Raw genomic sequence first — 68,498 nt, 5'->3', positions numbered from 1 at the left:
AATCCTTCTATTGTTATAATCGGGTAAATCTAGATTTTTATATATCAGGTGCATAAATTAAGGCACACCTGAACTTGAACTATGGGAGCTAGATTTTTGGTTTTCCTCGCCCATATCAACCCAGGACGGATGTCCCCTTTTCTTTTTTGTGCCCAAGGGCTTGCAGGCCCTTGGAGAGATGCTTCCATCCCTGCTCCGTGAGGGCGATCATGCTGTGTTTGGTTCTGCACTGCAGGGCAAGAGGTGGAACCTGGGCAGAAAAAGAAGGTTGTCATCTTAAATGTTGATATGTTGAAATTGGAGGTTCATGTTTCCCTTTGCCACGATTTGGTGAATAGAAAAGCTAAAAAGGTAAGCTGGTAATGACTTCCATTCCCATGGCTTCAAGGGCATTACCCACCTCTTCAGCCCCACCCACTTTGCTCAGGGTTCTAATGCAAATGCCTGTGGAGGAGGTGATCGTCTGCCTGGACTGGTGTGGGTGGTTCCTGCACCTCTGGTCTTGGTGTGGTTGTTAATAGCACTGACTGGCACTCTGGTGCCAGTGATCAATTACGTGGTCACCTTGCCTTCAGGGCCAGGTCGATAATGTAAATGAGGGAAGCGGGCATGGCCAGCTCACAAAGGGCCAGAGACGATCCAGTTCCATCTCCTTGTTGCCAGGTGGGAACATCAGCGTCTGGTTTTGCTGAATCTGATTTTTAAGCAAAGCGGAATGTGAATTTTATTTGAAATAAATGTGGGAGATGTTGGAAACTGTGTTAAGACCTATAGCCCAAAGAAAACATATCTGTGCATACTTTTGACCTCCAGGCTGCTCATCTACACCCCCTCCTATACACTTTTGTGTGAGAGAGGAATGGGTTCGAGGGGAGTCTCAACACTTGTAGTATTTTTCTCTGGGTGATGTATATATTTGGTCTGCATTTCAAGTACTTATTAAGGGGGCACCTGGGTGGCTCATTCACTTAAGCATCCCAACTCTTGATCCCAGCTCAGGTCTCCATCTCAGGGTCATGAGTTCAAGCCCCACACTAGGCCCCACTTAAAAATAAATAAATAAGCGAATGAATTAATAAAGTACTTATTAAGCATACTGTGTAGGGTATTGGTGGAGAGAATGACCTAGGTATAATTCCTCAGGTCTGATTGCCTATAATTTTAAGACTTGGGGGAACAAAGAGAAATAGAAACAGTGTTAATCCCCCACTGAGTTTTCTAGCAGGTCCCTATTCCATATATCCAAGTGAAGCTGGTGTGTATAAGGGTGTGAGCACAGGTTGGATTTGAGGAAAGGTGAGCTAAATGCCTCGCACACACACAACGAGCTCTCAGTAATGACTCTGGTGAGCAGTTGAACGGGTGAAGAAATCAGGCGGGGCGCTGCAGAACTACAAGAGTCAGGGACACAGTGTCTTTGACCGTTAGGGGACACCCAGCTACGCTCAGAATCACCTCAGTAACTTTAAAATTCTGATTTCACTAGTTCTAGGATAGGACCTAGGAACCTGAATTCATAACAAAAATGAAGTCCCAGGGCTTCTGATATGGTGCCTTGAGTTTAGTCAGGTCACCTCAGTAACAGGAGGGGAAGCTGGGTGGAGGGAGTTGAAGGCGAGTTTGTTACCACTCATACTAGCCTTGGGTCCCCTGGCCTCATGGGGCTTTCCCAGCCCGTCCTGCCCGGTGGGCGATAACCGAGCACTTGCGCCCTGTAAGAAGTGGGAATGATGGGTTTTCTGTTTTCCAGCTGAGGAAAGGCAGCGAGTACCAGGCAATTGTGCAGCACTTGGAGGAGTCCTTTGCTGTCGCCTCCTTGGTGGAGACTGGCCACCTGGCAGCTTTCTCCCTGACCTCTCACCTCAATGACACCTTCCGCTTTGACTCAGAGAAGTTGCAGGTGGGACAGGGTGTCTCCCTAACCCTCAAGACCACAGAACCAGGAGTGACTGGTTTTCTTTTGGCTGTTGAGGGGCCAGCCGCTAAGAGGACTGTGAGACAGACCCGGAAGGACTCTGAGACAGTCGATGAGGACGAGGAAGCCGACCCAGCTCTGGTTGTGGGGGCCGTAAAGAAGCACACCCTGTCCATTGGGGACATGGTCAGAGGCACTGTCAAGTCTATTAAGCCCACCCATGTGGTTGTGACCCTGGAAGACGGCATCATCGGCTGTATTCACGCCTCCCACATTCTAGATGATGTTCCAGTGGGCACATCTCCTACTGCCAAGCTGAAAGTTGGGAAGACAGTCACTGCCCGAGTGATTGGTGGACGAGACATGAAGACGTTCAAGTATGGAGGCTTCGGGAGATGGGCTGGTTTTGAGGGGAGATTGTTGTAATTGTGGGAGAAGGTATACGCACTGAGGCAGGCTTGAAAAAGTTGTGCACGAATCAGATTTTTTTCTAGTTAACAGAGATGTTCGCCAAAAGAATCCTTTTGTCTTTTTCCCTTTAAAAAAAAATGGCGTATGGTATAGTGGTTAAGGGCATTAAGTTTAAAGTGAGAGAGACCTGGGTTTGCAGTCCAGATTTGCCACTTAAAATTGTGTGACCATGACTTAAATAGTTACTTATCTCTGAGTTTTATTTTCCTATTTTGTAAAATGGAAGTACGGTGGTTAGTACCTTTTTTGCAGAGCTTGAGAGAACATCCGGTACCCAATGTGCCTAGAAGGTTGCCTGACACAGTTATTGCTCTGTGTACATCGGAGGTTATTATAATTAATTTTCACTACATGCCATAGTCATCCTCCTTTTCTTTAATCTACTTGGGATATTATTATTGTAGCAGGAATCTTTGCTGTAATAAGAAAAGCAAAATAATTCATAGTCTATAATTGCACATTAATTTCAGTAACTGCTCTCTCTAGACCTCAGTTTCCTTTCTTTTGGAGTAAAAGAGTTGGAGAATGTAATCTGTTAGGAAAATTCTGCTCAGGGTTTAATAAGACAATACTAAAAGATCAGATGAGTCAGCTCCTCAACATTTACTGCAGAGAAGGAGAGAGGAAGCCCTCAGGCCTGGCACATCACCAGTGGGCCGGATGGCAGTGGAGCAGGTGGCTTTTAAGCTTGGTTTTCCTGGGAGTAGAGAGAAAGTCTGATGTCCAGATAATGGTGGTACACAGAATAAGAGAAATGATTTGACCTTATTTCTTTCTCCAGGTTTCTCCCAATAAGTCATCCCAGATTTATTCGAACCATTCCAGAGCTGAGTATCCGGCCAAGGTGAGGGGAACCCCAGCAGCATGGTCTCACGGAGAGAGTGTGGGGCTTTGGAGTCAGGAACCTGAGTTCCTGCCTAGATTCTGCCAGTGTTGTGACTTACTTTGCCTCTGTCTGTCCAGGTTATCTTATTTCTCTAGTAAGGACATTTGGCTCTGATAAGGCTAGTTAGAGGGATTATAGGAAACTTAATGTTAAAGCTGTATTTAGGGTCTAAAAGGCTGGTTGCTGTTCTCTTTGTCAGCATTTAACAAAAAGGCACATTTTTGCATTCAACCCAATTTTCTAGAACTCAGTAATTCCAAAAATAAACAACAGGTAGCCAAGAATACCCATTCTTTGGGTGTAGATTACTGCTTGGTGACTAGAATTTTAGGTCATGTTCTAGTGGATTTTATTGAGGGGTGTTCTGTGAGGGATTCCGTGTGGAGGAAAACTAGTTCCATTTGTGTTGGATCCAGTTTGTCTGGGATCATTTTTCTCAGAGGATCTTAAGCATTTTGATCCATGGGCCTGTTTCTGCTTCCTCCTTTAAAAACCCGGCCTCTTAAAGTTAATAGGTCATCAATGAATGAAGCTGGATACACATGACTGAGAGAATGGCTCTTCAGAGTCAGCCGTGGGATCCATCCAGGGTCTAAGTCTTAAGTGCCAAGGGATATAATGAAAGGGCCTCTTAAGTAACTTTAAGGGGGTAAGGTTTTTGTTTGTTTGTTTTTAATTATAGTTGACACAATGTTACATTAATTTCAGGTGTACAGCATAGTGATTGGACAAATCTATACTTTACGCTGTGCTCACCACAGTTTGGCGACCATCTGTCACGTAAATGCTCTTGTCATACCACTGACTATATCCCCTGTGCTGTACCTCTCATCTCTGTGACTTACTAATTCCTGACCTGGAAGGTTGTATCTCCCAGTCCCCTTCACCCATTTTGCCCATCTTGCCTCCAACTTTCTCTCTGGCAACCATCAGTTCTCTGCATTTATGGGTCTGTTTCTGCATTTTTGTTTGTTCATTTGTTTTGTTTTTTAGATTCCACATAAGTGAAATCATGTGGTATTCATCTTTCTCTTATTTAGTGTAATACTCTCTAGGTCTTTCCATGTCGTCACAAATGGCAAGATCTCATTCCTTTTTACAGCTGAGTAGTATTCCATCAGGGGGTAAGGTTTGGTCAGTGTCCTGAAGGTGCCAGAATAGAAGAGGAATATTTCTGGGAAGGCTTGAGTCTGAGATAGGCAATATTCCTGGAACATTGAGTTGGAGATGCTAACAACATTCTTGGAACTTCCGAGTAAGCCCTTTAGTTCCGGAATAGTGAGATTTGGTGGATGTTTACTGTGTGGTTTCCTTAGTTTTGTAGATTTTGGTCATGTCCCCCCCCCCCCAGTCCAGTCTTTATTATGAAAACAGCGAGAGCACCGTATTAGTCACTCGAGTCCTCCAGATCATCACCGAGGTGTGAGGCCTTGTTTAATTAAGAGTTGGAGTCAAGTAGTTTATTAAAGCTAAGAGTAATTAATGTTCAATTAATGAACATTTCTTCTGAGTCCTCCCTTCTTGGCTTGCAGATCGTTGTCTTCTCTGGTTGTCCTCATGTGGTGTTCTCTTTGTGTATATCTGTGTTCTAATCTCTTCCCCTTTTTTGCTTTTTTGTTTTATTGTGGTAAAAGCACAAACATAAATTTACCCTCTTAACACTTTTTAAGTGTGCATCACAGTGTTGTTAATGGTGCACATTATCGTAGAGCAGATCCTCAGAACTTCTTCATCGTGCATGGCTGAAACTCTTTACCCACAGAACAACTCTCCATTTCTTCCTGCCCTCCACCTCTGGCAACCACCCTTCTACTTTCTGTGTCTTTGAGTTTGATTACTTTAGATAACTCGTGTAAGTGGAGCCATGGACAGTCGTTCTGGCTGGCTAGCTTCACTCAGCACAGCATTCTGAAGCTTCATGCGCATAGTAGCATGTAGTAGGGTTTGCCTTCTTTCAAAAGGCTGAGTCATATTCCACGTATGTATGCACCACATTGTCTTCATCCATCCGTGAACAGATACTTAGATTGCTTCCAGATCTTGGCTATTGCGAATAACACTGCAGTCAACATGGGTGTGCAAATATCTTTGAGATCCTGTTTTCAGTTCTTTTGGATATATACCCAGAGATGGGAATGTTGAATGATAACGGTGGTTTTTAATTTTTGGAGGAACTTCTTAACTATTTTCCGTAGTGGCTGTGCCATCCTGTAGTTCTGCCAGCAGTGTGCAAGGAAGGGTCTCCTTTTTCCCACATCCCCGCCAGCGCTTGTATTCTGTGTGTTCGATAATGGCCATCCTTACAGATGTGAGGTGAGATCTCTCACTGTGGTGTTGATGCGTATTTTCCTGACGGTTAGTGATGTGAAGCACCTTTTCCTATGCCTGTTGGTCATTTTTTTTAAAGAGGGAGAAGGGGGAGGGGTAGAGGGAGAGGGGGAGAGAAAATCTTAAGCAGCCTCTATGCTCAGCCCCGGAGCCCGACTTGGGGCTCGATCTCACAACCTTGAGATCATGACCTGAGCCGAAATCAAGAGTCGGACACTTAACCGGCTGAGCCACGCAGGCTCTCTGCTTGTTGGTCATTTTTCTGTGTTCTTTGGAGAAATGTCTGTTCAAGTCCTGGTTTTTAAGTGGGTTTTGTTGTGTTATAGGCTATAATAATCCATAACTGGATTATGACCCACCCTGACATTCTCATTTTAAGTTAATTACCCGTTTAAATTTCCAATCTCCAAATGCAGTCACATTCTGAGATACTGAGGGTTAGCGTGTACCCATATAAATTTGGAGGTAGAGGCGACACACTTTAGCCTATAGCAGAGGCATTCCAGCGTCAGTTATTGAGTGAATAAGCTTTTTCATCCTACTGTATAAGCATTATAGTTACTGTATATAAGTTATCTATTTCAGTGCCAGACACGTAGACGTTCTGTGTATGTTTTAAGAAATAACGTTTTACAGAAATAACGTTCCCTTCCCTAGGCTTCTCTCTCCACCCTCCGAGGATGAGACGTTCTGTGTATGTTTTAAGAAATAATGTTTTACAGAAATAACGTTCCCTTCCCTAGGCTTCTCTCTCCACCCTCCGAGGATGAGACGTTCTGTGTATGTTTTAAGAAATAATGTTTTACAGAAATAACGTTCCCTTCCCTAGGCTTCTCTCTCCACCCTCCGAGGATGAATTACCCATTATTCATTTGATACATATCCAACTTTTTCATATTTCACTTGTATGTACATATATATATATATATATTTATATACACACACTTGTATGTCTACAAAATTATCTTGTGTGGTTTTCAAACTTTACTTAAATGGCACGCTGTACTTAATATTTTGCAACTTGTTTTTTTCACTCAAAATTTTGTTTTTGAGATCTGCTTTTGTGCCTGTAGTTAAAATAGTAATCCATCTTATGAATGTGCCCAACTATATATATTCTCCAACTGATGGAGGACGTTTAAGCTTGTTTCCAGTTTTTCTTTTATAAGTAACGCCACAGTGAACATCTTTGAACTTGCTCCACTGTGCATCTGTGCAAGGGTTTCTGTAGGGTGGAATTACCAGGTTGTAAGCTATATGCATTTTTAACTTTACTCGTACATGAAGGGTTCTGGTTTCTATATTCACCAGTGCTTGCTATTATATGTGACAGTTTACCAGCATTGCTTGTACCATTTTATTGTTGAGTTTGGTTTTGTTTTAGAAATTACTCTAATTGGTAAGCTGGGCTGGGAGTTCTGTGATTTCTTTGGAGTGCTTTGTGGACTGATAACCACATCCCCTTGTTGCTTTTCTGAGAAGAAAAAGAAAGTGATAATGGCAAAGTAGCATAGGGGACAGAGCCCTGGATTTTTGAGTCAGAGCCCCGACTTCGACGCTGGTTCATAAAATGAGTTTATTAATATCTACCCTGCCTCATTCACACAGAAAGATTGTTGTCGCATTCATTGAGAGACTATTTGGGAAAGTTCTGCAAACTGTAAAGCAATAGCTAAAGTATTACGAAAGAAGTAAAACAGTTTTGTTTCCTAAATTTGTAAAGATTGTAGGCTACCTACTTTATAGCTTGTTCATACCCAGGTGAATGAAATGGAAGAGATTAGCTCTCGTGCAGGTATTATGAACATTCCCCTTGGAGTAGGGAAATGGGCATATGGGAGGTGTGCATGAACGAGGGGGGTACAGTCAATCCATGGCCACATGGGGGAGATGATTTCAAGCTAGAAGCCTTATCCAGGGGTTGGCATACTCTTTCCATTGCTTTTCTGCAAACAGTGAGCTGGAGAAGGATGGCCGCACTGCTCTCAACACTCACTCTGTTAGCCCCTTGGAGAAGATTAAACAGTACCAGGCTGGGCAGACTTTGATTTGCTTCTTGAAGAAGGTGAGTAGTGCACACCCTGCAGTGTGATGCCATCCTTCTTTTAGAACAAAAGGGGGGAGGCTGGAGACAAAGGCCATTAGCACCAGGCATTTGAGTCTGTTTGCTACCCTGCTGGTCTGTGGGAGACCAGAAGCCTAATTGAGGAGCTAAAATTATGGCTCACAAAACAATTAGCAAGCAACTCACAGTTGAACATGTTTATAGATTAATTATATGAAAGGGAAAGAAAAAATATAGAGCAAGATTTAAAGTAAATGTGCTGTTGGAGTCTAGATTCTTGTCTTTCATAACGTTCAGGTGCAATGCAGAGTAATACGTACCTGGGTGCCAGATTATGTGTTCTTGCCCCAAGTGGAACAGGCATTCAAGAAAGGGAAGAGATTAGTGAAAATCCTACTGGTTGGAATATATCAGAGAGGAAGGTGGATTGGGCTTGACCTTGAGGGGTAGCTCCTCTTCTTTGCTGCCAGATTGTTCTTCCATAAGCATCTGGCTGAGCATGTCACTGATGCCCTTTAGTTACCTGTTGTCTCTTGGTGGGGTTCATAAACCCCTGTGCCTTAGAGTGGTATTTAAGGCTCTTCATAATCTGACCTCATACACCATGTGAGCCTGAAAACCTCTTTTTCCCTTCTTGTCTTTATTTCTGTAGTCAGAGTACCATCTATTCTTACAACCCTTTAAGGCCCAGCACAGATATCCTTCCCCACCCCCCAGCCCCGCCCCATATTCCTGGTTCTCCTATATATTCCCGTAGCATATTGCATTTCCACTGCTCTGGTTATTTGTGTACTTGTGTGACTTACTCTTTGTAGACTGTAATTTTGAAGGTAGGGTTTGGCTTTAATTTATCACTATGATGCCACGTACATAGTGGCTGCTTGATAAATGTTTTGTTGAATTCACTTTGAAAACTGGGGCTGTGTATTTAGGGCAGGACACTGTAAACAGTGAAGGAACAAAATCTAAATTGATTTAGAAATCATGTTGAGCCCTGGAGATGATTAACCATCATCGGGCAGAGCTGAGCTTGGAGGAGTCTGCAGACGTCAGTGGGATTGTTCCTGCTCCTTGAGGACACCTCTGAGGTCATTTTTGCCTCCTGATCAGCTGAGGCACCAGGAGGGATGCATGGTCGGCTAGCCTAGCAAAGGCTCTAGGCTCGACTCTGAGTGAGCTCTGTGAGAAGTGGAGATCGGGCAGGGGCAGTGCGTGTAGGGGGTGGATTCCTATCCCTTGGAACAATGTAGGATCAAGGCCCCTTCAACCCTGTGATTTTTAGGAGAGTCTTCGGTTTTAATGAGGAGAAAAGGAGATGCTTATATCCATCCCATTCCCTTTCTCCTCCCATTTTTTTCTCCAGTACAACGTGGTCAAGAAATGGCTTGAGGTGGAGATTGCTCCAGACATCCGGGGCAGGATTCCTTTGTTGCTCACGTCTCTCAGCTTCAAGGTCAGTGTGTGTGAGATCCTGGAGAGGAAACCCAGGCTCCCTAAGCTGGACTTAGCATCTGGTGTGTTTACAAGTGGGTACAAGAAACCATGTACTTATCCAGGGGTTGGTTTGGGCCATACTTGGTATAGAGACTTAAATGCTTGTTTTGGGTAAATGACCTTTCTTCAAGCGTTAAAAGAATTTTCTTGTCCTTCCAGGTTCTGAAACATCCAGATAAGAAGTTCCGGATTGGTCAGGCCCTGAAGGCTACTGTGGTTGGCCCAGATTCTTCCAAGGCCTTCTTGTGTCTCTCACTTATAGGTGAAGAAATGCTGCTTGGTCAGGGAAGGGAGGGGCGTAGAAGGGAGTGGGAAAGAGTCATCAGGTAGTGGCCAGGTTCAAGGATGCCTTAGGTATTGGAGTCCTCAGAAAGCCTAGTGTGGCTTGTGCCTTCTGGGAACACATTTTGTTTTGGGGCTTTGTTCTCTGGCCTGTGTCACTCTGCTACTGTCTGAGTCACCTTTTCTGACACAGTTGGTTTTCTCAAGTCTCTCAGAAGGGGTTGTCTACCACATGGCCCTGAGATTTCCTGACTACATGGCATGGTAACGTGGGCGTTCTTGATCATTCTAGTCCGCTCAGCCTAGACATCCCCCAGTCTGGGCAGCTTCCGACTTCCCCGCCCGTGCTTGGCCAGCGTTCCAGCTTTTTTCTTCATTTGCACTTCCCTGAATCAGGTTCATTCTCCTACTTGCCAGGTCCTCACAAGCTTGAGAAGGGGGAAGTGGCCATGGGCCGAGTGGTGAAGGTGACCCCTAAGGAGGGGCTGACTGTCTCCTTCCCCTTTGGGAAGGATTCAGTATATTTCATGTGAGTGACTCCTACTCAGAGACGCCCCTGGAAGACTTCGTCCCCCAGAAGGTTGTCAGGTAGGTCTAGTTGGTTTGGTTTTTTTTTTCCTCTTCAGCTCTGTGTGGGACTGTAGATTTCTTTTTTAAAAAAATAGGGATGTGATTTGTGATTTTTGTACCAGAAAGAAAATCGTGTGAAAGTTCTGTTGCTCCTCTCTTTGTCTACCACTTTTCACTATTATATGCCTTGGTTTCTATCTTTCAAGACTTTCACACACATGGAGGTACAATTTTTTTAATGTAATAATAGAATTTAATTTTATATATTTTGCAGCTTGCTTTTTTTTTTGAAGATTTTATCTATTTATTTATTTATTTGATGGTAGGGGAGAGAGGGAGGGAGAGAGCACAAGCAGGGGGGCAGCAGGCAGGAGAGGGAGAAGCAGGCTCCCAGATGAGCAGGGAGCCCGTTATGGGGCTCGATGCAGGACCCTGGGATCATGACCTGAGCCAAAGGCAGATGCTTAGCCGACTGAGCCACCCAGGCGCCCCTGCAGCTTGCTTTTTTCCTCATAGCAGTTTATCATGGACTTTTTCTTTTCCTGTGCTAATATATCTAAATCTACCTTGTTCTTTTACCTTATTTTTAACTTTTTTTTTGGTGTTCCCATTATTAATTTTTTTGTCATTATCTGAAACCTCTGTTGAGGGACAATAATAATGAAGTGAATATCTTTGTGCATGTATTTGGCCACGAGTGCAATGTATCCATGAAATATATTCCTAGAACTAAAATTGATGGGCCAAACGACATTACACATATTGCCAAAGTGCCCTCCAAAAAGACTGTGCCCTATATGTTCTGTCATAAATACGACTGTTTCTCACACCCCTGCCAACAGTGGTTATTCTTAATTTTTAACCTAAGCTATTAAATAGGCAAAAATTGATCTCTCATTTTAATTTGCATTTCTCTTACTGGTCATTTTCCCTCTTTATTGGCTATTTACATTTGTCCTGTGCTTTGCTTGTCTTGTTCTTTGCTTTTGCTTGCTCATTTTTCTACTGAACCATTCATCTTTTTATTTTAAGAAAATTGATCTATAGGTGATTTCTGCAAAAAGAGACCTTTTGCAGTTGGCCGGGTGCTTATTAACTATTCTGTATGCACTAAAATGAGCCTGGTTCAGAGTTTTGTTTTTGTTTTTGATTCTGTAAGATTATTTATTTTAGAGAGAAAGCACGAGTGGGGGGAGGGGCAGAGGGAGAAGGAGAGAAGCAGACTCCACGCAGAGTGCGGAGCCTGACATCACGACCTGAGCCGAAAACCAAGAGTCAGATGCTCAACCGACTGAACTACCCAGGTGCCCCCGGTTCAGAGTTTTAAAGGCAGTTTCTAAGGTGAATAAATTAGCATTGAAGAGGCAGGCTTCAGCCTGATACCGTACAGACTTCTGAGAATCCAGGTTGGCTAACAGTAGAGTGGGAAGCCTTGACGAGACGGGCAGGAAAGTTGTAATGCTCTTTCCCACCTCAGGGTGTCCCAGCCACCAGCCCCGGCCTAATAAATTCACAACCACTTATCAGAGCTAAACCACACAGAGCTAACCGGGGCCTGGGAGAAGAAAAGGAACACGTCTGAGAAATCCAAGATTATCTCTAGTTTGTCTCTTGAGGCTTAAAAATGTGGTTGTGGCTTTTAGCAAAATTTTTATTTATTTTACTTTTTAAAGATTTTATTTCACAGAGTGAGAGAGAGCACACACACGTGCACAAGCAGGGGGAGTGACAGGCAGAGGGAGAAACAGGCTCCCCACTGAGCAGGGAGCCCGATGTGAGGTTCAATCCCAGGATGCTGGGATCACGACCTGAGCTGAAGGCAGATACTTAACCAGCTGAGCCACCCAGGCATCCCAGAATATTTAAATATATTTTATTGTAGCCAAATCTGTGAGTTGTATTCAATTGTGCTATCTGTCTAATGTGGATAATAAATTAATTGCCTAAAGGTAGGTAATCCCTAAGGTCCTTCCTGCTTTAGGGGTTTGGAGGCAGGTGCCTGTCGGAAAAATCTGGACTATTGCTGAGTTCCTTTCCACTGCTAAGATGCTATACTTTGAAATTGTGAGTTTGGGTTGCTTAAGTGCTGTTTTCAATGAAAAAAGTTTGGAAACCTAACCAAAGAGTAAACCTTGCTTTCCCTCCTGGAAGCCTCCCCTGCTCAGTCCTCACTGATTTGTTTCCTATGATCTGTTGCCGTGAGCCTGCCCGAGGACCTAGGTCACCCCCTGGTCACCCCCTGGTGGTTTGTGGCTGAGATTGTACACTGCTGGGATCCGACGTCAGGCTGGTGTCCCCTCCTCTGAGTACTCATGTGGCTCTGCGTGTCTTCCTGAGGGATCCATGCTTCCTTTCATTTTCTTCTCCCAGCACCTTTCTTGGGTAAGAAGAATAGGTAGTGACAGGCTAGTAAACTGAGGCCTAGAGAGGTGACTTGCCCAGAGTCCCTCAGCACATTCTCAACAGAGTGAAGAACAGAGCCCAGGTGTCCTGTCCCCTCGCTCTTGCCTGTGGGTCAGCCTTGTGGAGAGGAAGCTCGGACCCTCTGCTGCCTCCTGGGTTGTTGAAAAGTCAACATCTTTTCTTGCTCTCGTTCCAGGTGTTACGTCCTGTCTGCTACAGGCCACGTATTGACTCTGTCTCTGCGATCGTCCAGGTGAGTGTCTGTGGTGGGGACAAGAAGGGCAGGAGGAGAGGCTGCGTGGACCTGACGCAGAACTTTGGGCTTCCCACCTTTCTTCTCCACTTGTGCACTTTCTACCCTGCCCCGTCTTTATCCAGAAAAGCTGTGGGCATTCACAGTGCTAGAAGAACCTGTCTGCTCAGACTCTTGTTGCCCACGGCAAGGTTTGGACATCTGAATGTGGTGTTCAGGGTGGCCATGCAGTGACCCCGGTGAGGGGAGATGGTCCAGCCCCCAGGCTCCTGTAGTTCGTGGCATGTGTCATGAAGTGATTGCCCTGAAGTCAGCCTATTCCGTGGTTGGAAATGGTTGTTTTTGAGGCCAAGTCCTGACGGCTTCAGGAGAGAGTAGGGCTGGGCTCTGAAGGTTGTATCCTACGGACGGGTCCAGAGTTGTATTCCTAAACATAGAGTTTGATGATCACAAATGAGTCGGGGGTGAGAGTGGGAAAGGAGGGTCGGGGTACATGTACACAAGCCTTTTATTCCTTTAGGACAAACCCGGAGACGAAGAGCAAAATAACCGATCCTGAGATTAACTCCATCCAGGACGTTCAGGAAGGGCAGCTCCTGCGGGGCTATGTGAAGTGTGTCCAGCCGCATGGTGTGCGCTTTGGGTGAGCGAGGTGGCGCTTGTGGGCCAGCTCGAGTGCCCCCCCCGCCCCCGGCAGCGGGCCTGTGCCGGTCCACAGTCTGTGGCATTCCTCAGTCGCCTTCTCTGAAGAGGATATGAAGGAAAGGGAGTCTGAGTTCCCACCAGTTTTTTTAAAATTCTGAGATGTTTTATACTTTAAAAAAAGTTTTGAATTATTTGTGTTTTGGACAAAGAGCATGGCATATCCGATTTCAGTTTTAAATACGTTTGGGTTTTCTTTGATTTCGTGTTTGATCGTGATTCATAAATGTTGTGGAATCACATAGCGGTCACAGCCAGCAGGGAGCCTTCTCTGCCACAGCTTCATCGTTTTCATCTTCTCCGGCCGCTTGTGATTCAAGCGTTGCGGTGCTCTGTGTGGGGTGGGAGACGCCTCAGTCCGATCTTCATTATGCCTCATCATTGTTTCTGGCTCTCTTTATCCTTTTGAGTGCCAGGAACTTCTGTCTGTCCTAAATCCTTGTCACAACTTGGGTCCCTGGGAAAGTGGAGGCGCTAGGCTAGGCTGGGACTCTGTTGTTGTACTTATGACCACAGGACCCTTGTCTTTCTCCTGTCAGCCTTGGCCCCTCTGTTGTGGGTTTGGCCCGATATCCGCATGTCTCCCAGTACAGTCCATCCAAGAAAGCCCTTTTTAACAGATACCTCCCGGAAGGGAAGCTTCTCACAGCCAAGGTCCTGAGGTAGGTGTCTCCCCTGCCACCTCCTGCCCCCCTGTACTCCCTGTTTTCCCTGGGGGCTCTGGGAGGAGATTCAGAGGTAAACTAGACATAACAGCTTGGGTGGTGTTGGTGCAGGGTTCAGATGAACAAAGCCCCTTTGTTTGGAGTCTTCTGCCTCAGCCCCAGCCTCAGCTCCTAAAAGCTGATGTGGAGACTTTTCCGTGCATAGGCACTTGTTGGGGACGTTGCAGCTGGCCCCTATATTTTACTATTCAGCATGGTCATTCTGAAGAATACTGAATGGATTCCGAGGCAGGTGGTGCCAGGCCCTGAAAACTGGGCTGATCAGGAAAGGAAGGCCCGGGCTGTCTGCTGCGCTTGTCCTCACTGCCTCCCTCCCGTCCTGCCTGTTGTAGGCTGAACCGCCAGAAGAACCTGGTAGAGCTGTCGTTCCTCCCCAGTGACACTGGGAAGCCGGACGTGTTTCCTGCCTCCCTAGGACTGCCACTTCTAAAGCAAGAGGAGAGGGAAATGGAGGCAGAAAAGAAAGAGCACAAAGAGGAAGAGCAGAAAGAAGAGAAGGAGAAGAAGAATCAGAAAAGGAAAGGGAAGAGGAAGCAGCAGGGGCAGGAGGAGGTGCAGCTGCCCGGCAAGGAGAAGACTGAGCCCCAGAAACCACAAGCAGAGAAGCAGGGCAAGCGGCGGCGCCGGGAGTCTGCGAGCGAACAGGTACGCCCCTCGGGGAGGATGGCCTCCCTCGCGTGAAAAGGAGCGTGCTTCAAAGCCAGCCAGCCGCCCAACTAGCCTTCTCCTGGACCGAGAGCGGTGTGAGGTTGGAGCCGGGAGGGGCAGAGGGAGGGCATTGCCCTGGGCGGCCAGTGGGTTCTCCGGGGCAGGAAGGGCGGCTTGCCATCTTTCCCCCTTGTCACCTCAGGACAGAGTGAACAAGAAGCAGAAGGAGGCTGCTCTGTCAGAGGAGGACGACAGTGGTGTTGAAGTGTATTATCGGGAAGGAGAAGAGGAGGGAGAAGAGATGAGTGTGCTGCCCAAGGTGAGGGACAGCCTTCACGGGGGGAGGAGAGGCTGCTCTGGGGCCGCAAGTCCTTGGTCTCCTGCCTGAGACTGGGCAGCCTTCGGCTCCATCCTCCTCTCTCTTTGCCTAAGGCGGGGCTGCTGGGTCCTCACTTGGTCATCAGCATCCCGAGGACAGACCCTGCTTTACCCGAGGAGTGGGCTGTATAAAATAAATTCTCATGCATGTTTATTGAGTGGAGCTGAATTAAATCACGGGATAGGCAAGTAAAGGCTTAACCTTTTTGGGCCTGCATCTCCCTCTGAAAGATGAGGACGGTACCATTCGGACTGAGGAGTGACTGGGGGGGGGCTGCCCGGACATTAGGTACTCACATCCCTACAGCCTCAGAACGCCTGTCATGTCTCTGTCCCAGCTCCGCTATTACATTATACGCATGCGGTACTTTATACGTGAACGGACATATGAGTACACATACTTACGGGATTTTTGTTTGTTTTTGCATACGTATGTTTTAAAAGCTTGTTGCCTAAATGAATTTATTTACAAGGAAAGCTTTTGTGTCACTACTATGTAGTTTCTCCAGCAGAGTGGGCCTAGCCTGGCCCTGGTGGAAAGGAAGGGTCTCTGGGCATGGTGGGGGCCCCGGCTCCTCAGGGGGGATTGGGGCTGGGGAACAGGGTGCAGCCTGAGCTGAGTGCTTTCCTCACACACCTCTGTGATCTTTCAGGAGAAGCCGACCAGGCCAGCAGAAGTGCCTCGGCTACAGCTGTCCTCCGGTTTCGTCTGGGACGTGGGGCTAGACTCTCTGACCCCGGCCTTACCACCTCGAGGAGAGAGCTCAGACAGCGAGGACGAGGACAAGCCACAGCAGTCCACGGTGTCGTATTTTGCAGGGCTTTGTCCTTTTGCAGGGACCCCTTGGTGCCAGTCTCCTTTGCTCTGTCCTGGCCTGAGTGTCCCTTCTGACAGGTGGGACAGCCTCAGGCCCGCGAGTATTGCTAGGGCTCATGGACTGCCCTGCCAGCTCTTGGCTTCCACCGCAGACCTCCGTAGTGGTCTGAGGAGCAGATTACTCACTAATTTTTGTGCCTTCCGTAGCAGAAGAAAAGCAAGAAGGAAAGGATGTTGGAGAAGCAGAAGGCAGAGAAAGAGCTGTCCCGCATTGAGGAGGCGCTGATGGATCCTGGGCGACAGCCAGAGTCGGCAGATGATTTTGACCGACTCCTGCTGAGCTCCCCCAACAGCTCCATCCTGTGGCTGCAGTACATGGCCTTCCACCTACAGGCCACGGAAATCGAGAAGGCCCGGGCTGTGGCCGAGAGGGCTCTCAAGACCATTTCCTTCAGGTCTTGGCTTTGCCTCCTGCTTTGGTTGGGGGTAGCTCTCGACAGAGGGGTGTCTCCCTGGGCTGCACGGCTTGTCAACTGTGGGTCATTTCCTCCTCAGGAGGCCGACGGCAGTTTGGGTGGCTACCACCAGTACCCGTGGGTTTTCAGGCTTTGGCTCCTAGCTGTGCCATCTGCAAAACAGATCTGCTCATTTATATTTTATAGTCCCCTTCACCGAAGTAGCTAAGGGTGACATTTACCAGAGTCCCTGTGCTTAAATAAGGTGCCAAACCTGGAACAGAAGTAGAACAGGGACAACGACTGCATGTAGCTGGGTGCAAACACTCTCGGCGGCCACTTGCCAGGCACAGGGTGGAGTGAGTTTCCTGACCGCTAAGAGGAGGGATGGCGGTCCTTTGCTTCATTCTCTTAGTTTGGAGACAGCATCAGACCGGAGATTCTGCTCCTTTCTGCCCAAACCTTGGGCTAGGTTAGGATTTCGTGGGCTTCCTTTTGCGGAATGGAGGCAGACACCAGGGGAAGCCCAGCAGTCGGGCATTCCCGCAGGTGTGAGCTGCAGTGGGGGCCAGGCCACTGTGTGGCTCGCTTGAGGGTGGGAATAGAGGATGTGGATAGAGCCTGGGAAGGAAGAGGTGATTCCAGCCAGCATCCCTGGGTGGTAGCGGGGGCTTCCTTGGGCCGAGGTGATGGAGCTCACGTGCCGACTCTCCCTCCAGAGAGGAGCAAGAGAAGCTGAACGTGTGGGTGGCCCTGCTGAATCTGGAGAACATGTACGGCTCTCAGGAGTCCCTGACCAAGGTCTTTGAGCGGGCCGTGCAGTACAATGAGCCTCTCAAGGTCTTTCTCCATCTGGCTGACATCTACACCAAGTCAGAGAAATTCCAGGTAGGAGTCTGGGCCAGGCGGCCTGCTGCCAGAGGGTCCTCAGCAGCTCGGAAACTAATTCCTGGGAAGTCCAGGAAAGAATCCCCCTCTTCTGGATCTGGTCCTGCTGCAGGCTTGCCCTAATTTGTTCATCTTCGGAGTGGGAGGAGTCCCCCTCTGCTTTAGGAATGCGGGGTGAAGATGAGGGAAGTAAAGGGACAGTGGACCCCTGGTGTGTATCTCTTGCGTACAGCCACAAGGCAGCAGCTCAGCTGAATGTCCCTTTTCTGTCTCTCTGTTCCCCCTTGTCATTCTCATGTTCTTCTACTCTTAGGACCTCCATACAGCACAGGATTAGTTTGGAGACTCCCCACGGTGTTAGGCCCCCTCGTGCGCTCTCCCCGTCTCTGGGAACCTGCCCGCTTTCCTTAGGCATCTAGAATTGCGCCTACGTAGTGACTGGAGTCTGAGGCCACGTCTAGCTTCTCATGAGCATAGCTGTCTGTCTCTGTTGTTGCCCCCTCTGTCATAGCACACTCCATAGCTTACCTTGTCTTTCCCACAGGAAGCTGGTGAACTTTACAACCGGATGCTGAAGAGATTCAGGCAGGAGAAAGCTGTCTGGATCAAATATGGCGCCTTTCTTCTGCGGAGGGGCCAGGCTGGGGCCAGTCACCGTGTGATGCAGCGAGCTCTCGAGTGTCTGCCCAATAAAGAGCGTGAGTGCTCATCCCCACCCTCCGTCCCGATTCCTGATCACATTAAGCTCTCTGATATCTGGGCGCAGGGATTGGAGGTTTTCTTAGCTGAGGGTGGTGTGGTGTTAGGAAAGCCTAGTGGAGAGCAGGGAACTCCCTCTCTGTTGATTATATGCTCAAGAACATAACATGTGTTGCATTCCAGATGCTAAACTTCAAAGACGGAGAAACAAAAAAATTAGCACTGATTTTGTTGCCCCAGCCCACTCTCCTTTCTGAGCCCAGAGAGTGAGGGGTCTGCAGTGGGAATCATAGATCAGTGCCCCTCTGTGTATTTGGCCCCGAACCCTCCTAGTGTTCACTTGTCATCACCCAGGTCTTGGAACCTATGAGTAGGGAGTCAGGAGTCAGACTGTCCGAGCAGCACGTTATGCTGTGATGAGGGGTCTGTCTGCTTTGTGCATCTGAGCTGTCCTCTCCCTGCAGATGTGGATGTGATTGCCAAGTTTGCCCAGCTGGAGTTCCAGCTGGGGGACGCGGAACGGGCCAAAGCCATTTTTGAGAACACACTGAGCACCTACCCAAAGCGCACTGATGTCTGGTCGGTTTACATCGACATGACCATTAAGCATGGCAGCCAGAAGGAAGTCCGGTGAGTGGGCAAGACAGGCCAGGGCTGAACTAACTGTGGGAGGTTGGGGATGTTGGCCAAGTGGACGAGTTTTAGCCCCACAGCATCTTCCAGCATCCCCAGTTCTCTTACTCTAGCCGGAAGAACAGCTTTGACATGACATACCAGGTCCTGTGGTATTCACTTTCAGACTTGTTTTGCTGCCTCGGGCCAGCCTCTGGTCGTGTCTGGAGTCTTGGGTGGGTGGTAGGCTGGCCCTGGCGTGGGGGTCAGGAGACTTGCGTTTCCCACAGAATTCATTGAGCTTGGCTCTTGTGGTAGAGAATGGTCACAGGCTTGCCATTGTCGCCTACATCCCCACCAGGCAGGGAGGATTAGACACGGGTGGACTAGGTCCAGAAAGAACTAGCGCCTTGCCCAAGCCCACAGGACTTTTCTCACAGATCCCTAGTTCATGTGAGTCCCCATCCCAGTAGCTTTGTCCTGACTCACTGTGTGACTTCAGGCCAGTAAGTCCTTTTAACACCTGTGGGTGTCTGTCTGCTCTGGAAAGTGAGGGTGGCAATCTCTCTCCCCATGGACCCCTTAGGAGTTTAAAATGATAATAAACGTAAAGGTAGAAGTGAGAATGCTGGAGAACAGAGGGCCTGGCTGCAGAGCCAGAGGGCAAGTAGATGAAGGCGAGTCAGCAGTTGAGTGGCCAAGGGCCAAGAGGTAAATGCTGCCTTGCTCTTCCTCACAGGGACATCTTTGAACGGGTCATTCATCTCAGCCTGGCCCCCAAGCGAATGAAGTTCTTCTTCAAGCGCTACCTGGACTATGAGAAACAACATGGCACTGAGAAGGACGTGCAGGCAGTAAAGGCGAAGGCCCTGGAATACGTGGAAGCTAAGAGCTCCCTGTTGGAGGACTAGTGGCCAGCTGGCCTCCGATGACCACTGTCAGCAGCGGGCCAGCCCAGTTGAATCTCAGGCGCCTGGGCAGCTGGAAAACTGTGTTGCCTGAGGACTCTTATTTAAGTGTTGCTTTTTCTGCAGCACCTTTATGGTAATCCTGTCAGGATGAAAAAGACTTTGAGTTTTCCTATAATTCCTTTTTGCGTGTTTTATTTTAGTACTACTTTATTTCATCCCCCCCCCTTTCTTAGAACGAGAGAGAGAAAGCACGCGTGAGGGGGGACGGGCAGAGGGAGAGAATCTCAAGCAGACTCACCACTGAGCTTGGAATCCGACACAGGGCTCGATATCACAGCCCTGAGATCATGACCTGAGCCAACATCAAGAGTCAGACGCTTAACTGAGCCACCCAGGTTCCCATTTCCTCTTTTTCTGAGGCTGCTGTAGATAGCAGGCTGTAGACAGCAGACTCTTGGGCCCCTAGAAAAGCGAAGACTCTTTCCGTCTTGGGAGTTTCCTGGGGAGCAGGAATGGAGGGGCTGACTCCTGACAATCTTGTGGTCAGGATCCCACTTTGGCCCTGGCAGGCTCTTGGTCCAGCCAAAGGGAGTCAGCAGGGCCCAGGGAGCAGGCCTCCTCCCCTGGGTCTCAGAGGCTCTGGGCATTCCCTCAACCTGAGCTCAGCTGGTACTTGTGCTCTTTTGTGGAGTACGTGAGGCTGGGACAGGAGGACAAAGGCAGACCCCTTTGTCTGGGGGAAAGGACAGTTGGGGAACCCAGGCATCTGAGAGGAAAGCCGCAGGTATTGGCATAAACCACCTGGTGGTGTTTCCTCCCAGGCCTACCAGGCCCAGATTATCCAAGCTCTCCAAGCTGGGTGTCTCATTTGTGAAATGGGGTTGTTGAACAGTTGTTTTGTGGATGAAATGAACGTGTGTATGTTGTGTGCTGCCACCGGGCCTGGCGGCTAGGAGGCTCAGGGAGGACGTGGGCTGCCGTGCTGTGTGAGCTGGGGAGAGCTGCGCAGTTTCTCCTTGTATCTCCTCTGGGGAGAGGTTGCTGGGTGGAGGGCACTGATCGGCTTGATGGTTTTCTTTGGGGAAGGGGACATGATGGGTCCACCATACCCACACCTCTCTGTGATCCTTGTAAACTTCCCAGAAAGATGGTCTCCACCTCCTCTGATAAGTAATAAGCCCAGTCCCGTTTGTTGCAGAATTCTTGGACACCAGCGCAGAGCCCGCTAGTTGAAGCCAGTTCTTGTTTGGCTTGGTCTTAAGGGGATTAAATGTTTTCTTTGGCAGAGAGCTTTCAATGGCCTGAAAGCTGGAGAGCTTTTCCATGGGAAGTGACTGGGAGGAATGCTGGGAAGCAGGACAGGGACAGGGAGAGCGTCAAAGGTTTTAGAGGTGGCAGAGGTGATCAGGCAAGGGCAGGCACGTGCAGGTCAGCGGAGAGGCATAGCTGGGGCTGCCCTGGTTTGGGGGCATTAGGACTAGGTTATAGGAGCTAGTCTGCCCTATTGAGTGCGGGGTCATGAAATTTAAGCCAGTCTTCCCTCTGAGAAAGGCCAGGCTTCACCTGTTCCCCAGATCAAATCAGATACCTGAATCTAATTGTCAAGACATCATCAGCCGTAGGGCCTTCCCAACACCTGGCTTTCCCTGTACTCCTGCCCTCCCTCCCATCCATTTTAATCTTGCCCAGGGTCTCTCTGTCCCCCCCCCCCTCAGGGGATGGGATTTGGGCCTGTCTCCGTGACCACCAGCCTACTCTGGCATGGCCCATCCAATCATGCAGACACCAAGCTAGCCCTTTATACTAAGAAAAACTTTATCAAAAATTTGAGTATTTAAAATAAAGCGAGAGGCATATGTTGGAGGCATCTTCCTGGCTGAGCGCTGCTGAGCCAGGTACCATATGCAACCATGCATACGTTAACTGCACGATATCCTGTACCAGGCGTGTGCTGGTGGGTTTCACTGTCACCTGGCTCTGCGGCCAGGGCTGCCCAGCCTTGGAGTCCCACCAGGAAAAGGTCGTCCACATCATAGGTAATGAGGGACCAGTTCTGCGCAAGGGTCTTTTCTCCAAAGCTGTTGACCGAGTGGTCAGTGGCAGCGGGAGAGGCCATTTCTTCGGGTCTGAGAGCCTTCCCGTCGGAGTGGACCCCATTGTCTGCTAGCTCTCTCCACACCCCAGGCTACTTTGTGATCCTGGCTCCTGGCCCGTTTCCCCAAAGCGTGAAAAAATCATCCCCTCCTGAAGCCGCTGTGAGCAGGCAGTGGAGTTCAGTTCGAGGCCAGGTACCGCCCCTTGCGGAGAGTGTGGGAGCAGGAGCCCTAGGAGGCGAGCGGGGCCATCTCCATGGTTTCTGGTGCCATCCCGTTGCCCGCCAGACCCTGGGCCCACTTGTGCAGGCGGCTGTAGAGCGGGAGGCCCTGGTTCTCGCGGTACAAATAGACGCCGGTGATGGCGTTCCACTGCGGCCGAGGCTGTGTGCCCTCGATCGGGAACCTGGCGACCAGCTCCTCGTCGTCCTTGTTGAGCGCCACGAAGCCGAAGAAGCGGCGCACGTTGCTGGCGGCCAGCACGCGCGAGTGCACCTCGGCCGTGCGCCGGAACAGCTGCTCCTCGTTGGTGCGGTACTGCGCCCAGTAGGCCTCCTGGCGGTAGCCGAGCGGCGAGCAGTAGTGCTTGAGGCACTTGGTCAGGAACACCAGGACGGCCACCACGCCGATGAGCAGCCACCCAAAGAGCTGGCCAGAGAAGGGGCAGGTTTGAGGAGGGGCGAGGAGCGGCCCGGACCCTCGGCCGCCCAGGAGCACGTCGGCCTGGCTGGTCGGGGGCCTTGGGCTGGGCTGGTGCTGGGCCACCCCCCGGAGAGCGGGTTCTCCCGCGCTGAGGGGAGCTGGCCCTTCCGGCTGTGATTCCCCTTCGTGCTCGCTCCCCGGAACTCACGTGCTCTGCTTTTTGTTTTTGTGTTCTAGAAAACCTTGTGCTCCTTCCCGTCTCCCGCTTGCCCGGCTGCCCTAAGTGAACGCTCCCAGCTGCGTGTTCTGCCCAGGCCTCCGCCCTTGCCGTCCGTCCCCGACTGACTTCTGCTCCCTCAGAAGTGAGCCCCAGCGGCCGCTAGGATCAGGGCAGCAGAGCAGCCGCCGCTTCCTAACTGCACACCCCTTCCTCGCTCGGGGGCTCCCTGGTGGCAGCAGCACCTGGGGCTGACTCGGAGCTGGGCTGGGGTCCTTCTGGGGATGGGAACACGTCTACTAGCTGACGGGCAGATGTTTCATGAGCTTACAGGGGCTCGTGCTCCATCTGGGAGACGTAGGGGCTTAATCCGTGGGGGGATCAAGGCTCAGTCTGAGCCAGAAGAACATTCCTTCCCTTAATGTTTAAAACTTGCCTCACCAAGTCCTAACCCACAGGTTACCCAGCTCAGATGCCTGATGCTGATGATCTAGTGCTTTCCTGGAGACACACCCCCGCCCCCCGCCCCCGCCACGCGCCATTGCCTGGGGAAGAGGAAGAGGAGCTTCCCTTTGCACAGCCTTACCTGGGACTCGTACTTGAGCCTGCGGGTGACTTCCTCCCGGAAGCCCGACAGGTCGGCAGGGCCCTCCCCGCAGGGGAACCTGGCCAGGATTTCTGCCGCATGGGCTGGTGGGAAGCCCTTCTCCCCGGCTGTGAGGGAGGAGGGGTCCACGAACTCGCTGAGGGCGCAGACGTAGGCCTCGCCGCGCAGCAGGGAGATGACAGACCAGGTGACTGGGGCCACCGCCGCACGGCCCAGGATGGAGCTGAGGAGGAGGAAGTTGGGGGCAGCCGAGCAGTTCTTGGTCCTCCGGTACTGGCACTCGGCCACTAGGTTCCAGGTATGGTTGTTGAGGATGACCCCGATGAGGAAGAGTGCCAGGGCGGGCACACCGATGGCTGTCAGCCCGTACAGGTAGTTCCGGGCAGGCGAGCAAGGGCAGTGGAAAGCCACCACGGAGAACAGCTCCTGACTGCCCACTGTGCCCAGGGCCACCAGCCCGTTAAAAATCATCACGTCCTTGCTCTTGAAAAAGAGCGATAGGAAGCGGAAGTTCTCCGCAATCAGGGCTGCCATGGTGACAGGTCAGAGAGGAGGGGACCCACGGCAAGGGTGGGGGCGGGGGAGACGGGGGTCAGCAGTTCCTGACGGGACTAGGAGGGAGTGCAGGCTGGTGGGCATCCGAAGGCAGGGCAGGGTCTTGCCATTTTATGGTGCTTCCTGTGGAATAAATAGTAGACGCCTGATAAATGTTGGCCTTTGAAAACTGAAAGGAGTCGAAGGGATCCTGTATGGCCAGGCTAGTGAGAAAGGAGGAGACCTGGGGAGCCCTGGGGCCTAGGGGACGTGGTAGCCACTGCTCACTGAGCTCCCACTAGGTGTCAGGGGCTTTCCATCCCTCATTGCCCATCGTCATGAGCCCACGTGGGGCTGTCATATCCCCAGTGTGTGTAGACGAGGTGGAGGCCTCCTGGAGCTGAGGGGCTTGCCAGGGTCACATATAAGCGGCGGCGCTGAGACTCAGGCTCAGGTCTGTCTGCCTCAGGCACTTGGGTTCTCATGACTCCCACAAGCTTCCCTTGAAGTCAGAATTAAGGATGGCCCTGTGGCACGGGAATTGGGGTTCTGGGTTGTGCTAGTGTGCTGAGGGACCTAGGACTATTTGGGGGGGTGTTGTCCTCCAGGCTTCTAGCCCATGGGCATCACAGCTGGAGTGGGTGTCCCGGGAGATAAGGGTCTTGGGTTTGACTCAGTGATGTGGGGTGGGGGGGAGGAAGGAGCCTCTGGTCAGTGCTGAGCGAGGCACAGTGTCCCTGGAGTTCATGGGAACTTTTCATTTTGGAGACCTCAGAGTCTAGACTGGTTTAGGAGATCCTCGCTCTCAACATACTTCATGACTTTTCTCTGGGTCTGTGTCCTTATCTGTGAAGAGAGGATAAATAGTTCGGGCCCCTGGTCTCTCCGTAGGGATGCTAGAGGGGAAAGAAAGGGAATAAATACCTGAGATCCTCCATCTCACCCTGTCAAGGCTTTAGGGTGGCTCCCAGAGGTGAGGCAGTGGGGGCGATTCTCCTTCCTGCCAACATCAGGAAACTAAGGCCCGAAGAGGAGAAAGTGCCTCGCCTGAGGCCATGTTAGTACGGAGGTGTCTGGGCAGGACTTTTGAGCCTGACCTAAGGAGGCTTGGGAAGTGGACGAGGGTGGGTCGAACCAAGTGAGTCCTCTGTTTTCTTGGTCTCCTGCCCTTGCTCTGTGCTCATCCATGAGAGCCCCGGCCAACTTTCCCTTCCCCACCCATTACCCTTTCCCTATCTAGCAGCCTCCCAGGGGGCTGCCCAGCCTGCCAGTGACAGGGAATGGAGGCTAAGGCTCGACCATCCCCACCAGCCCATCCACAGCATGCTCGGCCATGGTCTGGGCTGCAGCCGTGCCAGGAAGTGGCCGCGGCCTTGGGCTCCCTTTCTAGGCCCCACCCACACCAGCAGAGAGACAGGCCAGGGTGTGGCCCGTGTCCTCCCCATCTGGGGGATGAAAAACAAAAGTCTACAGCCAGAAGAAGCCAGGAATGGAGGGATAGGGTAGGCAGCAAACAGAGGTGGGGAGACCTGCCATATTTCCTTCTGTCTCTGCCAGTGCTGCCAGATGGGCCGGGCAGAGCTTGGTGACCACGTGGGGAGCCAGGGGGAGGAGGGATCTGACTCTTCCTCCCACTCCCAGGTCAGGGGCTCCATCCCATTCCCTAGGAAAGAGTTAGTCATGTTGCCAAGGCTTAGTGGGTTAAAGGCAGGCTTCTCTCTTCCTCTTCCCCTCTTGGCTTCAGGGCTTCTCATGAGATTTCGTGGGGCCCTGGGTTCATAAACTGCCCAAAGTGGGGTACAAGATATCTGAGCACAGAGGGTGGTGAGCTGAGGAAGAACCAGGCCGTCATCTGAGACTACTGGGCCTGTCCCGTAGGCCAGGGAGGGGTCGCAACTGGGCTTGGGTGGGACCTCCAGCAACAGCAGTCAGGACAGAAGACAGGACAGGCTGGGAGAGGGGGGCACCACTGTCCTTGCCCAGAGTGAGGAGCCTCAGTGAGGGGCCTTTCTCCCCAGGACAATGCCTCTGTGCAGCCTTGAGCAGTCCTGCCATGCTCCCCATCGCCTGGCGTGGCCCAGGGAGGGGCCCTTCCTTACCTGGGGCCAGCTGCGGCGCCAACCAGCGGCTCCAGCCTTGGCGGGGCGGCCCCCCAAGTGCTGCCGGTGGTGCGCTCCGCGGACTCCCTCGTGCTTTCTTCTGTACCGGAGCAGGGAGCCTGAGACCAGCGGGGCCTGGGGCTGGTGATGTTTTCAACCCCGGTGCTTTTCTTCTGCACTGGAGCAGGGAGCCTGAGACCAGCAGAGCCTGGGGTCGGTGGTGTTTTCAAAGTTTTAAACTCCAGAGAAGAGGAGGAAACAAGCAGGATGGAACTCATGCAGCGGCAGTGGAAAAACAGCCTCCCTCCGGCGCCAGGCAGGGGAGGGCGGGCAGAGAGGGCGGTGCAAGAGGAGAGGAAGTTGGGCTGCCTGTTCGGCGGCAGCAGCGCTGGCCCGTGCCTGGCCTTGCCTGCCCTCCCGAGCCAGCTGCACACCAGTGGGACCAGTTCAGGGGCCAGGCAGGGGGGCCTTCTAGGACATCCTGCCTGGGCCTGCCCTCCCTGCCAGTTTCAGGAGCACTCCCCATGCTTGACTCCTGCTGGACCCCAGCAGGGTTGGAGGGGAGGGTCATGCCGTCAGACTGATGCTGAGCCCTAGCAGGATCCACAGGACAGGGCCTCCCTGCCTTGTTCTGGCTCTTCTCCCTCAGAGCCATCCTGCCCCTGCCAGTCCTCCTCTCCACCGCTGACTCTTCTGTCCATGCTTCAGCTGACTCCCCAGGTACTGCTTCAAATCTCAGGAGGGCTGGCAAGTGATTCTCTGAGGCCCTGTGGGCAGAGCTCTGGGTGGTGGGTGGAAATGACAAGGAGGCAGGTTGCTGAAAGAACCCCTTTGTTACCATCAGAGCTGCCCAGCCTGTCCCAGAAAGTGGTCATGAGCTCCCCATCTGTGGGAGTGTGCAAGCTGAGGCTGAAAAGCATGGGTCAAGAATGCTAAAGGGGAGAGCCCTGTCCAAGGACAGGTTAGATGACCCTATGATTAAGGGAGAGACCCCCCCCCCAGCCTCTGTCAGCTTTGTAATGCTTGTGGTTCTAGGACCATGGAACTGCTGAGTGCCATGCTGGCCTCCCTGAGCTGTGCTTGTCCATGGGCAGGAATGAAGGGAAAGGACCCGTGTTTATTATTCAGATCCTACCATGTGCCAAACACCACTCCACATTCTTCCTCCAAAGTTACCCTCCTTTATTCTCACCACAATTCTGAAATGTAGGTCTTTTTAAGATCTATTTTACAGCTGGACACACTGAGGTTTGGAGGGATTTGGTGAGGTCTTATAGCTCTAGTTCGTGAACCCCAATCTGCCTGACTCAAAGCTTTGCTCTTTGCTTGACATTGGACCTCCCGATATCGTGGGCTGGCTTGTCCCACTGGAAGCCCCTCCCCACCCACCAACACAGACCTGGTCTCTCCTCCTTTGAACTCTCTGCATTCAAGGCCTAGATGAAGTCCCACCCCCAGAGGAGCCCCCCAGCATCCTCCAGCCTCCTCGGCCTGCAGGGCTCATCCTCCTCCCCAGTAATGGAAGGAATGCAGACCAGGTCTCAGGAGTGGGATTCAGGGAAGAAGAGATGGGACGAAGGGAAATCATTAAAGCAACGTTGCAGGGATCAAGATCAGAATCAGTTAGGTGAGTGGGGCTTACATCTTCCTGGCCCTCAAGTCCCTCCTTGACAAGGTGGCTTCAGGTCCTCATGTCGCCCTCCCCTCATGTGTAGGGAAGGAGGATAAGCCCTCGGGTTCAGGAATCTACAAACACATTAGCCACCGTGTACCTGGTGCCTGTTCTGGCCACGAGCTTTACACACTTCACCTGTTTCCTGATTTCAACAACCGCATCAGGTAGGTGCCCTCATTCCTGACGTAGATAAGGAAACTGAGGCACAGAAAAGGAAACAATTGGCCTGAGGGACACTGTAAGTGGTAGAGCCAGCATTTGACCCGGTTCTCTCTCACTCTGGAGTCTGAGCTGTTTCTACTCTAGGCAGCTCCCCCACCCCCAACTCCTCCACACTCATCCCCACCTTAGGCTGAAGCCTCTTAGCACTCTGGAGCTCCCTCCCCAGGGCCAGGGGTTTTGAGAAAATGGGAGGATATCAGCTTCTCTTCTAAATGCCTGAGCTTTGGGGAGGTCTGATCTCCCCCTGAGACTTGGATGTGAAGGAGGTGTTCAGGTTGTCTCCAAGGAGCCCTCCAAGGGAGGGTTATGGTCTGAATGTGTCCCCCGAGATTCATGTGCTGAATCTTAACTCCCCAGGGGGATGGGATGAGGGGGTGGGGCCTTTAGGAGGAGCTTAAGTCAGGAGGGCAGAGCTTCATGAATGGGATCAGTGCCTGGAAAAGAGGCTCCAGAGAGTTCCCCTGTCCCTTCTACCTGTAAGGACACAGCGAGAAGGCCCCGGCTTTGAACAAGGGAGAGGGCCTCCATCAGACCGTGACCATGCCAGCGCCATGATCTTGGACCTCCAGCCTCCAGAACTATGAGAAGTAAAGTTCTGTTGTTGCTAACGGACTCAGTCTGTGGTATTTCGCTGTAGCAGCTCACATGGCTAAGACAGGAAGACTTCCGTGCTCCGGACTAAGTAAGTGCACGGTCCACTTGACAAGTGTTTGAGTGGCCTCCATGGTGACCAGGCATTCGGGCTTCTCTCTGCTCCTCACATTCCATCATGTGAGGCTGTGGGCCGTGTCTTCATGGCCCACTCGCAGCCTCATCTGGGAGATGGACCAAACACAGAGGATTCCTGCTTTGTGAGACAGCCTGACGCCCTCCCACTCCCTGAGTCTCGAGCATAAGGGAACGGAGATCGTAAAAATTCACAGGAAGGGTGGCTGTAGGACCTGAGAGGAGATAGTGAAGCAGGGATGAAGGGGCTGGGGAGGGGCTGGGCAGGTGGGATCTTGTCCAGCCCAACCCCCACCTTCCAGTAATGAACCCTTCTGACTAATACTGCTATGTCACAGCTGGCGGATTGATGTCCCCTTCCGGCTCCAAATTTCCTGCCTCAATGGGCGGGTGAATGCCTGGGCATGTGGGTCTGTCCCTTCCTTCCACCCAGCACCGGCAGGATTCATTTTTCTGTCCGGTTTGGGGGGTCTGAGGCCTCTTCACTTGCCCACAGCTCACACTCTGCTGACGTAGGTGGCCACCTCCTTGCGTGGAGGCCGGGGCCCGCCCCCCGCCCAGCCATTGCCCATCAGGGGCTCCTCCTGGCCCAGCCGCAAGGGCGGCTTGCACGTGTGCCAGCTCGCCAGCAGCCTGTTCATGGTGCCTTGATCTGTGACGCCGCGCAGCTTCTCCCTCTCCTCTTCAGCCCCATCCGCGGTCCCTGGGGCAGCCGAGCCAGCAGGGGCCGTGGCCAGCGCCCCGTGGGCATGACCCAACTCCAGGTCATGGTTCATGGCTTCGAAGAACTGCTGGATGCAGACCTTGGCGAAGGCCTTGGCGTGCTCCGTGCATGTCTCATCGAAGAGCTTGCGCTCGATGTCGATATAGTGGGACCAGTACTTGCTTTTGAGGAAGGCGGCCTGTGTGAAGCAGGGCCGCACAGAGCGCACGACGAATGCCAGCAGTGTGGTCAGCAGCACGAAGGACCAGCCCAGGGCCTGCAGGGGAGAGGGGAGGGAGTTGGCTGGCATGGCTCTCCAGCCTCCCAAGCCTGTCTACACCCCCCCCCCCAAAGCGCTCTCTCTCACGGCCTTTAGGGAAAAGAGCGCTGACTGCACAAATGACTTCCCTCTTGGCCTCCATTTCCTTTTCTGTCCAATGGGCATAGATACACCATCTCACAGAAATGAGATCCTGTGTGGAAAATGCCCCACGTGTAGGCCTGGCACTAATACACAGGAGTTAACTGGGCAGACCTTGGAATTAGGCTGCCTGGCTTTGGACCCTGTCTCCAGTCCTTCCTAGTTGACCAGGAGCAAGGTATCTGACTTCTCTGTGCCTCAGTTCCTCCACCTAGAAAATGGGGTTGTTGATAGTATGTATCTCATAGGGTTTTTGTGAGGACTAAGTGTAATCACAACCAGCACAGTGCCTGGTACATACTTAGTGCTCAGTAACTGTCAACTGCTGTTATTACGTCAATAGGCCCTCACTAACCATGCCTCTTCCTTGACCTCCCAGGACCATAGTGACCCTCCTCTGGCCTCCTCTGTGTGGGCTCTGAGCTGGGCCCTCAAGGGTCACAGAGACAAACCAGACACTGTGCAAACTCCGTGCTGAAGAGCACTAGACGCTTGGGTGCTAGACCCGTTCTGTAATAATTCACTGTCAGGCATTCGGCAGGAGGCTCTCCTAACCGGGGCTTCCGGATCAGCCCCCAGCTGCACAGAGAAGCCTTTGGCCACATCAGGATGAGAGAGGTAGGTAAATGCCTATAATCGGGGTCCGGGGTTTGTGGCCGAGCAGACATGGGCTGGGAGGCCACAGGGCATGTGCTTGGTCTGGGGGAGAGTAGGCATCCCCTGTGCTGGTCGGAGAGGAAACGTGGACCCCGTGGGGCTGTCCTCATGTTTCAGGTAAAGCCGGAAATCTGATTTTTGTGTGAAAATGTCTGGTTTTCCAAAATTGCTACATTGAATTTTAAATTCACTCAGAAGACAAAATATGTCTATAGGCCAGGCAGCCTGTCCTCTGGGGGCCCTTCAGTTCATGATGTGGTGGTTTAAAGGTCAGGCGGAGGGACAGCTGTCCTAAGCCCTGAGGCCTGGCATGATGGCACAAGTGCTCACTGGGAGGAAGTGGTTTGGGAGGGAAGCAGAGCTTGTACATTCAGCGTGACATTCACATGGGGCGTCTGGTGGTGACATGGGCCCCACAGGAGGGCTGGAGCCAGGGAGCCAGGGGTCTGCACTTGCCAGAGCAGGTGTTCCTCCAGCATTGCAGGCCTGGCCCTGCCCCTCCCCTGACAGCCCCTGGTTCATCTGCTGTAAGGACCTGTACTGCTGCTTCCTCCCCCTGCTGGCTGCCTGGGGGCTTAGATGGGGGAGGGTCCAGAGGGGCAGAAAACAAGGGAGCGGGGCTGGGGAGGACCAAGCTCCGGATTTCTCTGTCAGTGGGCCCTCCAGCCCTGTCTTTAGGGCACATCCCAATAATGCATCCCCCCCACCCAAGCCCTCCCTTCCAGGGGCACCAGGACCCTCGGGTCCCACTCCCTGAACAGGGAGGCACCTGCTGGGGGCATTTGCCAGGGAAATGTACCCAAATGGCCCAGCCACCCACCTGCCTCACCACTGCCCCAGCCTGGAAGAAGAAAAGGATGCAAATACAACAGGCTTCGCTCAGGATGGAGAATGTGGGGCTGGCTGAGTTGTTGGGTCCACTCTAGGGACCTCGAAACAAGACACAGGCCTCTGGACTGAGGTCGCCACAGCATTTTTTTCAGGTGGCACAGAGCCAGGGAAGACACACCGCTCTGCCTTCAGAAGCCCTGGCCTCAGTTAGGAAAACATGCCCCTGCCCCAAAAAGCTCCATCCGAGGGGGAGCCCCAGCCCGGTCTGGGGAGCTCCCATCTATCGGGGAAACGAGGCTGTGCCCCGAGGCAGCCTCGTTTCAAGAGGTGGGGGATGGGACCTTGCCGGAGGGGCGGTCCGGTCCGGGAGGGGAGACCGGCCGAGGCCACGCCGCCCCCTCACCTGGGAGATGCAGCGCAGGTAGCGCACGGCCACATCGCGGGCCAGCAGCCAGTCGCCGTCGTAGATGTCAGGGCAGGGCACCCGGGCCAGCAGGCGGGTGAGCTCGGGCGGAGACAGGCCAGGTGCCAGGCTGCCATTGCCCAGCACGCTCACGGGCACAGCCGTGCAGAAGGCACAGAGGAAGCACTTGCCATCCAGCAGGGTGACGGCCACCCAGACGACAGGCGCGATGAGGGCGCGCTGGGCCATGGAGCAGAACATGTAGCGTAGCACGGCGGGGTCCTTGGCCCGGCGGCCCGGGGGCCGCTTCCACTCTTCGGCCAGCATGGACACGTTGTTGTTCAGGACCAGGCCGAGCAGGAAGAGCACGAGGGGCGGCGCCAGCAGGATGCCGGCGCTGTAGGCCGCGTTGTAGCCCGGCAGGCAGGGGCAGTTGAAATCGAAGGCGGAGTACATCTGGGCGCTGGCCAGGGCCATGATGCCGCAGATGCCGTTCATGAAGGACTCCTGGTTGGACTGAAGGAACTGGAAGATCATCCGGAACTTGTCCATGGTGCCCCTGCGGGGCCCGGTGGCCTCCTCCCACCTCGCCCCTGCTTCAGGATGGCCCCCGGGGCCCGCTCTGCCCACGGGGTGCCCGCCGCATGGCTGAGATGGGCCGAGCTCAGGGCAGCGGCTGAGGTCACTGTCTCTTTGAGAAACCTTCTAGTCAGCGGCTGGCTGTGCGGACACAAGTCAGCCAATCCTGTGGGTGCAGCCAGGGTTCTGCCCCTCCCCGCCCCTCCCCTCCTGGGCTTCTCTCTCCACGGCTGCCTCTGGCACCGGGAAACCACGAGGGCCCCACCTGATGGAGACCCCTTCTCTGTGGGTGCAGGAGGACGGAGGGGAAGGAGGCTCAGACGCAGGCTGGGAGACACTGTCTCCAGCAGGGTTGGCGTTTGGGAGCATGCAGGACTGTGGCAGGGCCTGCGCTTCTTGACCTTTTCCCCTGCATTCCTAGAAAGCAGGGGAGCCCTCCTCCTCCTGCCCTTCCCAATGGGTCTTTCCTCCATGCTGTATGAGGGTTCATGAGGGCTCTTTCATCAGTTCAGTGATGGTATGATAAAGCAGCCATGACGCTGATGGTGGCGGCTGTAACGGGGGCAGTAACGGTGGTGGGGATGGTGAAAGTGATCGTGGTCCTGACGGCAGGGGTGGAGGTGAAGGTGCTGTTGATGCTGCTCCTGGTGGTGGTGGTGCTGGTGCTGGTGGTGGGGATGGCAATAGTGGTTATGTGGTAGTGGTGGTGGTGGTGGTGATGGTGGTGATGGTGGTGGTGATGGTGGTGGGGATGGCAATGATGGTGGTGGTGATGGTGGTGGCGGTGGTGATGGGATAGTGTTGGTGATTGTGGTGGTGGAAATGGCAGTTAGGGTGGTGGTGATGGTGGTGGTGGTGGTTATGGGATAGTGTTGGTGATGGTGGTGGTGGTGGTTATGGGATAATGTTGGTGAAGGTGGTGGTGGAGATGGCAGTTAGGGTGGTGGTGATGGTGGTTATGGGGTAGTGTTGGTCATGGTGGTGGGGATGGTGGTGGTGGTAGGGATGGTGGTAGTTATGGGATAATGTTGGTATTGGTGGTGGTGGGAATGGCAGTTAGGGTGGTGGTGGTGATGATGGTGGGGGCATGGCAATGCTGGTGGTGATGCCAGTCACAGTAGGGAGGGCAGTGGTAGTGGTGGTGGTAGTGGAGATAGTGCTAATGCAGGCTGGCATGGTATGAAAAGCCCTGAATTTGGAGTCAGAGGATTGGGATCTGCAAGATTGCCAGATCCCCTCCTGGCTGGCCAGGGAGCTATGCCTGTGAGCATAGTGCAGGTGCTTTTCTCTCCTGTCTGCTGTGTCTCTGTGGGTGTGTCTGTATTTATGGACTGTGGATAACAAATCCTTTCCTGGCTGCACCTCCTACTTCTACTCCCCCAGATCCAAAATTAAAGGGGTGGTGCTGTGGGGTTCATGCCTGGAGCTGTGGCCTCCAGAGTGTCTGGGGAACCAGGCCAGGACCCCTCCATCAGCATATCAAAGTGGGGTAGAGCTTAAAGGGCTCCCTTTGATGTTGTCAGCCCTCCCAGAAAAACAGGTCAGATCCAGCTCCAACCAAATGGGGCCGAAGTAAAGCAAGAGCCTGGATGGGGAGGCTCCATGAGGCCCCCAGATCTGTGTGTCCCTGTGTGTGTCCACGTGTGAGCTTCCAGTGACTTTGGGCCTTTCTCTATCTGTATGTGGGCGAGTGGCCATAGGAGTAAGGCCTTTGTGCTTGTGTGCCTCTGTATGACCGACAAGAACAAGCCCTGCCTGGGGCTTCCCCTGGATTGGGCCCGATGCCAGCCCTCCACATGCATCATCACCTTGTGTAATGCTCATACAATCCTATGGGGTAGGTGTCATTGTCCCCATTTTACAGAACTGGGGACTGAGGCTCAAATTAAGTTACTAGCTAAAGGTTACATGGCTTGTAGGTGGAGGAGTGGGATTTGAATTCAGACTAGGTGGGAGTTAGGGGATGAAAGGGGGGGCAGGGAAGTGTGTTTTCGGCTTTTCTCTTCCAACTGAATCAGGTTCTCCTGCTAGTTTGGATGGAAATGCTAGTGTTTCACAAGTAGGATTTGGTGGGGAAGGATATTGCTCTCCTCAGTCCTCAAGCTTGAGCACCTAGGCTGGTGGCCCCGGAGGAGCCTTTCTGGGGGCTCTTCAGAGGATGCACCCACAGGTGGAGAGCAGGATGAGGGAGATCCAGCCAAGGAGGGGTCTGCCCCCAGACATCTACTGCAGCATCAATGTGCGTCGTAGACAAGGGCTCTGAGCTGCTGGCAGAGCCTAGTGCACGGCCCCAGGTGTGGAGTGGTGGGGTGGGGTGTGCACGAGCCCAGGGGCTTGGGAGGAGTGTGGCTCCAGGGACTGCCTGGAATCTCTGTTTTCTGTAGTGGACGTGGCACCCGAGCTGGCTACCAGCTCGAACCTCTTTTTACTCTATTCCATGCTGCATATAGTCTCTGCCAATTCTAAATTCAACATTATTTTAAAATACTTGATATAAAACAGTTTGATTGGGGAGCACCTGGATGGCTCAGCTGGTTAAGTGTCTGTCTTTAGCTTAGGTCATGATCTCAGGGTCCTGGGATCAAGCCCTGTGTTGGGCTCCCTGCTCAGCAGGGAGTCTGCTTCTCCCTCTACCCTCCCCCCCCCCGCTCTCTCTCACATGCTCTCTCTCATAAATAGATAAAAATCTTTAAAACCCCCCCACCCCACCCTCCAAGAAACCCAGTTTGATTGGATTCTAAACCTACTATTCTCAACGTCACAAGAATTTTATTTACAGTTATTGCAAGTAAATGAGTGTTAGATTCTTTACACACCATTCGAACTCTCGTAAATTTTTGAAAAGATCATCATTAAAGAGCTTTGAGGTAGGAGTTGGGATAAATGGGTGAAGGAGGTCAAAACAAACTTCCAGTTATAAAATAAGTCATGGGGATGTGATGTACAGCATGGCGACTATAGTTAACAATACTGTATCATATATTTGAAAGTTGCTAGGAGAGTAGGTCTTAAAAGTTCTCCGCACAAGAAAAAAAATGTTGTAACTATGTGTGGTGATGGATGTTAACCAGACTTTACCATGGTGACCATTTCGCAAAATATACAGGAATCTAATCATTATGTTGTGCACCTGACACCAACATAACGTTATGTATCACTTATATCTCAATTTAAAAAAAGAGCCTTGAATGGGAACTGCCTGTGGTCATTTCATGCAAAAAATATGATGTTAAAAAGTTGTGCTCACCAAAGCCAGCTCAAATTTCTCATTTTAAGAGGTCTGGGAGATTTCATTAGGATGTTTTACACTCATTCAGTATTTAATAGCTTCCCTAGTACTTTGTACCACAGCTTTCTTACCATAATTATAGAAGATAAGGAAGGTGTAATTTTTTTTCCCCCACCAGGCTCTATATAGATGCCTCCAAATCCCCTCAGTTTGCCCCAGTGTCTTGTACCAATATTATCAGTGCGTTGACCCACTGGGATGGGAAGAAGGTTAGGAACTTCTGCCTCCAAAGGGGGTGGGGCAGGGGCAGGGGCAGGTGCTCTACGGGGGAGAAAGTGGAGGTGTTCTCTTGAGTACCAGCCAAGGACAGAACTGTGTCAGCAACCACAGGAGGGGCACAAGGATGCTTGGGGCTAACTCCTTAGCCATCACCCCTTAACTTGTGTGGTCTCCCTCTGGGGTACCAGCTGCCCTCACTCTGCCCACCCAAATCCATCTCAAGGCCCCGCCCGTTTTCTCTTTGTTTCTTTCACTGAACAGTCAAGAAACCATGTCACAGAGTGGTTAAGAGCAACCTAGCCGATGACTTGGGTTCAAGTCTCAGCCCCACCACATAGCAACCATGGACCTTGGGCAGGTAATTTCACCTCTGGGTGCCAAAGTCTTCTCATCTGTGGAATGGGGAGAATTAAAGAGCTTACCTCTCAGGCTGTTGTGAGGATTCCAGGGGATGCTGCGGGTCGGAGTTGAACACAGCGCCAGGCCCCCTGTGAGCTCTCAGGAAATGACCCTTATAACCTTGGAATGGGAATAATTATCATCTGTGCACTTCAGCTTCAGTAGTGTATTAAAAAAATCTATGTTAGTTTCCCATTAATATAGAAAATCACCCCAAGTTTATTGGCTTAAAACCACACAAGTATATTCTCTCATAGTTAGGGGAGGGGGGAGTCAGGAGTCTGAAAGGGTCACAATGGGTTAAGAATCAAGAGGTTGGCAGACTGTGTTCCAGGGGAGAATCCATTTCCCCGCCTTCTCTGGTTTGGAGAAGAAATACCCACATTACCCATCGCTGTTGTCACGTCTCTGCCTCTGACCCTCCCGCCACCCTCTTTTTATTATTATTATTATTATTATTATTATTATTTAGATTTTATTTATTTGACAGAGACCGCGAACACAAGCAAAGGGAGCAGCAGGCAGAGGGAGGGGAAGAAGCGGGCTCCCCATGGAGCAGGGAGGCCGATGCAGGGCTCGATCCCAGGACCCTGGGATCATGACCTGAGCTGAAGGCAGACGGTTAACTGACTGAGCCACCCAAGTGCCCCTGGCCACCCTCTTCTAAGGACACTGATCACATGGGTAGTCCTGGCTAATCCAGGAGAGTCTCCCCATCTCAAGATATTTACCACAATCACACCTGCAGAGTCCCTTTTGCAGGTAACACACTCACAGGTTCCAGAGACCAGGAGGTGGACTTGGGGGCCCATTACTCTTATCTATAGCGGCAGGGGTCTTCGGTAGAGCAGCTCCGTGTCTTCTGCATCTCTGCCCTGTAGCTCCCAGAGCGTGATGGGGCTGGGGCATAGACAGAAAACAGGACGTCACGACCCTGCTCAAACATTTGGGTGCTTTGGGCGGCAAACTCACCCACAGCTACCACTGTGGGATGAGCACCAGTCCCTTCCCCTCCTGCCTCCGGGAGCTGTCCCCGCACCCATGCCAGTGCTGGTGAGCCCCTCTGGCTTGGAGGAGTTAAGAGTGTCATGAAAAGTAGCATGCAAAGGGGGCCTCTGGAGAGTGGGTGCTGTACCCCTAGGAAAATGCCCGATTTGCGTAGGAGAGCGCGTGTGCGGTGCTGCCGTGGGTAGTGCCCTCGACCCGCAGCTGGGGAAACACCTAGAGAACAGGGCCGTGGAGGAGGCAGGGGCCATCAGTGAGATGTGCTTGTGAAGCAACTCAAGGGCGGTCAGGCTGTGTTATCGGAGGTATGAAGTCTTTACCCAGGAAGGATAAGTGCCACTAGCTTCTGCATCAGCCAAACTGTATTGGAGGTTGTATATTGTGGCAAAAACAAATAGTGCTCATCAAATATTCTATGTGCTACCCTACAATTCCCAGCCCATGTTCGAGGGAGCTTGGGGCCATGTGGGAGAGTTCTGGCATGGCACCCCCAAACTCTTACCACCGTTCCTGCTCTTTTCCTTTCTGTCTCTTGGACCCTGGACACCAAGGTAACAGGTGACTTTGGGCCCCACCCATCCTCGCCCCACTCACCTCTATGTTCCAATGGCTGCTCATAGCACACCCGAGACATTTGGCCCCAGGCAAGCTGGAGGTGCCTCAGTTAGTGTCCCAGCGAATGACAGTTGGAAATTGGTAATAAACACTCCGCTTTCCTCCCTCCTGGGTTAGGAAGACTCCTGCACATGACTCCCAGAGCTGCTCACAGCTGCGGCTGCCTGGCTCCCCACCTTTTGCTGGCTTTCTTCCCTTTCCTACATTAGCCGCCCTCTTCCTTTTTGATGTTTCCTGGGAGAACTTCCACATAAACTACTTGCACTCACTTCCTTGTCTCAGGATCTGGGGAATAAGATGTGTCTTGACGGTGACATCCCAGGATGGAGGGAGTCTCCATCACTTGGGTCCCCAGGTGACCAGAGGAGCCTCCCTCTCTCTCCCTTCCCTGGTTACCTCCTCAGGCTTGGCCTGGGTGAGAAGTACATCTTTGTTGTGTTAGGGCACTGACATTTTGGTTTGAGGTTGACTGCATTTTATTTTTACATCCTGGTCTAACATTGCATTTTAAGCAGGACACTGACAAACAAGAATACCCAGAATTCTAGATACTTCTAATCTGCTATTTCTGCCCATCTCCACCCTAATCCAGGTTCCACCAGCTCTTGCCTCCTCCTGCAGTGCACACTGGCCCCTATCAAGCTGCTCCCAGGCTGCAGACGGTAGGATCCTTTAATAGAGGACATCTGGTTATATGACCACGTTCTTAATTCTCTTCAGTGGTTGAAGTAAAAAAAATCCTTAACAGGCTCTGTATGCACATGTGAGAGCCGGCTCCTGGGGCCACTCTGCTCCCACTATCTACTCTCCTGCTCAGTTGCCCAAACAGGATAAACCCCTCCCCATCTCAGAACCTTTGCATGTGCTGTGAGCCTTCCTGTATCCTTAAGACCTCAGCATAATGGTCCGTCTGTAGAGAAGTTCCTGAACCCTTAGCTTGGACTGTTCTGCTGACACAGGCTTCCATAGCCCCCTGGATGTACTTCCCCTTCCCAGCACTGATGACAATTTGAATTCCTTGTTTTGGAGGGGTGTTTATTTACTATCTCGGGCTCCCATTGGGCCATGAATGTCGAAGGCCCACACCTCTTTGGTTCACTGCCGTGTTCCCAAGGCTAGGCCCGGTGTGGCTGGTTTAGTGGGCGCTCCGTTAATAAGTGCGGAGTGAAGAAACACGTGAGTAAGTGAATAAGGGGAAAAGTGAGCCTTGGATCAAGATAACTTTGAAAGGAGGCAGGAATTCAGACGCAAAGAGGAGATAGTCCCGCCACGCTGGCTCTGGGCTTGCCGACAGGGTTTGAGTCCGTGAGCGGAGTGGGGAGGGCCAAAGAGCACGTTCCTTCTTTATGTGAAGGGCACCTGGGTGGGAGAGGTGGGCAGGTGGGGCTGGTGCCCATTCAAAGCTCATTACCATGGTAACAACCAAGGTCACCTCTGCTCTGCTACCCAGACCATCTCCCATTGCTCTTCTCTAGACCTCCAGGGATACTCTCCCCATCCTACAGGCCTCTCTGCCCTTCCTCTGCAGAGCAGATCAAGCAGAGACAAGGGGAGATCATTTCATTTGGCCTCAAAGAGCTGGGCAGAGCTGGGCTCTCAGCAGAGAACTCCTCTACATTCTATGAGGCCCTGGAAGTGGAAGTGTGTTAGTGTGGACATGATTCCTCTATTCTCATCGTACTTTTTGGGTCCTGGTGCCTTTCTCTAAACAGGGGTGCTGAAGGTCCCTCCCATATCAGTATCCTAAAACAGGGCAGGCTCCAAACCTCCCACGTGTGTTTTATAACCCTGGGTGTGTGTGTGGTGGGGCGATTTATAGGAATCCTACCGAAACCCACCCATCTGCTTCACCAGAACACCTCTCTGGGTGAGCAGTCCCCTGCCCGGGACAGTTACCAAAAACCAGTGATTTCCCCTCAGTCTTCCCACTCCTGGGTCTCCCTGAACTCTGGATTTATTACTCATCCTTCCCCCATCTTGAAATTCACTCGTCCTGGCATTTTTCTGGACTCTTCCTCTGTGATTTTTCCTCTTTCTCTCATATACCTCCCTCTCTTGCTTCTCCAAAGCTCTAAAGGTCTTGGTCCTTCCTCTTCTCACTCAAGCCTCTCTCTCTCTTTCTGGCCCTGCCCGTTTCTGCAGCTTCAAACATCACCGCCATGTCCTTCCTCCTGACCTTGCTCACATGTGCTTGCCTTTCATGTCTAGTTGCCTGCAGGATCAAGCCAAAGTCCTGACCTAAACCCCCAAGACTCCCGCCATCTTCCCCTTCTTGTGCAGAGCGGCCGCTGTCCAGGCAGCTTCTAGTACATTTCTGCCTTGCCCTGTGTCTCCCAGAAGAGAGGCCCTATGTACAGGGCGTGGTCAGGAAGGCTATCACCGAGAGTTGGCTGGGGGGGTCTTTGGGAGCAGGTGGAAGCCTTCCAGCCATGTCCCTCACTCCCTGGTGGGGTGGCAGGCACTGCTCCAGGACTCTCCCTCTCATGGGACGTGAACAAATGGTGGATGGACAATGGCAAAGAGGGTTGGGTTTGAATCCACATCATTTGGGGACTGAAGAGGATAGGGACACATTTGAGGGCTGTCAAGGGCTGAGGATCCAGAAGATGTGTCACTGGATGCAGGGCTCAGGGAGCAACTCTTGGTGGGGCTCACTGGGAGTGGCCTCCTCAGCCCCCAGCCAAGGCCCTTGGCTTTTGCCAGGCTGAACGGCACACCCTTCCATCTGGTTGTGTGCTCACTAGCTCATGTCATATCTCCCAGACTAGACGTGCCATTAAGACAGAACTCTTGTCTGTCTGTCCTACTCTCTGGCACTCTAGGCATTCCATCAATATCTGCTGAATGAATAAATGACACATACGCTGCCCCTTTCCCAAGTCTCTGCCTTTGTTCTTGCTGTTTCCTCCCTGTAGTTGCCCTGCAGCCCCACCCCCATCTCTCTGTCCACTAGTCAAAACCCTCCCCCTCTTTCCAGACCCATTCAAAGGAAGCCTTCCCTGATCCCCCAGCTTGCAGCCATTCTTCTCTATGCTAAATCTCCGTGGCACATGGCTTGCCTCTATCACCTTGCTTATACCTTTTTCTTTGAATTATAATGGTTTCTGTACCCGTCTCTGTCCCTGTATCAGACAGTGAGCTCCATGAGGGCGGGCATATCATCTGTGTATTCTCTCTTCCCTGTTCCCTGGCACGATGCTTTCTGTGCACTAAGTGCTTTGTAAGTGCTCAGTGCAAGAAGGCAGGGATATTGACTGCAGCTGGTGGCTTTTTCCTGGGCCAAATGCTGCTTCCTTGCAGCCCAAAGTGGGGTCTCTGAGCCCCCTTCCCCTGAGCTGAGAGCTCCCCTGTGCTGACTGGGCCATCCCTAGGATCTCTCTCCTTCCTCCCCACCCAATCTCTGCTAACACTTTGGTTAAATCCTGCTCCATTCCAAACATTTGCATGGCCTGACCACAGCACGGTAGGTGGGGGGAGGCTAAGCGGCAAGGATTGTCTGGTCATCTGAGTCTCTTGGCAAGAGCCCAGGAGAGCAGAGATTGTCTGATAGGGAGGGGCTGGGCTCCAGGGGAGCATCCAGGGGCCCCTGCACTGCCCCCCAGGCCTTCAGGACCAGAAAAGCCTGGGGTGAACTCAGGTTTGCCTGTTTGTGGTCACCCTCTGTGCTGATGGAGGCAACGGCAGGATGTGTATGGATGTGTGAGTGAGTGAGTGTGCGTGTGTATGGTGAATGAGTCACCGGGGAGGGGCGGAAGCCCACAGCAGCTCCGAGGCTAGATCTTCCCAACCTTTCCTGTTTGGCTTTGCCAGAGTGGCAGTTCTTCCAGCAAGACTTAACCCTGGTGTTTCAAGGGGTTCCCTTCCTAGCCAGACTCCACACTCACACTCGGCAGAGAGGTTCTTAAACACTGGAACTTAGCAGAGGCGCCTGGGTGGTGCAGTCAGTTAAGCGTTGGTCTCTTGGTTTCAGCTCAGGTTGTGATCTCAGGGTCTGGGATGGAGCCCTGTGTCGGGCTCTGTGCTTAGCACAGAGTCTGCTCGAAGATTCTCTATCTCCCTCTGCCCCTCCCCCTGCTCTCTCCCTCTCTCTCTCTGAAACAAATAAATCAATCTTAAAAAAAAAAAAAGCAACAAAAAAACTATTGGAACTTATCGAATCACCTGGGGTGCTAGTTCAGTGTGGGGGTTGCCTGCCTCGATTTTCAGATCTGGTCCACGCACCACACACCTAGAGCTTGTTAGCGCTTACTCAGAGAAACTTGGTGGAAGCTGCAGGAAATCCAACCAAAGCCCTGAAAACAAATACGCAAACTCTCTAGAGGGCCTACGAGTATAGGAGCTTAGACTTACGTAGCAGCCAGACCTCCTGGGATCAAATTCCAGCTGCTACATGGGTGACCTCGGGCGACTTAACCTCTTTTGGCCTCAGTTGTCTCCTCTAAAATAGGGCTAATAATCATCCTATTTCGTTATATTATCATGAGGATTAAGTGAGTTATATATGTAGAGACCTTAGAGCAATGCCTGGCAGTAGTAAGCACCATTTAAGCATGTTAGGTGTTATTATATTATTATTATTTTAAATTTACAATCTGTACATCTAGGATCCAGAATCCACGGCAGATCTGCTTAGACTCCTGCTGGTTCACAAGTTCGGTATCACCTAGGAACCTGACAGAAATGCCATCCTGGACCCAATCCTAGATGCATGGAATCAGAATCCGCATTGAACAAGAGCTCGGGTGAACAGCAAGCACCCTAAAGTTTGCAAAGCACTGCTTTAGAGCACGCCGGAGGCCACACCCTGAAAGTGGGCCAGAGACTGGGCTATTTTGAGGAAGAAGGCCAGCAAGAGTGAGGTTGCCCTGCCTCGGGATCCCCACAGCCTGGAAAGCCCCTAGGCCGTTGTCAGCACGAGCATTTCATGTGGGGATACCGCTGGGGTCCCTACACGTCAGTGTGCTGGGACAGCCTGGCGCCTGGGGCCACCGTAGGAGCGCGGTGGTTGAGGCCACCCTCCCGGAGCCCCGGCGATGCCACGAGGTCGAGTGGTGGTTTGCTGGAGTACCATGTGCTCAGGAGCCGGTCCACCTGCTCCCGGCTGGAAACGGCCCGCAGGTGGGCCTTCCTGCTTCCGTCCCCGTCCAGGCCGTCGGGCCCCTCGAGTGGCTCGGGGCTCCCGCCCGCAGTGTCCCGGCGCAGCCCCCGCGCCCGCATCTCGCTCTGCATGCTGGCGAAGAAGTGCAGCACGCAGCGGTGCGCGAAGTCCCGCGCATGCTCACAGCACGTCTCGTCGAAGAGCTTCTGCTCCAGGTCCACGTAGTTGCTCCAGTATCTGCGCTGCAGGAAGACTGTTTGGTCGAAGCAAGGCCTCAGGCAGCGGGCCAGGAAGGCCACGACGATCAGTAGCAGGGTGATGCTCCAGCCGATGGCCTGGAGGGGGGGCACCAGGTTGGGTATGGGTAAGGTCGGCGGCTACACAGGATGGCAAGGGTGTCCCAAAGTCTCTCCCTTTACTTATCCCTCCCCCCTCTCCCCAAATCCATGTTCCCATTTAGTCATCCATCCTACCAACCACCTCCACCCATCCTCGCTTGCATTCAGTCTCATCCTTGCACCCATCCATCTGTCCAACTATTTCTCCACCCATCCATCCAGCCATCTGTCCTCTCACCTGACTACGTATCTATCAGCATCCCATCCAGCCATCCTCGTGGCGGACCTGCCGACCGTCCACCATACATCCTCCTACCCGTCCATTCCTGTTCCCATACTCTCATCCTTTCTTCCATTTATCTGTCCACCCACCCGCCCACTGTTCATCCTCCCAACCTTCCTCTTGAAGGAAACCAGAGTATGTCACCCTGAAATAGGCCTCTTTGACATCAAAATCACCTTGAATGGAAGACAAGAAGCAGCAATCATAGGAATAGCTCTCTTTACCCTCCCCCTTTGTGCCTAAAGGCAGGAAATACATTCTCCTTTTACTGGGAGACAACTCTTATGAGCCCAGAGATAGCACCAGAGGAATCTGCTAAAAAACCTGACTCCATAAGTGTCCGGTCATTTATTGACCTCCCACAGTTCCCGCCTTTGGAGACTAACACTGCTCTCCTTTGTCCTGCCATTGCTCTACGAAGGTATTGTTCTTTTTGAAGTTGGCAGATAAGCTGCAGTTCTAAGTCGCCACTTTGAATTACTCTTTCTTTGTTTTAGGTTTCTCCCACACAGTGTGTACTATGCACAGTGAGAAGCTGTTTTTCTCCTGTTAATCTTTTTGTTTGAGTCTCAGCTGAAAACCTAACATGGGTGGAGGCAAAGTTTTGCCTCACTTACACTCCACCCACCCATCATCAATCCATCCATCCACCCATCCACCCATCCACCCATCATTCAACCACCTACCCACCCATCATCCATCCATCCATCCATCCACCCATCCACCCATCATTCAACCACCTACCCACCCATCATCCATCCATCCATCCATCCACCCATCCACCCATCATTCAACCACCTACCCACCCATCATCCATCCATCCATCCATCCCCCCATCCACCCATCATTCACCCACCTACCCACCCATCATCCATCCATCCATCCATCCCCCCATCCACCCATCATTCACCCACCTACCCACCCATCATCCATCCATCCATCCATCCCCCCATCCACCCATCATTCACCCACCTACCCACCCATCATCCATCCGTCCATCCATCCACCCATCCACCCATCATTCAACCACCTACCCACCCATCATCCATCCGTCCATCCATCCACCCATCCACCCATCATTCAACCACCTACCCACCCATCATCCATCCGTCCATCCATCCACCCATCCATCATGCATCATCCTGTCACTTTTTCTATCTTCACATGTGCTCATGCATCCCATCTATGAAGCCACCCACCTATATTTTGGGAGAGGCACTGGGGACTCATAGAAGTCACACTTCAGTGGAGGAAACAATGAAATTGGTGATAGACTGGCTGAATGCCATGTTGGAGGATATATACGGGATCATGGGAATACAGAGGAGGACACCCAACCTGAATTTGAGGGCTCAGGGAACAGTGAGGTGGATGCCGAGCCCTGAAGGATGGGTAATAGTTATATAGGATATAAACAGGGAACAGTGTTCCAGGCCAAGCGTAGGGAAAGACTTGAAGAGTTCCCTGAGTCTGGAGCCCACACCTGCCTGCACCTCTCCCTCCTCTCTGCCCACCCAAAGCTTTAGTCTCTCCAAGGCCGTGCTTGAGACCAGAGCAACTGTGTGCTCCTAGGGCAGAGAAATCACTCCTCTAAGCCCCAAAGACATATTCAAACCTTATCATTTGTAGATGTGGTTTACAAAGCTCTCTCATTTGGCCTCTCTCAGGATCCCCCCTTCCCCCTACCAATTGAAAATCGTTGTGTGAGTGTTTTACACATGTGATTGATAACCTCCATCTGAGTCAGGACTCAAACCCTGGTGTGACTGAAGATTCTACACTCCTTCCAGTGACTGAGCGAGAGCCCAGAGAGTTTAAGCCTGCAGGGCCCATCCACATGGAGGAGACCAAACCTCCCTTGATTTTGTAGGAGAGGCCGAGACCCAGAGGGGGAGTAACGTAGTCAAGGCAGAGTCTGACCCAGAATCAAACTTGTCCTGAACACTGGTCCTCTCTCCATCATGCACGGGCCTACATTTACCACGAGTTTGTCTTGGCTCCCACAAAAGGCTGAATTGTGTTTTTATTCCCTGTCGTCCCAGCAATGCTCTTCATGTGGTAGGTTGGTATAAATACTTTTGGGGGGACTCAACCCCAACTGGGGCTCTGGGAGGAATCTGGAGTCTGGCCTGGGGGTGGGGCTGCAGTGTGCCCCCAGGGTGATGGAGGGGTGCCGGTGTGGGGAGGGAGCCAGGGGCCTGGGGAGGACCTGCATTGCAGGGAGGTGGTTCAGAGGGCTTGGAGTGATGACACTTCAGATCCCTGCCCTGCCTCTTAGGAGCTGTGCAACTTGGGCCTGTGAACTAAACTCTCAGAACCTCAGTTTCCTTATCTGCAAAATGGGATGATAATGATTGCACCCACCTCATAGGGTTGTTCTGAGAATAAATGAAGTAATGCATATGAAATACTTAACACAGTGCCTGACACATAAGTGCTCAATAAATGGTAATGAGTATTATTTCTGAGAGGTGGGGGGGGCAGGGCAGAGCCGTATATCTCCAGTGCTTTTGTCATCTAGCTTCTGGGGATGGAACTAGCTGAGTGCTGGAGGATATGGGCACCTGGTCTCTGCCCTGGGGTGAGTTAGTGTTGAAGGCAAAGTGTCCACTTCTCAAGGCCCACCAGTGTCCCGTATGTGGAGCATGCGCCGAGCCTTCCAGGGACGACCTGCTCCTTGCTTGTGTTTCCAGCAGTGGGGAGGGGCCCCAGGAAACCATTTGTACCTCCTTCCCCACGCCCCTCAGAACCAGTGCAGGAGATTTTCCAGGGCTGAGAGAGAACTACCGAATTACCTGTGACAGGCACCGTAGGTAGCGGGACACTGCCTTTCTAGCGGGGCTGTCCCTCACCAGCTCATCCTCCTTGCAGGGCACCTTGGCCAGGAAGAGCTGCACCTGGCTGGGGGTCATGTTGGCAAAGTCCAGAAACTTTTCGGGGTCCACGGAGCTGCTGAAGGCACACACGAAGCACTTGCCGTCAAGGAGGGCCAGGAGGATCCAGACGAGGGGGGCGGCCAGTGCTCTCTGCAGCACAGAGGAGCACATATACCTAGGGACAGAGGAAGGGTGGGGTCACGAAGGGCAGCTGGGACTCAGCTGCAGCAGGAAGGCTACAGGAGAGATGCCAGGACGGACTTCCCAGGAAGTCTAGGAGATATGCGGTGCGGCTCCCTCTGCAGAGGTCCCAGCGGCAGAGGGCAGGGAGGCCGGAGGGCTTGGGCCCCAGGAGGTCAGGAAAGTCCTGACTGGCATCCCAGGACCGGAACACTGGGGGGGCGGGTATGCCTCCCACTCGAGGCCTTGGCGCAGATTCTGCTGGTGTCCTGCCCGTGCCACAGGCCCTCAGATCTTGGGTGACTGGTTCCATTCATGCGGCGCACTGAGGGCCTCTGACCTCAACAGCCTGCGTGGCTCTGCCTGAGGGCTTTGGAGGAGTCTCCGCTCCCGGAGGGCGACACTAGAAGCCAGGAGAGCTAACGACCCCGATCAGCCTTCCACCCACAGGGACCCCAGCTTCCTAGACTCTCAGTGGGACAATTCTGAGGTGTGTTCTACCCAGAGCCGCTTAGGGGAAGCCTGAACTAAGATAGCCCTGCCCCGTAACCTTTCCAGACGCGGTGCCTCAAACACCTCCCTCCAGGTCCGGAAGCCCAGCCTCTCACCGTCCCCAGGGGCCTCTCCTGCCCTCTGGCCTTCTGGAGGTTGGGTGCTGGTCACAGGACAGGAGCCCCGTGGAGCTGTACTCACTGGGCCCCAGAGGAAAAGGCCAAGGGTCCAGCCAGTGCGTGTGACCCTCGCTGCGAGGCCGAATCACAGGGAGCACGGCAGGAAGTGGAGGCGGCCGAGCACCGCACACAGATGGTGTTTCTGACTTGGACTGCGTGCGAAACGTAACGTGGTGTGTGCCAGGGTGTGTGTATGGGGTCATGGCCCACCCAGCCGTGAGTTACAAACACGTCGTGGATTGGGGTGGCTCGGTGTTCTCTAGGGGCGTTGTGGTTAGAAGGTGGGACCGAGGACTCGCTGTGAGCTTACATTACGTGCCCTGGAGAACACCGTGATTGTCCACACCGAGGAACAGGGGAGAGGGGGGATCGTAAGCAGGCTGAAATCCAGCAAGCCCCTGCTGCCACTGCCCACAGATCTGGGACACTTAGACCTTTCGTCTAAACACGAAGGGCAGGGGCGCCTGGGTGGCACAGCGGTTAAACGTCTGCCTTCGGCTCAGGGCATGATCCCGGCGTTACGGGATCGAGCCCCACATCATGCTCTTCCACTATGGGCCTGCTTCTTACTCTCCCACTCCCCCTGCTTGTGTTCCCTCTCTCGCTGGCTGTCTCTCTCTGTTGAATAAATAAATAAAATCTTTAAAAAAATAAAAAAAATAAACACGAAGGGCAGCGGTGCCCGCTCGGACTGGAAGTCCACCTGTGCTTGAATCTGAGCCATGCCTCTTCCTCGCTGTGGGAGCTCAGTCGGGTTGCTTACGCTCTCTGCCTCAGGTGCCTCGACCTTAAAAATGGGTCCACTGCTGGAGCAGACCCAGGCCGAGGTAAGAATTGAGAGGCCGTGCACACAGAGCACTCGGTACAGAGCTTGGCTCCGAGCTGGTGCTCGGCGTTGGCCAGGGAGCATCACGAATGCTAAACTCTGTACGCTGATTCTGCTACAGCGCACCAGGCGGTGAGAGGCTCTGAGGACCCATCGGTACAGCAGGTGAGGTCCCTGGCCCCCGGGGAGCGTACGGGACAGGGAACGCAGCCTGGAGGCCCGTTGTGCCTCCTACTGCCTGTGCGAGCCGCCTGTGCTTGTCGTGGGATCGCTCTGCACGTACGTGCTGAGTTCTAATTCCTGGCCAGCCATCAGACGTGACCTGGGCAAAACTTGGGAATCCTATATTATCCACGGGTCTCCAGCACTGGCCACCGAAGGGTGACAGATGACAGGAACAGAAATGTCTGTTTCCAGAATGGAAAGTGGCCAAGGAGTTTGTGAGCTGATGTTGCCCCAGTTGGGGAAAGGAGGGGGCACATGTGATAGTGCCCAAGGGGGTTGGGGGGGAATCCCTGCCGATACCCATGAGGATCACCGGGCTTGGGGAGTCACCTGGCAGTGTCTGCGGGGGGGGGGCCCTGACCGTGCCCACTGGTAGCTGGGTGGTGTGGGACCGCACCTGATGACGCCAGGGTCCTTCCTCCGCTGCCCCGCGGGCCGGCGCCACTCCTCCACCATGACCACGGACTGCCGGTTGGCAAGGAGGCCACAGAGGAAGAGGGCGAGTGGGGGCGTGAGCAGCAGGCCCAGGCCGTAGAGGGCATTGTAGCGCGCCAGGCAGGGGCAGTTGAAGTCGAAGGAGGAGTACAGCTTGACCGTGACTGCGGCCAGGAGCAAGCAGATGCCGTTCATCACCGACTCCGAGCTGGACTGGAAGTGCTGGAAGAGCGTGCGGAACTTTTCCATGGCCCCGGCCTGGCGGGGGTGGGCAGCCGTGGGTCCGGGGGAGCACAGAGGCTTCGGCCACCTTCCCGGCCAAATCCAGATCACTCGGGGGCAAGCCTGGGGTGCACGGGAGGGTCTTGTCTTCCAAGGGCCTGAGGGGACAAGGGAGGGGCGATGGTCAGCCCCCAGCCCAGCCTTCTGGGGCCCAGCCAAGGACGTAGAGCAGAGGCAGACTCCTTTGCAAAGGCTCCCCTGCTCAGCCTTGACTGTCCGCCAGTGCCACTCGCCTCCTTTCTGGAAGAAAGAGTCACTGCTCTGTGACCCGCCAGCCCATAGCAGCTCTAGGCAAATATCCCCTGCCCTGTCACTCCACCCTCCCCAGCCCATTCCTTCCTCTCTTCAGGGGTTGGATACTGAGGCCTGACAGCTGCTGGCACTTCTTGTGGGGGACAGGCAAATTTTGGGTGTGGTAAGGCAATGATGCTGATGGGGCCAATTGTATTTTCTGGTCTTGGTCAAAAACACGATTTGACCGAGCTGAGCTCAGGGAGATTTCGTGTCAACTTTCATGCTGGGAGGACCCAGGGGGCACCTCCCCCTGCCTGAAGGCTGCCTGGAAGAGAAGACCCTTGAGAAGAGTCTAAATGATGTTTCGGTGTTTGCTGGGTGAGGGGTTGTGGAAGGGGAAGGCCTTCCCTGCAGAGGGCACTGCAGGGGCAAAGGCAAGGAGGTGAGAAGCAGCCTGGGGTGGGCCAGGAGTTCTGGGTTGCTGGAATGTAGTATCAGACAGGGGGTGTCGTGAGAGGGGGCTGGAGGGGTCAGTGGGTGCCTGCAACCTTCCTCTCCGTTTTATTCCCGTGTCCCCAGGTCTGGCCACTGACTAGGCCAGGTCTCTCTAAAGTACGGCTTCCCTCACGTCACTTGTCTGCCTGGGCGTGAACAGGGGTCCCTCAGCTTCCTAAGCTTGGCACTCAAGGCCCTCCTAAATGTACCCAGACACGCCCTGCTACCTCCACACCTTGGCTGACACCACCCTCCCCCCCGACAGCCTTGCCCCTTCCTCCCTCCTGCACTGCACTTCACGAGGCAGCTCAAATGCAGGCCTGTCACCAAGGCCCCCTGGTGACCTCAGCTCCGGTGGAGCCTCTACCTCCCCTTTGGCCCCTGAAAGGCTGCGTCAGCCTGTTATTCATCCTCCTCGGGGCGGGAGGTGGATCTTCCAATGAGGGCAGGGATCTGGCCTGCGACTCTGCTCTCTGTAGCGCCTAGCATGGCGCTGAGTGCACAGCAAGTGACAACAAACGTTTGTTCTCTGGGATGTTGAAGCCCAGACCCCTTTATTTCGTCTCCAGCTCGGTCCTCTCTGCAGACCACTTGGCCTGCACCTGCCTCCCTGTTTGCTTCTAGAAAGCCAATGAGTGGAATATAGGTCTTGCCCTAATTTCTATCTGTCTCTCTCCCTTTCTCTCTCTGTCTCTCATTCTGTCTCTGTCTCTCTGACTACGTGTGTGTGTGTGTGTGTGTGTGTGTGTGTGTGTGTGTGTGATTGTATCCCTCTGTGTGTGTTCCTGGGTCTTTCTGGGGGTCTTTCTGTCTCCACCCCTGTCTCTTTATTTGCTGTTGTGTTGCTGTCTCTTTATTTCTATCTTTCCCCTCTCCTCGCCTGCTGTCCACCCTTAGCACCCCTGTCTTACGGGCCCCCACTTCTGACATTGGCTGCCTGGCTTGGGGAGAGGAGTGAGGCTGCCACAGAAGCCCAGGGGTCTGTCCCTGGGAATCATGGGTCAGTGGGTCTTGGGCCTGGAGCTTGGGCTGGGGGTGGGTGAGGTGGCCAGACCCCAGCTACTCACCATCTCTCTGGCTCCCTCGCTCGGCCCAGGATAGGTAAAACCTCAGGGACTGCGACGGCCCTGATCCCACTGACCCCTGCTCTGTCCAGCCTGGAGCAGTGGTCACTCTGGGCTCCGAGTGATGGCCTCAGTCAAGTTCGTGCATCAGCCCTGGTGTCCTTTCCTCAGACCCGGGGTCCTCGCGGCCATGAATGCCACTTCACACCGACCCTGTAGGGCGCACGAGGTGAGCATTCTCCCGTATCCTCCCCATCCTCAGAGATCCAGTCCAACTCTCCCATGCCCATGGAGCGCGCCCGGACTCCTGCGGCTGCACTGACCGGCCTCGTTTCTCTATTCCCAAGTAACTTTGAGAAAAATCTCCAGTTTTTCTGACTAATCACAGCAGTATGAAACCTTTAAAAATAGAGAACACAAAGGTGTCCCCATCACTGCAACCCCAGGGGGTCTCCCTGCCCCTGCCTCGGTGGGCGTCCCTCCAGACCCTCGCGGACCCAAGCCCGCCCGCCGGCCTGCCCGGTACTCCCTGGGAGAACCGTCACCCACGGTGAATTCGCCACTGGGGGCGCTAGTCACACGGCCACAGCGGGCTGGCCCGGAGGGGCCGCTCAGGCCGCAGCTGTGAGGCGCGTCTGTTGCTTCTCTTGACACTTGTCACCGGGGTCTGCCGTTTGTCTTGGTTTCAGCTTTCTGAAGGACAACAGCCCAGCTGTTTGAGGGACCCCTGGGCCTGCAAAATTAATTCTGTGTGGGTCACTTAGCCTGTATTTTAAGTCACACCATCCCAATGATGTCCTGCAAATTTCAAAACTATTTGTGCCGTCTACACCTATAATGAGGTAGGCAGGCAGACAGACAGACAGACAGACAGAAACCGGGGTCTTATTTATTATTTGTATTTTACATGCATGTAAAATACGGGAGGGCCGTCCCGGGCATGCAAGTGTGACCCTGAGTGAGAAACTCTTCTAGCCTGATTCAGTCTCCTAATGTCGCTGAGAACCACCACCACCACCACGTTCTTCAGATGGGTGTGGGTCTCAGAGAGGGTGGACGTCTGTCGGAGGTCGCACAGCCTGGTGAGGACAGAGCCAGGAAGACGGGAATCTTCCTTCTGTGCCTTCCAGGCCCTACTCACCTGCTGGGTGGCTGACCCTAAGAGCTCCTAGTCCCTGATAACCTAGAACAATCTATCTGGAAGAATACTGCGGGAAACTGGGACAAGTTCTCTCCCAGGTTATCGTGTTCACAGCCCCAACCTGAGAGGTGAGACCAAGCTCCCCGGTCAGCCCACCACAACTTGTGGGCGTAGCTTTACGTTTAAAAAATCCTGTATTTTCTTTTTTTTTTTAATCTTTTTTTTTTTTTAAGATTTTATTTATTCGTCAGAGAGAGAGAGCACAAGCAGGGGGAGTGGCTGGCAGAGGGAGAAGTGGGCTCCCCACTGAGCAGGGAGCCCCATTCGGGACTCCATCCCAGCACTGTGGGATCATGACCTGAGCCGCAGGCAGACACTTAGCCTACTGAGCCACCCAGGCTTCCCCCCAAATTCTGTATTTTCTAAATATCGACTTTTATACTAATGATTTTAGAAATTTCCCAATAAAATCATCAACTATTTCTATTGGAAAAACTCTCAGGGGTTATGGAACAAGGTAAAAGGGGAGGAGGATGACATTTTGTTGCCAGGAGCCCGGGCCTGCTGAACCAGGAGGGGCAGCAACAGAGCACAGAATCGGAGAGGGATTGACTTTACTCCCGTGCGTGGGAGGGTATTAAACAGCACACCTGCTGCATGATAATACCTTAATGCAGCCTTTCTTAATTAAACCCCTACCCCACTCCAGGGGTCTGTGGCCATGTTCTTCTGGGTCTTTTCATTCCGGGGAAGTTTTTTTTCAATTCCCATTTTCGTTTTAAATGGTGACTTAAATCTTTTTAGCGGTTTGTAACATGGGTTAACGGTTAACCTGTAATCCGAAGATCTGTATAGAACAAATCTTTGGCTTCCCTTTTTTTCTCCCCCTTAGGGTCTTGCAGATATATCTTGTGTGTCTTCCAGATTTTTTTTTCCTTTAACAGGAATCTGGGTATTATTTGAGAAAGCTTGGCTTTACCACTCTTGGAGTTCCTGTGATTGAGGGGTTCTTTAGGTCCTGGTGCTCCTACTGGAGAAACTCAGCGTATCTGGGGTGTTGAGTGTGAGTGTGTGTGAGCGTGTGCGTGCCCGTGTGTCAGGCTGTATATGTACTTGCAGGTGCATGTGTGTATACACACGTGTGTGTGGTATGGATGTGCAGAGTGTGTGTATAAGTATGTGTAAGTGTGTGTCTTCAGAAATACAAGCATGGCTCTGCTTCTTCTTTGTGCAGTGAGTACACTCTCCCCTGAGGTTTCTCTTTCTCTTTCTCCTTCAAAAGGAAGACATTGGAAGCGTGTCCCCTTGTCGCTCAGGACAGGAAGACTATAGTTCCGTCGTGTCTAGCAGAGCAGTGGTGCCCTTTCCGGGGCACTTTCTGAGAGTTCACCTGCTCTTCCGTTCTGATGACAGAGAGCCCTGCTCTCATCACCAATCCTGGTGATGACCTTCTGGTTGGTCTCTGGCACACCTGGGGGAAGTCAACGTGGTACTTACGTGGGCTCTGCTCCGGTGACTCCATGGAGCCACGTGGCCCTTCAAGGACTGGAAAGAGGATGAAAATGAAGGGGAGGGGGTGAGTCTGACAAATGGCACAGGAACAACTAGCTAACCATCTGAGAAAAATCTTCAACCGGATTCCTATCTCATTCTTCGTTCCCAAAAATCCATTCCAAATGGCTCCAAGACTTCAACGTAGAAACTATAATCCCAACAATTGTACAAGAAAAGATAGTGGGTGTATTCATGATCAGGGGCTAGGCAAGGCCTTGGTGAACACAGCACAGACGGCAGCCGCTCTGAAGGAGAAGACAGTTAACGGAGGCTCCAGCTCCTGTGGGCAAAATACCGATAAACAGAGTAAAAATATCAAACTGAGAAAAGGCATTTGACACACAAAAGCCTATGTTCCTTAATTTGCAGAGGGATCCCATAAATCAATAAAAGAGGTGAACAATCCTATGGGAAAATTGGCAAAGGACATTGATGGGCTATTCACAGAAAAACAAGGGGCCAAAAACCCTGCAAAGATTCTAATTCTTACCTATAATTAAATACACTCTAAACAACCAGGTGCCTCTTTAAACTTACCACATTGTTGGAAACTAAAGGGTTGTTAATATCCGATGTCGATGAGGACTTCGGGAAACAGCTGCTTTCATAAACTGATGGTTATAATACAAATTTGTAGGGATTTTCTAGGACAATTTGGCAATATAGCTAAAGCAAAAATTTAAATACACATGCCCTTTGACGTGACAAGGACACAGGTCTGAATTTGCCCTGTGCATAGATTTGCCTGGAAGCAGCCAAGATAAAGGAACATGATACTCCTCATAGCTTTGTTTGAATGGTGATAAAACTGAAAACAACCAAAATTTCATTAAATAAATTATGTCACAGCTATAAAATGAGATTTACAGAACTATTAAAAGAACAAAGCAAATCTATGTGTGCTCCTATGAAAAGATCTTTAATAGATCTTTGGGTAGGTTAAAAAAAAGCGCAGGTTAGTGTATTGTGCATAGTATCATCCCTTCTAAGTAAAAATGATATAAATATGTAAAAATTTTGGTATTGTGTACACTTTTTGCTGGGAGGATACACAAGAGATATGGACAGTTATTGGGTGGTTGGGGAGAGGGGACTTTTATTTTCTTTCCATTTTATACCTTTCTGTGTTGTTGACTTTTTTTTTTTTTTAGAGGTGGGAGGACAGAGGGAGAGGGATAGAATCTTAAGCAGGCTCCACGCCCAGGACAGAGCCCGACACACGGCATTATCTCAGGACCCCGAGATCATGACCTGAGCCAAAATCAAGAGTCATACGCTTAAACGACTGAGCCACCCAGGGGCCTCTATTGTTGACTTTTCAAACAGTGTGTACATAAGAATTTTATTTTTAAAAGATCAATAAGAGCCTGTTTTGTGTCCACAGGGTGGGCTTACCTCTCATATTTATAATCTTAATTTATATAGCGCCTGCCATGGAAACAAATGCCTCCTGTATTGCTATGCAAATATGCACTTGTGGGGTTATAAATAAGTTGTTCTGCGTATAAAAGAACAAGCCTGTTTTTGGTCTTCCAAAAAAAAAAAAAGGCTATCTGGGCAGTGGATTTATGGAATTAAAAAACATGTTTCCGGGGCGCCTGGGTGGCTCAGTCGTTAAGCGTCTGCCTTCGGCTCAGGGCGTGATCCTGGCGTTCTGGGATCGAGCCCACCATCAGGCTTCTCCGCTGGGAGCCTGCTTCTTCCTCTCCCGCTCCCCCTGCTGTGTTCCCTCTCTCGCTGGCTGTCTTCTCCCTCTGTCGAATGAATAAATAAAATCTTTAAAAAAAATACGTTTCCATATACAAATTGAGAAATGCTATTAAAAATAGGATTAAAATATATGACATTCACAAAATAACAGATCCCAATTCAAACGTTACTATCCTTCTACACTTAAATTTTTGACCTTCACCCCATAGGTTATGGAATGTGGAATAATTTCCTTGGTTCACAATACATTTTTCACTCCTTTTCTCAGAATAAGAAAGAGGTAAGTCTGGTTTTGTGATATTATTTTCACCTCTCTCTTTTTTTTCACATGACTAACAGGATGTGATCATGGATTTTCTAACCAAACTGACATGAAGCTGTTTCTAGCGCCTGCTGAGGAGGGCTGGTTTTCTGGCGTGGAGATCTTGCCAGGGTGGCATCCGACCCTAGACGGATGGGCCAAAATGCAGAGACTTGGGGACAAACACAGGTGGGTTGATCTGGGGGGAGGGGAACCCATCCAGCTGGATTTTCTGGATTCCACTTCTACTCAATAAATACCAACACCAGAGTGGCTCTGGTGCCCCCCCCCTTGTCACCTGCCCATATCAACTCCGGAGACTTCTGAGATCGCCCCTGTGGTTGAGTTGATGTAGAGGCGCTTGTGGGAAGACAGCTGGGCTGGGAGCGGCAAGTCCCGGCTCTGAGCTTGACCATCAGATGCTCAGAGGGCTGGGCTAGGCTAGGAAGAGCCCCCATTATTGGCCACACACCCTCAAGGTCTAGCCACACGGCAACAGCTGTTCACTGGGCATCGGCCCAGCGCCAGGTGCTGCGCTGGTGCTGGGCACGCACAGGTGCCCACGTCAGGCACCGCAGTGTGAACTGGAGCTCTCTGGAGAGGACCTCCATTCCGCTTAAGTGTGGGGACATTCTCCCTCAGTCCTGGAAGACAGGCTTTGTTGGTAGGTTTGACCTTTGGGGCAGCCACCAGGGTGGGGAGGACTCCTCGGGAGGTCCAGTCTCAGAATGAAGGATGAGAAAGTGGCCTTAGTGGAGTAAACAGTACCTAGAGGGCGATCTTTCAGGGGCTCAAGAGTAGGGCTGATTTTCTCGCTGACGCTTGTTCTTCACAATGGAGTAGCTAACGGAAGTTGTAGGATATGTATTCCCCCACCCGCACCCCCCAAAAAAGCTCTCTTTGTTTTGAGAGAGAAAAAGGGCAACCCGTAAACATTTTAAAGGTGTTTTGATTGACTTGAGGGCTCCCCCCAAATGTTTGCCAGCGACTAAGGGGATTCTAATGGAGTTCTAGCACTCCCTAGTGGTGACCGCAGGGAGCTTGAGAGGCAGGGAAGGGGTGAGGGGAGCCGGGGACGTAGGGTCAGTGCTCACTCTTGTGAAGAGAAAGCTTCCCACCCGCTACCCTCGGTGGGCGGAGACGCTCCCCTGAGGGGTCTCTGGGTGAAGGCTGGAACAAGCGGGCGCCTCTGGCACCTTTCTTGGAAAAGGTGGGTAGGAGGGAGATGTCACACCGCTGGCCAGGGTGGAGAGATGCCTGCTGCCGTTCCTGGTCTAGGCGGAAGGGCATTTGAAGTGACTCAAGGCTATTGGCTTAGGGGGCACGTGCCTCCTGATTCCTGTTTGTCTTTCAACTTTTGCCAGGAAGGAATTTTAAATTTTTATGTCGTCACATTTATCATATTCTTCCTTTATGATTCTCTAGTCTTTGTAACATTCTTAGAAAGGCTTTTCTGCCAAGTAAAGGTCATATATATATATATATATAAAGTAGGCTCCGCACTGGCAGTGCAGAGCACAGTGAGGGGTTTGAACTCATGACTCTGAGATCAAGACCTGAGCTGAGCTCCAGAGTCAGATGCTTAACCGACCAAGCCACCCAGACCTCATAGATGTTTTAAGTGATCTTTTTTTTTTTTTTTTAAGATTTTATTTATTTATCTGACAGAGATAGAGACAGCCAGCGAGAGAGGGAACACAAGCAGGGGGAGTGGGAGAGGAAGAAGCAGGCTCATAGCAGAGAAGCCTGATGTGGGGCTCGATCCCATAACGCCGGGATCACGCCCTGAGCCGAAGGCAGACTCTTAACCGCTGTGCCACCCAGGCGCCCCTTAAGTGATCTTTACTTGTTTTTTTTTCCCCGAGAGAAAGAGAGAGAGAGAGAGAGAGCGCACAGAAGGGGAGGGAGAAGCAGACTCCCCGCTGAGCAGAGAGCCCTATGCAGAGCTTGATCCCAGGACCCTGAAATGATGACCTGAGCCAAAGGCAGAAGCTTAACCGACTGAGCCACCCAGGCGCCCCTCCACTGTCCTTTTAGGATGCAACCTTGGGCGTGCTTGGCCTCAGCCCTGGATTTTATCCATGGGCATGCTAGGCTCAGCACTTAGGCCTATGGGCTTTCTAAGGGTCTGCTTAAGACTGGGGGAAAAAATGACTGGCTCCAAATTATGATGGAAAAATTTCAAAATCAAAATTAATATTTACTTACTTGCCTACAAAATGTAGTGTGGTGTCAACTTCATTAATCGTTACATGAGTACTCGTATAGATTTCATTATGTTTAAAGACAATTGTAGGTTTTTCTCACTTGGCAAGAAATCCAACATATGCACAATGGCTTAGAAATAAAACCAATTGTAACTGTAAATTCAGTGAGTTCCTGGTAGTCCAATGATTCCTAAAGCCAAATTTATAAAAATCCTTTCAAAATGTTTAAGGCAGGAAAATTATGTTTAATGTGGGATGTAGTATATTTTAGCGTGTTTGACCTGATACAGTTGCGCTCCAAGGATGAGAGTTTGGGGGTTTATGAAAATCCTACAATTGGTCATGGACCTAGGGGCTACCTCCCAGGGGGCAAGTCTGTCTGTGGAGCAGAGGAAGGGGTGGGGTTCCCCCTCCTTTCAGAGCCACCTCCTGCCCCGTCTTCTAATGTGACAAGCCTCACTTGGGTGGCAGTCCGCGTGCTTGGGTAGCCAGCTTTCCCTGGGAAAGCCAGCAGGCATTCTTGAAACATCATTCTCTCAACTAGAACACATATCTGTATGGAACAGTTTCCCGAAGTGGGGTCACTTAATGATCTGCATCAGATTTTACTAAGCCATAATCTCTTGGGGTGAGGTCTGGGAATCTGCATTTTATCAACCATGTCCCCCTTCTCCACCCCCACCCCCTGTCTGTATACGATTCTGACGTATGCTAAATTTGAGAATCATTAGTCTAGTGTGTGGGAGCCACAGGAGGAGGGGGAGATGATCCTTTTAAAAAACAGACTTTATTTTTTAGAGCGGTGTTAGGCTCATAGCAAAATTGAGTGCAAAATACAAAGATTTCCCATCTACCCACACACATGCATAGCCTCTCTCATTATCAATATCCCCCACCCATGTGGTACACTTGTTATAATCAACGAACCTACATGGACATAATATCACCCAGAGCCCATAGCTTACATTAAGGTTCACTAAGGTGAACCATTCTACGGGGTTGGGACAAACGTGCAATGGCATGTGTCCACCATTATGTTATCATCCAGAGTATTTCATCGCTCCAAGAATCTTTCCCTCCCGACAATCTTTGGCAACCACTGATATTTTGACGGTCTTCATAGTTTTGCCTTTTCCAGAATTTCACATAGTTAGAATCATAAAGTAGTTAGCCTTTCATATATTTTTTCATTTAGTAAAATATATTTAAGTTTCCTCCATGTCTTTTCATGGCTTGATAGCTCATTTATTTTTAGCACCAAGTAATATTCCAGTGTCTGAATGTATCACCGTTTAGCCATTCACCTGCCCCAGGACATCTTGGGTGCTTCCAAGTTTGGGCATGATGAATAAAGCTGCTATAAACATCCTTGTGCAGGTTTTGTGTGGACATAAATTTTCCACTCCTTTGGGTGAATATCAAGGAGAGCAATTGCTGGATTGTATGGTAAGAGAATGTGTTCTCATAAAAATCACCAAATTGTCTTACAAAGTGTCCGTACCATTTTGTACCCCCACCAGCAATGAATGAGCATTCCTATTGCTCCATAGCCTCAGTGTTCTGGATTTTGACCATTCTAACAAGTGTGTGCGGTGGCTCTTTGTTGTTTATATTTGCGTTTCCTTGATGACTAAGACGTGGGGCATCTTTTCACGTATTTATCTGCCATCTGTAGATCTTCTTTGGTGAGGGGTCTATTAAGGTCTTTTGCTCATTTTTAAAACCACATTGTTTTCTTATTGTTCAGATTTAAGAGTTCTTTACATATTTCAGGTAATAGTCTTTTTTTTTTTTTAAAGATTTTATTTATTTATGTGACAGAGAGAGAGCCAGCAAGAGAGGGAACACAGCAGGGGGAGTGGGAGAGGAAGAAGCAGGCTCCCAGCGGAGGAGCCCGATGTGGGACTCGATCCCAGAACGCTGGGATCACGCCCTGAGCCGAAGGCAGACGCTTTAACGACTGCGCTACCCAGGTGCCCCACGGGTAATAGTCTTTTGTCAGATACATCTGTTGCAAATATTTTCTCCCAGTGTCTTTGGTTTGTCTTTTATTCTCTTGACAGTGTCTTTTGCAGAACAGAACAATCCAATTTTAATGAAGTCTAGCTTCTGAATTCTCCCTTTCATGGCTCATGCCCTTGACATTGTATCTGACAAATCATCACCAAACCCAAGGCCATCTCGGTCCTCTCCTATATTATCTTCTAGGAGTTTTGTAGTTTCGCATTTTCCATTTAGGTCTGTGATCCACTTTGAGTTAATTCTCGTGAAGGGGGTCAAGTCTGGATTCTTTTTTTTTTTCCTGCTTGTGGCTGTCCAGTTGTTCATGTGCCATTTGTTGAGAAGACTATCTCTGCTCCGTCATATTGCCTTTGCTCCTTGTCAAAGGCCAACTGACTGTATCTATGTGAGTTTATTTCTGGGCTCTCTATTCCGTTGCATTGCTCCGTTTGTTTCTTCTTTCACCACCACCACACTGTCGTGATGACTGTAGCTTTAGAGTAAATCTTGAACTTGGTGGCATCAGTCCTTCAACTCTGTTCTTCTTCAATGTTGTGGTGGTTACTCCAGGTCTTTTGCCTCTCCATACGCACTTTAGAACCAGTTTGTTGACACCCACAAAATAACTTGCTGGAATTTTTGGGGGGATGCGTTGAATCTGTAGATCAAGAAGTGGTATCTTGATGAGATTGAGACCTACTGTGTGTTCGGCCCCTGGGAGGTAGGAAATGGGAATACACAAAAGCCCAGGAGAGGCTCCCCCATGGGGCTGGCAAGGAAACTGCACCTCACACAGTGCCAGGCACACAGGTGGTGCTTAATAAATGGTCACTGGGGCAATAAGAGATGCTGAATTCCAAAGTGCTTGGGTCCTATGGTGCCCATTCTATGCTAAGATGGGTAGCACAGACTCCCATTCCTCCGAGAGAAGGCCTGGCCTCAGGGAAAACTTTGTGAGAAAGGTACTGTTGAGAAGGGAACAGGCCAGGTGGTCCGAGCAGGTCTCTCTGGCTGACAGGGCGGCTGTACTGATAGGCGAATTCACTGATTTATTTATTCATTGATGTATTGAACAACTATTTGTTGGGTATCTATTATGTCTCAGGCACTCAGAGATCTCCCCCTCTAACACGCTGGCCAACCCTGCATAGATTTTCCGATGTCCTGATAACTATGGACTGGGCCTGGGGGGGTCGCGGGGGGGTCCTGTCTCCCAGCCTCGGGATAGTTGTGGCTTTTTCCTATTTTCAGGTTAGTTTCTTGACAGCGAGGAAGGTATCATCGACTAGGGTGGTCTCAAGTTTCAGGGAGCCCAGCTTGGCCTAGATGAACCCCACTCTTGCCTGCTTGGTGGGGCCCCTCCCTGGGGCTGGTTCTGGGCTCAGCATCCAGGTGCTCAGGGAAGGAATTCGTTATTCTCAGTCAAATATTTTTGTTATTTATCGATGTGGAGACTCTTCTAGACTTGAACTGATCTGGGAGCTATGGAGAGTGAGCAAGAAGTGGAAGAGGGAGGGGAACCAGCAGGAGGAGACAGGCAAGGAACAAAAAGAGAAAAGAAACCGCCAGGAGAGGAAGTGACAAGAAGCAGAGAAGGGCAGGGAGAAGGAGACAAAGACAAAGGGAGGGAGGGAAAGGGGAAGAGACAGAGACCAAGGGACAAAGGAGTCAGCCTTAAGGAAGCGAAACAAGACAGAGGGAAGGGGAAAGTGGGGCTAGAGCTGCTGTTGAAGGACCCCAGGTCTGCGGGACATCCCTGCTTGGGCTCCTCCCTCTCTTGCATGCTGGTGTGAGCACTCACAGCACCCACATGTGCACACACAAACACACACGCGTGCATACATGCGGACACGGATGCGCCAACACCCATCCCCTTGGGCACCGCCTTCAGAATCTACACCACTGGGGAGGCGGGGTTGCCACGGTGACAGGTACTGGAGCCCCACCTCACGGGTATTAATAGCTTCCGCTGAAGTCACCAAAACAGTGATTTCATCCAGCCTTGTCTCCCTGGCAGCTTCCTTCTCCCTCCTTCCTTTCAGGATGGGGCTAGACAGGACCCTCGGGGCCACACAGGCCATTTCTTGCCTCCTGGCAGCTGCCTTGGTAAAGAATGGCCTGGAAGCCTCGGGGATTCTGCCCCAATGTCCAGTGGGAAGGGGACTGCTGGAGTTCTTTGATTCTTTGAGCTGAGTCTAACCATCGCCCCTGCCAGAAAAGGGTTTCTGAGACATGGGACCCCTCTGAGGGCTCACTCTCAGCTTCTCTGGGTCCCATGCGGTCACGCCTGCTCTCTCTAGGTCCCTGCCTGGCCGGACACTTGCACCCAGTTGACACTTGACAGTGGCGTCCCTTCCCACAGTGCAGAGCTCCCTGGAAGGGCTAGGGCCAGGCCAAGGAGCTGGCTTGGGGTGCAGTATTTCAGAGGCGCTCACTCATGACCCCGAGAGCCAGCACCTCCTCCTGTTTTACACCAGGGATGCCTTGCTTGCCTCATCCTCTCCTGGCTCTGCTGATGCTCCCCTTACCTCCTCAACCCTCTTGGGGCAGGGGAGGTTTCGTTCCTGCCCTCAGTCCCCTCCCTTGGTCCCCAATTCCTCTCACCTTCCTCTCACCCCTGGATCGGGCTGCAGAGCCTGTTGGCTGCCTCTGGACTCCTCTGACAGGCCCTAGTCTCTGGCCCTCACCTCTTCTTCCCTTTGACTTTCTCTATCTCTCCCCTGCTTTGCCCACAGTCCCAGCTTTAGACTATGTGGGGCCTGTGACATCCCTGCTGTCCTCTCCCTTTGGGGCCTCCCCCTCCCCCACCCCCATCCCCTGGCCCATGCACCAGCTCCTCCTCCCCCCAGGGAAGGGAGGGGTGGGCCTCCCCCCAGCCACCCTCTGCAAATCCTACCAAGAGTCCTGCACTTCACTCACACTCCAGGGGAATTAGTCTGGTCTACACAGAGCCTTCGGATTTAGTCTGAGGCTAGCAGCAGCTCGCAGTGACCTCACTGCGGTAGACTTCAGGGGAATATGTGTGAGAGTGTGTGTACGCTTGTGTGGAAATGAGTGCGCGAGAGAGTGCAGAGGTGTGTGTGCAAACGTGTGAACGTGCTGCCATTCAGGGCCCATGGATTTCCGACGCATGAGTCATTGGTTGGGAGCGAGCCTCGAGAAGATATGCCCATAAATAAGACAGCACCCCTGACCTCCATGTCCATTCCGCAGCTGGCTGGGCACGTGATCGTGGGCATCTAGGAGGCGGGAGGCGTGGGCGGGGGCTGTCTTTCCCTCCGGACCCCACAGAGCAGCTGTCATGGATATTTCTAGCTTGCCTGGAGTCCCAGACATTTATGGGTGTGATGCCTGCAATGGGTGGGGGGCAGGGGAGAGACGTAAGAGCTTCTCCCCCAGGGATCTTAGTGGAGTTCTGCGGGCAGGCGGGCAGATTGATCCATTCCACAAGTAGTTTCTGATAGCCTGTCATGTGCCAGACACTCTCCTAGGGGCTGGGGACCTCACAGTGGTAAATAGAGCTGACCTGCCCTCTCACCTCACAGAGCTTATGTTCTAGTGGGGGAGGCAGAACGTAAACAAGGGGGAAAGACTACTTTCACCCTAATCCTCCCTTCCCCCCCAAACCCAATAATGGTATGGAAAGTGGCCGAGGTGGTGGGGGTTCTTTGGTTGGGGTGGACAGGGAAGGTCAGGAGGTGACACGTGAACTGTGCCTGAATAATGAGGAGCCATCACATGGAGACCTGAGGGAAGAACCTTCCGGAAGAGGATGGATGAGATGCTTGTTGTCAGCTCACTCCCTCACTGCATTCTGGATCAAATTTGTTGAAGCCAGTCAGAGAGCTAGAGGTGACCTAGAAGGGCAGGAAGGCAGATTCTCTGTCTGGAGGAACCATGGCTCATCTTCTACCCCAAGAGACAGGGAGAAGGAGATACCCTATGTCCAGGTAGAAGGAGAATGGCTCCCCTACCCCTTCCTGCAGGCTTCCTGGTAGCGGTACTGAGCTGGAGGATAAAACAGTCATGTGAACCGGCAACTTGCTAAAGCCCCTTCCTCTAGGAAGCCTTCTTTGATTGCTAAGGGTCACAGAGGCTCTGCTCCCCCTACCACTTAACAGCTGACAGAACCACTCGGTTCAGAGTTGGTGGTTCTCTCATGGTTTGTCCCTGAGATCTGATCCCCCACCTTGGCCAGCAACCCAATCTCCTAGGTCCACTCTGGATTCATTCAAAGGCCCCCAATGCTATGTGTGCGGTAACCCGATAGCCGGGGCTTCTAGTCCTGAGCCCTTGCCCCAGCGCACCTTCAGATGTAACTGAGGGCCAAGGGTCAAGCGCAGGGGTTTCTAAACTCACCTCACTCATTGAATCAACCATTCACTCATCAAAAAATTTTTTCTCGAGCTTTTACTGTGTGCCAGGCCCTGTACCTGGCGCTCGGGAGCCTGTAAAGCAAAGCTGACTCGCCCTGCGCCCCGCACCCGCACCCGCACCCGCACCCGGGGAGCTCAACGTTCTTGCTCTACCGTTTGTTTTCAACACCAAGTTCCACCATCCGTGAGAGGAATGAGCCCAGCTCCCGGACCCCAGGATCTGCCTGGCCTCTTACCCCGACCTGGGCCGGGCCCCCAGCGCCGCGGAGAACTTGTGGCAGCGGGAACGCGGCGCGCCCCGGGGCCACATCTGGCTGAGCGGGCGCGCGCGTGTCACTAAGACGCTTATTCACCGGCGCAGCTGTCACCATAACAACCGGAGCGAGGGAATCCTGGCGACGGCGGCGGGCGGGGGGCGGAGGCGGCGGTCGCGGGAGGAAGCCGGCGGGGGCGGGAGCGCCCAGCACGCCCCGCGCTCCACAGAGCCCCGCTCCATGAGGACCCGCCGGCGGGAGGGCGCCACGCACGTCGCCGCAGCGGCCGTCCCCGCGGGCGGGGACCGAGCCTGCCGCCGAGCCGCCGAGCGCTCGCGCCGGGAGCCCTGACTCTATGGCCCGGGGGGAGCGCGCCGGAGCCTCTGCGCCGCCCGCCGCCAGCTGGAACCCGAGCGCCGGCCTGAGGACAAGGGGAGCCCCGGGCGCCGCCGGCCCCGGCTCAGGGGCCAGCCCGCGCCCCCCGCCCCCGCCGCGGGGAATGGCAGGCAGGTAGCCGGCTCGCGCGAAGACCCCCGCGGCGGGCAGGACCGGCCGAGGACGGCGCGGCCCCGAGAGAGGGAGGAGAGCGGCGGCCCGCCCGCCCCCGGCCGCAGCCCCGGCAGGGCCCTCCCCCGGCGGCGCGCGCCCGCGCGCGCACACATTCGCACACAGTACCTCGGCTCCTGCCCGGCCTCTCCTGCCCCCAGCGAGTGCCGAACCCCCTAGGGCCGGATGCCATGGGTAACAACTTCTCCAGTATCCCCTCTCTGCCCCGAGGAAACCCGAGCCGGGCGCCGCGGGGCCACCCCCAAACCCTCAAAGGTAAGGAAGGCTCTGCCGGGCCGGGCGCAGCCGGAGGACTGGGGCGCAGGTGGAGGGGCAGGGAGATGTGGAGAGGTGTAGTTGGGGAGCACGGGCAGGTGCCACCTGTTGTGCGTATTTGGAGACTCGAGGTGCGCATCAGGCCCTGGAGGTGGGCTAGGGGAGGGGGGCTGCTGGTGGTGATGTTGAAAACCCGGGAGGATGGCGTTCCGTGGGGTCTGCGCAGTTTTCCCTGCCAGCACTGGGAACGTCACTGGAGTTAACTCAGGCCATGATGCTAGGCTAGCGTGCAGGGGTTGGGAAGGGTATTTGCCCAGTGGGTAGGGGAGCGTGGCAGGATGGTCAAGCCGGCCAGCTGTGCTTCTCAAGGGAGGCATCTCAGTCTCCTTTTTCATCTGTCCAGGGCTGGAGAGGTCACGCTGGAAGCACTAGTTGCATTTCCAATTGGAGGGTCTTAAAGATCCAGGACTGACTTAGAGCAGCCTGGAAGAAGGGGCCAAAGCTGATGGCCTCTGGAGTCCTCTGCAGCTGTCGACTTTTTGCATTCACTGACTCAGCTTGGTTTCTGGTTCCTCCAAAGGCCAGATGTCCAGTTGGAACCAGTCGGAAAGGTTGGGAGCCTTGAAAGAGAGGAACATCTACCAGGAGTGCCTTTGCTGTCTAAATCCCCAGGCCCACCCAGCACCCCCAGGGAGGCCCTAGGCCCAGACTTCAGCCCTATGTCTTTCAGTGCTGTCTCTGACCTTCGTAAGACACAACTGGGTCCTCCCAGGCCCTGAGACCCCACTGATTCCCTTCAGGAAACTGCTCTTCTGTCACACTTAGAACCAGTTAGCACTAGTCCTGGGTATTCTGATGAGTAAGAGCCAGGAAAGGAAGACCTTGGTCTTCCACAAAGAACCACCCATTTCTTCAGCCCCTTGGGTCCTGAGAAGGATAATAGTCATACCCATTGACAAAGAGTTGAAGTTTACAAAGAACTTTCACGAACACCTGTTCATATGAGCAAGGAAATTGCTCTGGGTTGTCAGCAAAACTAATCATACCCATTTTACAGTTGAGAACCAATGCTCATTTTAGGTTCCCAAAGCCAGCGAGAGGCAGAGCTAGGCTGCAGAGCTCTATCTTCTAACTTGGAATTCTGTCCTCTCTTTTGCTGGACAGTTAACTTCCCAGACTAGGAGAGAGGAGGAGAGATAGGACCACCGTTCTGCGTTCTAACTCCAAACCTTTCTGAACTTCTGTTTGGGGAAATCAGTGGGTTTGTTGTGTCTCTGGAAATTAATATGGTGGTACATGTCAGTCTTTTTGAAAGAACACACTCATTGGCCTTGTGATTCTCCCCAGAGGAACTGATCCTAGCAAAATGGAGATCCAGGCAAATACTTATGCATCAGGTGAAGATGTTCACAGCAGTGTTATTTATACTAAGAAAACAACCTAAATGCCCTGTAATCATGGTATATCCTCTTGGTGGAGTATTATGCAATCTTCAAAATTGTATTTTTGAAGAATATTTGATGACTTGGGAAAATGCTCAGTGCAGCATAATGACAGTTGAAAAAAGCAGGACACAAAATCGTATAGGCTGTGAGATCCCAATTTTGTTAAAAAAATATGAATCAAAAAAAAAAAATCCACGTTGGAAAGAGAGTTTCCAAAAGAGTAATAGTGGTTTTCCTCTGGGTAATGGGATCATGTAAGATTTTTTCTTCTCTTTTTTATACTTCACTCTTTTTAAAAATTTCTACAATAAGGAAGTATTACTTTTTTTTATCATCAGAAATAAGCTGTAAGTATTAACATGTATAAAAGCTATTTCTGAGTATTGGAAACAGATTCGTAATGATGGAGGAACCTGTGGACATCCTCTCATTCAGTGTCCTCCCTCACAAGTGAGAAGAATGGAGGAAAGGGAGAGTGATTTCCCCACTTACTCAGTGCATCAGATAGCAAAGTCAGGCTGAACCCTTCAAGGATAGGGTAGCTGGGACAGTGAGTTGACTTGGGGTTTAATTGCTCACACACTGCCCCAAGAAGGCCAGCCTGCTCCATCCCTGACCCTAGGGAAGCCCAGACAAGGCTTTGGTAGTTGCACCCCTTTTTACCAAAAGTGTGGGATTGTGGGGATGTGAGGTCTCCGTGGCTGGGGTCTTCAGCAAGGGAGGGAAGGGGCGAAGGGGTGGGAGAGGGTCTGGGATACTCCCACCTCCCTGCCCCTACCCAACTTCCTTCTCTGCCTGTTTCCCCACCTGTGTGGCCTGGGAAACCCTCCCTTATGCTGCCTGCCTGGTTTACAGGGATCAATTTCTTCTTCTAGGGGACTAAATGGTGGTGAAATATTCCCCCTAGCTGTCTCCCTCCCTCTACCCTTCAGGCTTGATTTACCAGAATCTACTTTCTTCTCCCTTCCCGCATACCTATGGGAGGTGGCCATGAGAATTTTGATTCTGTTCCTTCCAAGCCGAAGATGGAGGATTAGAGTGTACCCTTGACAGCCACCTATGGGTGCCCTCTGTCCTTTGCCCAGGTTCCACTGATCCTGACTTCTCTCCACCCTAATAAAGCCATTACCTTCATTCTGTGATTGTTGTAGTGTCCATTCCAAATTCCCTTCGACTGTATCAGCATTGACTTAGTAGTCTTCTCTGATATATCAGTGGTCATCCAGAATTCCATTCCAATTGTATTGGTGTTGACCTCAATACTGGCTATGATTCTAAGCCTGTCCACTCAGACTTCTGCTCAGATTGCTTCTGTACTCACCCTGAATCCAGCTCTAATTCATATCAGTGTCTGTCTTAGAAATTTGCTAGGGATGGGGAACTCTTGATTTTTTCTCTCCTTCCATAATTGCAATCTCTATTGATTTCTCACCATTTTAATTAAAACAACTGGAAGGGGTCTGGCATAATTGGGACCCTGGGACACACTGGAGATCTGAGATTGGTCTGGCTGCCAGGCCGAGATGAAACGAGGCTCGTTTATCACCTGTCAGATGGTAGACTTTGGTATTCTCCTTGGAAACACACTGACTTCCCTGCTGGTGATTCCCACTGGGGTCTGAACAATGTTGGTCTGGGAGTGTCCAGGGGAGAGATCCAAGGCATAGCTCTAGGCTTAGGACCAACAGACAGTTACGAGGAGTTGCTATGGGCCTGGCCTAGAGGTGAGGGCTTCTGACATCCCTGTACATTCACAGGTGAAGATCTATTTGAAACGGCAAGGTGGATTTGAGCTGGACATGGAGGGAACTGCAGAAATTGTATAGATGACCAAGGGTACGGCCCGCATGCTGGGTATGGAGAGGAGGGTTGGGAAATGAACATACAGCAGAGGCTTGGAGGTGGTAATCAGTAACCGTGTGTATATATTGTCAGTGAGGGGCACAGGGTAACTGGGGCAAGAGGCTCGTGCTTCATGGAGACAAGTAGAGAGAATAAAGAACTTCCTCCTTTCCCAGCTCTTTCTGAGTGCCTGCCTGCTTGGTGCTAAGTGTTGGGGGAAAGGTAACCAGGAAAACCTTGCAGAGGGCTATCCAGCCCCAGTGGTCACCCATAGATGAGGATTGGATGGGCTACCTCCCATATTTTTTTAAATTGTAGTGAGATTTACAAGAAATCCACCATTTTAACATTTTACTTATTTATTTTTTATTTTATTTATTTGAGAGAGAGAGAGCGTGGG

General features: G+C 52.0%; 4 protein-coding genes across 4 annotated transcripts in view; 1 reads left to right on the top strand and 3 right to left on the bottom strand.

Moving 5' to 3' along the window:
• Positions 1–19,677, top strand: part of PDCD11 (programmed cell death 11) — a 40,472-nt gene extending 20,795 nt beyond the window's left edge. The window contains 19 exon segments of the mRNA XM_040624443.1: positions 236–351; positions 1,751–2,292; positions 3,168–3,230; positions 7,557–7,665; positions 9,029–9,118; positions 9,319–9,421; positions 9,859–9,951; positions 9,954–10,029; positions 12,611–12,667; positions 13,188–13,310; positions 13,909–14,031; positions 14,427–14,739; positions 14,945–15,061; positions 15,774–15,923; positions 16,145–16,392; positions 17,112–17,280; positions 17,825–17,978; positions 18,444–18,609; positions 19,331–19,677. Coding sequence (XP_040480377.1) covers positions 236–351; positions 1,751–2,292; positions 3,168–3,230; positions 7,557–7,665; positions 9,029–9,118; positions 9,319–9,421; positions 9,859–9,951; positions 9,954–10,029; positions 12,611–12,667; positions 13,188–13,310; positions 13,909–14,031; positions 14,427–14,739; positions 14,945–15,061; positions 15,774–15,923; positions 16,145–16,392; positions 17,112–17,280; positions 17,825–17,978; positions 18,444–18,609; positions 19,331–19,502 — 2,984 coding nt within the window. The 3' untranslated portion in view covers positions 19,503–19,677.
• Positions 19,678–21,299: 1,622 nt separating this feature from the next.
• On the bottom strand, positions 21,300–25,986 carry CALHM2 (calcium homeostasis modulator family member 2). Its single transcript, XM_008712076.2, has 3 exons — positions 25,695–25,986; positions 23,041–23,739; positions 21,300–22,243 (listed from the first exon to the last, which is right to left on the bottom strand). Exons 2-3 carry the CDS (start codon positions 23,593–23,595, stop codon positions 21,827–21,829), a joined length of 972 nt encoding a protein of 323 aa, XP_008710298.2. The 5' UTR covers positions 23,596–23,739; positions 25,695–25,986; the 3' UTR covers positions 21,300–21,826.
• A 2,828-nt stretch (positions 25,987–28,814) lies between these two features.
• Positions 28,815–31,884, bottom strand: CALHM1 (calcium homeostasis modulator 1). The gene is made up of 2 exons (XM_040623854.1): positions 31,333–31,884; positions 28,815–29,297 (listed from the first exon to the last, which is right to left on the bottom strand). The coding sequence occupies exons 1-2, from the start codon at positions 31,882–31,884 to the stop codon at positions 28,815–28,817; spliced, it is 1,035 nt and encodes a 344-aa protein (XP_040479788.1).
• Positions 31,885–42,247: 10,363 nt separating this feature from the next.
• On the bottom strand, positions 42,248–48,652 carry CALHM3 (calcium homeostasis modulator 3). Its single transcript, XM_008686590.2, has 3 exons — positions 48,333–48,652; positions 45,953–46,208; positions 42,248–42,871 (listed from the first exon to the last, which is right to left on the bottom strand). The coding sequence occupies exons 1-3, from the start codon at positions 48,617–48,619 to the stop codon at positions 42,386–42,388; spliced, it is 1,029 nt and encodes a 342-aa protein (XP_008684812.2). The 5' UTR covers positions 48,620–48,652; the 3' UTR covers positions 42,248–42,385.
• Positions 48,653–68,498: the final 19,846 nt, after the last annotated feature.

This window comes from Ursus maritimus, unplaced genomic scaffold (assembly GCF_017311325.1).
Source record: "Ursus maritimus isolate PB19 unplaced genomic scaffold, ASM1731132v1 scaffold_7, whole genome shotgun sequence".
Classification (NCBI taxonomy): Eukaryota; Metazoa; Chordata; class Mammalia; order Carnivora; family Ursidae; genus Ursus; species Ursus maritimus.
The sequence above is the reverse complement of the archived record's forward strand: the minus strand, read 5'-3'. Positions and strand labels throughout refer to the sequence as shown.

What these genes read in the sequence shown, in the direction of transcription:
- CALHM2 (XM_008712076.2), bottom strand. Translation starts at nt 23,595, where the DNA reads ATGGCAGCCCTGATTGCGGAGAACTTCCGCTTCCTATCGCTCTTTTTC. An exon ending in GGCTCAAGTACGAGTCCCAG is followed by an intron (nt 22,244 to 23,040) that starts GTAAGGCTGTGC and finishes TTCTCTGGCCAG; the next exon opens with CTCTTTGGGTGGCTGCTCAT.
- CALHM1 (XM_040623854.1), bottom strand. Translation starts at nt 31,884, where the DNA reads ATGGACAAGTTCCGGATGATCTTCCAGTTCCTTCAGTCCAACCAGGAG. An exon ending in ACCTGCGCTGCATCTCCCAG is followed by an intron (nt 29,298 to 31,332) that starts GTGAGGGGGCGG and finishes TCTCCCCTGCAG; the next exon opens with GCCCTGGGCTGGTCCTTCGT.
- CALHM3 (XM_008686590.2), bottom strand. Translation starts at nt 48,619, where the DNA reads ATGGAAAAGTTCCGCACGCTCTTCCAGCACTTCCAGTCCAGCTCGGAG. An exon ending in AAGGACCCTGGCGTCATCAG is followed by an intron (nt 46,209 to 48,332) that starts GTGCGGTCCCAC and finishes CTCTGTCCCTAG; the next exon opens with GTATATGTGCTCCTCTGTGC. An exon ending in ACCTACGGTGCCTGTCACAG is followed by an intron (nt 42,872 to 45,952) that starts GTAATTCGGTAG and finishes CCCCCCCTCCAG; the next exon opens with GCCATCGGCTGGAGCATCAC.